This window comes from Cyprinodon tularosa, unplaced genomic scaffold, assembly GCF_016077235.1.
Source record: "Cyprinodon tularosa strain WSP-4 unplaced genomic scaffold, ASM1607723v1 ctg914, whole genome shotgun sequence".
In the NCBI taxonomy this organism is placed as follows: domain Eukaryota; kingdom Metazoa; phylum Chordata; class Actinopteri; order Cyprinodontiformes; family Cyprinodontidae; genus Cyprinodon; species Cyprinodon tularosa.
The window spans coordinates 65,353-137,441 of NW_024039690.1; the positions used below are offsets into that span (position 1 = coordinate 65,353).

Genomic DNA, 72,089 nt, shown 5'->3' on the forward strand with positions numbered 1-72,089 from the left:
AATTATGTAGGGAGTTTTACAGTTTATATAGACACTGCAATGTAAATAGTGCAGAAAAACAGAAGAAAAAGGAAAAGAGAAAAGATGAAATAATGAGGAGATAGAAAAGAGACAATGACAAAACATTTTCAGCCTGCTTCATCACCTGCAACGAGATGTGAAAAGAACAGCACAACCGAAAGACATGGTATGAGATATACAATACTACTGGACTGCTTTAATTTTAAACAACTTGTTGATGTCCCCACACACACTAGGGGGCATACACTGGACCTTGTCATTACAAACTCTGCCCCTCTCACCAACCTGCAAGTGCATGACCTAGGTTTGTCTGATCACAAAGCCATTTCCATGGAACTACCCTCCCCTTCCAGGTCTTCCAAGCCTAAGCGGAATATCTCCTTCAGAAACCTTAAAAACATAAACCAAGAACTCCTGGCAGCAGATTTTCAAGATCTTTCCACACATTTTTCATCAGCTGATGAAGCAGTGGATTACTACAACAGCCATCTGAGCAGCCTCCTGGATCTTCATGCCCCGGTTAAAACAAGAACAGTCACCTTCACCCGCTCAGCACCCTGGATCACAGATGGGCTTCGTAAGATGAAGGCAGCAGGGCGGGTCCTTGAACGCCGTTTCAGGGCCTCCGGCCTCCCTGTCCATAAAATTATTTACCGGGAGCACAAACTAAAACAGTTCCTCAAAGAGGCAAGGTCACAGTTTTACTCAAATGCCATCAGAAACAACCCAGGAAATTCCAAGCAGCTTTTTTCAACGATAAACCACCTTCTCAAACCACAATCCCCCCCACTTACTACAACCACAGAAGACCTGTGCAATAATTTCATGGATTTCTTCAAATCAAAAACTGCCCTTATTCGCTCTGCTCTCTCTGGTCCTCCCACCCACACTGTTCCCCCAACTCATAACGTCTCAAATCCCCTGAACTACTTTCCTGAGGTTTCATCAGAAGAGGTGAAGAACATCATCAGGAAGATGAAATCCTCCACCTGCCCCCTGGACCCTCTCCCAACTTCCCTGGTAAAATCCCATATTACTGTCCTAAGTCCCCTGATCACTGCAGTTATAAATAATTCCTTTAAATCTGGTCATGTTCCCCCTGTCTTAAAAAATGCCGTTATCACACCATTACTTAAAAAACCCACTCTTGATCCGGAAGTACTATCATATCAAAAGTACACGAGAAAGCAGTTGCCACTCACCTTCAGGAACACCTCAAACATAACAACCTCTTTGAAAAATTCCAGTCAGGTTTCCGCTTCACCCACAGCACAGAGACAGCCCTAGTCCGAGTCACAAACGGCCTCCTCATGTTATCCGATGCTGGCTCTTCATCCCTCCTCATCCTCCTCGACCTTTCTGCTGCATTTGATACCGTCGACCATGGCATTCTCCTAAACCGGCTCCACCTCACCGCTGGACTAAATGACACTGCTCTCAGTTGGTTCAGATCATATCTCAACAACTGGACAGAATCCATCTCGCTCCAAATCAAATCCTCACACAGTAACGTGTGGCGTCCCTCAGGGGTCAGTCCTCGGCCCCATCCTCTTCATCCTTTACCTTACCCCCCTTGGTCAAATCATCAGCCACCACAATATCTCATTCCACTGCTATGCTGATGACATACAGCTCTATGTAAATGTCACAGCTGACCCCCACCCTCACAGTCATTCCCAAAACTCACCACCTGTCTGGAGGAGATAAAGGTATGGATGGAGGAAAACTTCCTTCAACTTAATAGCTCCAAAACTGAAGCCATCCTGGTTGGACCTCCTCATCAAACTAATTCATTAACCATAACCAGCATCACTTTTTCTGGTACTGACATTCCGCTTTCATCAACCGTTAGTAATCTTGGTGCAAGAATGGACTTACAACTCACTTTTGAAGTCCACATAAATCAATTATGCAAGACTTCTTTCTACCACCTCCATAACATCTCCAAACTCCGTCCCATTCTCTCCCTCCCAGACGCCGAGAAGCTGGTCCATGCCTTTGTCTCCTCCAGACTGGACTATTGCAACGCACTCCTCATTGGGATCCCTAAAAAGAGTCTGCAGAGGCTTCAGTACATTCAAAACTCTGAAGCCAGGATCCTGATGAGAGTGCGGAAACATGAGCACATTACCCCCATTCTCCATTCACTACACTGGCTTCCCGTCCCCACCAAGATAGAATACAAGGTCTCCCTCCTCACAGATCAATGCATCCATGGACATGCCCCCCCCTACCCTTATCAAGCCACAGAACACGTCCCGCTCCCTTCGCTCTACTCACTCAAACCTGCTCCACATTCCCAGAACCAGACTCAGGACAATGGGAGATAGAGCATTTTGTGCTGCTGTCCCACGTCTGTGGAATTCCCTCCCCGACACCTTGAGGGCTCCTCAGTCCACTGAGTGTTTTAAAAAAGGCCTTAAAACATTTCTTTTTAGCAAACTTTTGGTCCCCCTTAGATGTTTCTTTTTTCTCTTTTAAAACAGCTTTTATTTTTTTATTTTTTTTATTTCTTTTATCTCTATGTATTTCTTTTTAAATGCTTTTTTAAATGCTTTTTTGTTGCACTTTGAGGCCTTTTTGGTGAAAAGTGCATTATAAATTAAATGAATTATTACTCTTCTTATTATTACAATAAATCAACACCTTGAAACTATTGCTGAAGTAGTATTATTAAGTCTGACATGTTCTCTAGTTTACCTGAAGATATGAATGTAGGCTTTCTGTATGGAAGTGAATCTCTGAGTACCTGAAGCCTAGCACCTGTAATTGTTTGTGAGTGTGCCCTTGTGCATGTAAAGTTTATCCATAGAGAAAATGCTCAATAGTCGTGGAGAGCTGAAGAGGCGCACCCCCAGAGCACTGAGTCCAGCGCTGGGAGACCCAAAGCCCCAGATGCCTAAAGGGACCCCAAGAGTGAAGACACCAAGGAGGGGCCAGCCCAAGAAATCAGACCCCCACCAAGGGAGGAGGAGAGACAGCCCCGAGGAAGCCCCACAGCCACCCCAATGCCGGGACCCCGGGGAGCCGCGGGGACAAGTCCGCAGGCTCCGCCGGCAGACGGCCACCCTGAAGTGAATCCGGTCCTGGACCGGATTCACTTCAGGCACGGGATCATTTTAAGAAATTCCCACCCTGCTGTCAGGGAAGAGCTGATGTTAATATTTTAAAAAAATGGGTGCTGTTTGATATTAGAGCTAATAAACGGCAAATCTGAAATTATGATATTACTGCATATTTCCTGTTCTGTGTCTATCCAGGGCTCACATAAGGGATTATGTTTTATCTATTTAGAGATGTATTGTAATCTATTTGCTAAGTAGTAGTTTTGGAAGTTAGGTATAGGGATAATAGGTAGGGATAATATTTTCTTGTCTACTGACAATACTAATATTTTTTTCACTCGAGGTCCTTTTTCATTATAAGTTTGTTTAATATATTTGAGATTAAGTATCACTTTGTCGGTGAGCTTCCAATTTCAACAGAGCTGTCTTTCCATATTGTTGTCTTAGGGTGAGAATCAAAATATAGTTTCAAATATACCCCAAAGTTATCTGACACATCCCTAGTACCAATACTACAATTTAGAACCCTGTATCTGTATGCTTTTAATAGGAAAAAAAAATCCATTCTTGAATAAACGCCATCAGGGTGGGAAAGAAAGGGGAACTCCTCACCCAATGGGTAACCCTCCAGACATCCAGTCTCCTCCACAAATGAAAACGCAAGATATGTCAGTCACTATAAGAACAAATATTTTCCTGGAGGTCTATTTGTGTTAAATAAAGTTGCTTCATTTGAGTCTAGAATTTGACTCAAAAAAAAAAAGTTTGGGTTTTTTTGTCTGTAATTTGTTTGGATACCTGGAAGTCCACAATTTTTGCAATTAATATTGCCACACCCCTAGTGTTTCCACTTTAGTAGGAGGAGTAAAAGTCTTTTTAAACCCCATTGTTTAAGTTTTTTATGATACTCTTTTGTTAAATGGTTCTCTAGCCATATGATAGTTGCTGTTCTCTCTTCATCTTAGCTATGAGCTTTCCTTTTAATTGGATTCTGTAACCCGTGAACATTAATTGCTTATATTGCTGTTGGAGCATACATTTTTAAGTAGATAAATCCCTCTAACTTTCACATCCAAGGTGACCTACACAATAAAACATTTGTAAAAATCAAGAACATGGAACCTGAAACTTAAAAAGCTAGTAGAGGAACGACTTCCAAAACGAAATAACTAATTGAAGAGTCCTGGGTGAAGATAAAGTCCCCATGAGACTGTTTCCATGGGGGGTCTCTCCAGTGCGAACTGACATAGCTCGGGTTGAGTTTAAGCTCAGTGCACAATCTGAGCCTTTAAACCTGCTCCCAAAACTACAGTGATGCGTTATTTATTTTCTTTTTTTTTTGTATTTTTTTCCCCTGTAACATATTTCTTGTTAAAGGAATAGTACACCCAAAACATGATTAGCCTTCATTTTCTACTCAACCCCATGCTGAACAACACTCTGGAGTACTTTTTTGATATCTCAAATGCATCTGGAGATCTGGGAGGCTTCTTGCTGTCTGCTGACATTCAAATAATGGAGGTCTATGGCGCCCGAGGCAGAAAGGTCCATAAAAGTCCACAAAAAACGTGTCAATTTTCCTCCATACTGCTTGTACCGGCGGACGAAGCGGCATGCGGCTCGGGTGGTTGCTGAGGCAAAAACTCAGGGTGTGGGAGGAATTTGGAGAGGCCATGGAGAAAGACTTCTGTACGGCTCCGAAGCGATTCTAGTCCACCATCCTGCATCTCAGGAGGGGGAAGCGGTGCTGCTGACCTCTACTTGGGACGTTGTGGGTCAGTGGGAGGAATACTTCGAAGACCTCCTCAATCCCACCAACATGCCTTCCACAGAGGAAGATGGGCCTGGGGACTCTGGACTGGATGTTGTAGGGTTGTGTTTGCTGGCGCGACTCTGCAACATAGCATGGACATCGGGGGCAGTTCCCCTGGATTGGCAGATTGGCCAATATGTCCCCCCTTCAAATTATCATCTGAAGGGGGGACACATTTAATTACAAAACCGAATTCATACAGCTGTTTTAAACACTTCATACATCCAGCAACGCATCGTCAAAATCCTGTTATCCCCCACCTTCAGTCCATTCTGGGCAGCATTTATAGTTTCCACATCGCACTGTGTGGATGCACGTGCACGACTGGATGCTTTTCTTGGAAATCTCTTAGCTTATGACCTGATTGCGTGCGAGTCAGGCAGTAAGAACCCTGTTTTTTCCAAGATTCGTACGTGACTCCTAGTATGTAGACTCTCTGTTTACATGCTGCATTCTCTGTGTTGTTAAGTGAGCATAAGGTCAGAAACAGGGCTACATAACGCAGTACAACTGCTTCCATATTTGGCAAGCCAGCCAGATATTTATATTCTACAATGGTCCATCGGATAGTTGAACCTCGGATTCAGGAAGAGCAGTGTGGTTTTCGTCCTGGTCGTGGACCAGCTCTACACCCTCAGCAGGGTCCTGGAGGGTGCATGGGAGTTCGCCCAACCAGTCTACATGTGCTTTGTGGACTTGGAGAAGGCATTCAACTGTGTCCCTCGGGGGGCCCTGTGTGGGGTTCTCCGGGAGTACGGGGTGCCGGGCCCTTTGATATGGGCTGTCAGGTCTGGTCCGCATTGCCGGCAGTAAATAGGGCTCGATAGGGCTGCCCCTTGTCACCGATTCTGTTCATTACCTTCATGGACAGATCTTCTAGGCGCAGCCAAGGTGTTGAGGGGATCCGTTTTGGTGGCCTCAGGATTGCATCTCTGCTTTTTACAGATGATGCGGTCCTATTGGCTTCATCAGGTCGTGATCTGCAGCTCTCGCTGGATCGGTTTGCAGCCGAGTGTGAAGCAGCTGGGATGGGGATCAGTGCCTCCAAATCCGAGGCCATGGTCTTGAGCCGTAAAAGGGTAGAGTGCCTTCTCCGGGTCAGGGGGGGTGTCCTGCCCCAAGTGGAGGAGTTTAAGTATCTCGGGATCTTGTTCGGGAATAAGGCAAGAAGGGAGCGAGAGATTGACAGGCGGATTGGTGCAGCGTCTGCCGTGAAGTGGGCGCTGAACCGGTCCGTCGTGGTGAAGAGAGAGCTGAGTCAAAAAGCGAAGCTCTCGATTCACCTGTCGATCTACGTTCCTACCCTCATCTATGGTCATGAACTCTGGGTCATCACCAAAAGAACGAGATTGCAGATACAAGTGGCCGAAAGGGGTTTTCTCCGTAGAGTGGCTGGGCTCTCCCTTAGAGACAGGATGAGAAGCTCGGTCATCTGGGAGAGACTCAGAGTAGAGTCGCTGTTCCTCCACATCGAGAGGAGGCAGTTGAGGTGTCTTGAGCATTTGGTTAGGATGCCTCCTGGACGCCTCCCTGGTGAGGTGTTCCAGGCACGTCCCACAGGGGAGAGGCCCCGGGGAAGACCCAGGACACACTGGAGAGACTATGTTTCTCGGCTGGCCTGGGAACGCCTTGGGGTTCCTCCTGAGGGGCTAGAAGAAGTGGCTGGGGAAAGGGAGGTCTGGGCCTCCCTTCTTAAGCTGCTGCCCCTGCGACCCGACCCAGGATAAGCAGAGGAAGCTAGATGGATGGACTTGTTAGTCCACCTGCTGGATGAGATCACTGTGATTGCTTATCTTACTGCATTATTTTTACCAAGCGGCGCTTAACTTGGAGAAGCGGCTGCGTCTCCCGCCTCATGGCGAAATCCACTGAGTTTTTTCTATGCTCTCTCTCCATGTGAATCGGAGCTGCGTCGTTTGGCCTCCACCATCACCCAGCACAGTTTCTCCAGTTTCTCCAATGGCTCTGTCGAGGGCGAACCATTGTTGCTGTGACAATCAGGAGCAAGACCCCTCTTCTGCAGGTCATGACATCATGGCATCCGTTGCGCTGCTATACGTGATTGGGCCACCGTCAAAAAACACACAGAGCTTTGTTGGCTGGGGGGTTTGGAAGTGGAGACCTTTTTCTTTCAGAAATTTTCTGATAGGGGTGTAAGCTTTCCTCATCTTTTGGGTCTCTGTTGGATAGCCTGGTGGAAATAAACCAGCTGCTGGATGAGGTGTATCTCTCTTTTCTTCCACGTGGCAAAAACACCAAATCTCTGGTTCTGAATGCCAGAAAGGAGATCACTACAGAGCCGGGGCTTGCTTTCTGCGGTGGTTTTGGACCCAGAGCCTGGTTGTGGCATTGTATAGCTAGATTGATATCCTGGAATGACAGCTCTGCCTTAATGAAACCATCCATAAACTTCAAAGAATTGTCTCCCTCTGTATCCCCCGGAATCCCGTACACACAGATGTTGTTTCTACATGAGCACGCTTCTAAATCAGTCAGTTTGGCTTGAATTTTATCCTGGTTGTTTATAGTTTGAAACAGCACCTCTTTCACCGCTGCGGTCCACTCCTCCATTACTGCCACATGTTTTAACGACTCCCCTGCTCTCTTTTGCTTCTCTTTTATGTCCGACACATTTTGTTTAGTCCTCCATTAATATTTTTTTTTAAAACGTCTTAAATCTCTCTTCATGTCGGCGGAGAAGTTGTCATGAAAGCAGCTCAGCCCTGCCTTCATGTCTGCCCAGATAGCCACGATCTCTTTGTGGATTGCTCCGAAGCTAACCTGAAGCCCTTCCCTAGCCATGTGCTGGTCATATTGGCCTTCGTCAAATAGTGTTGTAAAAGTTCTCTCATCTGGTTCTTGTGTTTGTTTTTTTTTACCTCTGTGAGGTGATCAGCGCTGATGCCAAACGACGCCGGGGAGAAGCTGTGTCCAGTAAGGGAGATCCAAGCCGAGGTCATAGCGGGTCCAAGTTTGTTAACCAGATGATCAGAGAGCCGATGAGATACCGATGAGGGAATCCAAGCCATGGTCAGGAAAACAGGTTCGGTAAGCCAGTTGCATCCAGTAAACAGTCCAGAACTGGTCAGACCAACAGAGCTGACAGGGGCAAAGCAAAACTCGGGATCCACAAGACAGAAACAGGTCACTAACAGAATAATAATAATGATTGTCTAATGCTGGAGTTACTCACACCAAACAGCTAGAATAATCTGGCACTGGTGGCTTGAAAACAAACAGCATATATAGGGGCTGAAACCAGGTGGAAAGGATAAACAATAATGAGAAAACATGCAGAGTAATATAGTGGCAGTTTTATTGTCTTATATCAGAAATCAGAATCAGAATGTATCCTACAACATGGCCCTATACTTACTTAGCAACAAAACAGTACATCTTGAAGTTCAAGTATGAGTCTTAGCAATAAATAAAGTCTCTAATGCTGTAGAATATAAATATCTGGCTGGCTTGCCAAACATGGAAGCAGTTGTACTGCTTTATGTAGTCCTGTTTCTGACCTTATGCCCACTTAGCAACACAGAGATTGCAACATGTAAACAGGGTTTTTACAGGCTGGAAGTCACGTACAAATCTTGCAAATAACAGGATGTTTACAAGCTGGAAGTCACAAGTCTTGGCAAAAATAGGGTCACAGGACAAGAACTTCCAGAAAGTTCTTCAGAGCGTCCAGTCGTGCGCGTGCATTCACACAGTGCAACGTGGAGCCTATAAAAGGCCGCCCACAATGGATTGAAGGGGGGGAATTACCCGAGACGAGACGATGCATTGCTGAATGTATGAAGTGTTTAAGACAGCTGTATGAATTTGGTTTTGTAAATAAATGTTCCCCCCTCCGGGTGATGACGGAATAATGTGAATCGTCGGCCTTCTTTCTGTCATAAGAGAATTCTACCAATGAGCTTCCACAGTAAATAGATGTACTTTATTTATCCCAAGCTGGGAAATTGCAGAACAGGTGGGTGGAATAAGCAATCAAGCGGGCCACCAGTGCCATGACCATGACAGAACCCCCCCTCAAGGGCGGATTCCAGTCGCCCCAACAGGTTGATCGGGGTGATTTCTGTGGAAATCCCTGATCAGCTCTTTGTCCAAGATGAAACGGGCCGGGACCCAAGACCGCTCCTCAGGCCCGTAACCCTCCCAATTAAACAGGTATTGGAGTACCCTGCCCCTCGGTCTGGACCTTAAGAGGCGGTTGACAGTGTAGGCTGGGCCCCCATCAATAAGACGGATGGGAGGGGGCAACCTAGAGGTGGGCACAAACCTGGATGTTACAAAAGGTTTAATTGGGGACACATGAAACGTGGGGTGTATACGTAATGAAAGAGGAAGGTGGAGGCGGACGGCTACCGGGTTCATCACCTTGGAGATTTTATCGGGAGAGAAAGGCCCGATAAAACGGGGAGCCAGCTTTTTACTGTCCACTTTCAATCGCAGGTCCTTTGAGGACAGCCAAACCCTTTGACCCACTAGGTAAGTGGCCGTGGGAACTCTCCAGCGGTTGGCAGCCCTGGCCTGGCTCACCAGGAATTTAGTGATGGCCCTTCTAGCCCTTCTCCAGACCCGCTGGCACCTGAGGGCCGAAAGACGGGCTGAGGGAACCTTAGATTCCTTTTCCTGAATGGTGAACACCAGTGGAAGGAAACCAAAAAAAACGAAAAAAGGAGACAACCCAGTGGTGCTGGAGGGAGTGGAGTTAATAGCATTTTCAACCCACGGGAGCTGGCTGGCCCACTTAGTGGGATCAGCCTCACAGAGGATGCAGATCTTTGTCTCTATCTCCTGGTTGACCCTCTCTGTCTGACCGTCAGTTTGGGGGTGAAAACCTGAAGACAGACTGACTGTGATCCCCAACAGTGAACAGAACTCTCTCCAAAAACAGGATACAAATTGGGAACCTCTGTCGGAAACTATATCCGTGGGGAGGCCATGTAGCCGATATACCTCACGGATAAGAACCTCCCCCATTTCCCTAGCTGAAGGAAGTTTAGGGAAAGGAACCGGATGAATCATTTTAGAAAACCTGTCAATGACAGTGAGGATGACAGTGTTACCTTCTGAGCATGGTAATCCCGTAATGAAATCCATAGATATGTGGGACCAAGGCCAGGACGGGATAGGCAGAGGCCGGAGGAAGCCAGAGGGAGGTCTCTTGGAAGACTTGGATTGCTTGCAAATGGGGCAGGCTGCCACAAATTCTCGAACATCTGCAGACAGAAAAGGCCACCAAAACTGAGACCGGACTACATTGATAGTTTTGGATATACCTGGATGACAGAACAGACGGGAAGCGTGGCAAAACTTTAACACCTTCTTCCTGAGGGCGTCTGGGACGAACAAATGGTCACTAGGACAGTCAGTGGGTGAAGGTTTGTTGAGAAGGGCCTGCCTGACCTCCTTCTCAGTGTCAACCATAGTAACAGAGAACCTTACTGTTTCAGGCAAGACATATTCGCCAACAGTGTAATTACATAAGCCATCATGGCTCGATCTGACGGAAACGCGGAGGGCTGCAGCTCGAAGTGAATTTCCCACTGTGTTAAAAAGGCTCTGCACTGCTCCGGATCACCCCTGTACAGCTCTGGAGCAGACAGACGAGGTTCATGGAAGGCTGAGAAAGTGGGCGGGGCCGTGGACACGGGTGCGGCTGTATGGGAGGGATCAGATGCGAGAATCTCAGTCACCCCGGATTCAAGCTGAGAAATCTTTTGATCGACGCCCTTGCGCCAAGATCTGTCTGTCGATGGATCCATAGTGGCCAGATTATTCTGTCAGGGACCAGAAACCAAGGGCCCAATATTCAACAGACAGATCTGGATGATTGCCAGAAGACTTTATTAAAAAAACGGCGTGCATCAGCGCATCAGCTGGAGCGGATAAGCCGGATACTCTGGTTCACAGTTCAGTCCAATCCCTAAAGGATGAGAGGAATCCGCAAAGGTGATTGTCATCCGCTTGCGGCGGGCGCGGCCCCCGGAGAACCGTGAGGTGAGCAGCCCTGATGCCAAGCGACGCCGGGGAGAAGCTGTGTCCAGTAAGGGAGATCCAAGCCGAGGTCGTAGCGGGTCTAAGTTCGTTAACCAGATGATCAGAGAGCCGATGAGATACCGATGAGGGAATCCAAGCCATGGTCAGGAAATAAGTCCAGGTTCGGTAAGCCAGTTGCATCCAATAAACAGTCCAGAACTGGTCAGACCAACAGAGCTGACAGGGGCAAAGCAAAACTCAGGATCCACAAGACAGAAACAGGTCACTAACAGAATAATAATAATAATTGTCTAACGCTGGAGTTACTCACACCAAACAGCTAGAATAATCTGGCACTGGTGGCTTGAAAACAAACAGTACATATTGGGGCTGAAACCAGGTGGAAAGGATAAACAATAATGATAAAACAGGCAGAGTAAAACAGGTGGGTGGAATAAGCAATCAGGCCAGCCACTAGTGCCAGGACAATGACATGATCTGCAGAATCAAGAAGAAACCCTGGAGAACCCAGCTAACAAGATGAAATAGGATAAAAGATCTCCAACAGAAATACATCAGACTTGGATCTGAAGAAGTTCAGGATCAGGTGAGAACCAAAGTCACTCCCCTCTATCTGTCTAGAAATGATTAAGCTGAACGGAAGTTGAACGGAACTGCAAACAACATATTTGTTGGTTTTTTAACATCCACTTATTTTCCTGTTTAACTCTGATGACGAAGGTTTTATTTGATCAACTAGAAAACATCAAATTACCCTGGAATCTGTAGATGCTGAAAAGAGTCTTGGGTGTTGGTAGAATCAGAGACCTGAGAATGAAGATCTTTCTTTGAATGTCCAATTGACAGCAGGAAGCTGCAGGTTAATCATTGAAAATGTTTAGGTCATAAAGTTATATCAGCTGATCTTTGATCTGTAAGCTGAACATTAAGTTTGCTTTCAGAGTAAAGACAGCTTTTATACTCAGAGGACCGACAGCAGAGAAGTCAAGGAGTTTGTCTTCTTTTTCAAAGACAAGGCAACAGAGAGCTGTAAAGGGAAAGAGTTTGTGGTAAGACACTGAGTTGCTCTTTGTTTCTTGATATTTTCAAGCTGACTTTTATTCTAATGTGAAGATACAAGTCTGTTCCTAAAATACTATAGAGGATCAAGCTGTTAGTGAGTGTTGAGGAATTGTAGTTTGTTTCAAACATAAACTAAATTCCACTCAACACTCCCCCTTTGAGTTTAGGAAAACTTTTAAGTTATCTGTTTCACAAAGAGAGGTCACTCAACTGCTGTCCCTGTTACTGTAGAAATATTCTCCCTAAATGTAACCCAGTGAGGATCAGGTTTTTTTTCAATAAACTGTCTTCTTTTCCACCCTTCTTAAAGCAAATCAGGTCATTTCATTTCCTGATTAAGTCAGGAACGTCCTGTCAGTTCTGTGCACACTATAAGAAAATTATTTACTTGGGCTGACACAGAATCAATGAAGCAGAATTGAAGCAGTAAACCATTTCCCCCCAGTAATGTCATCTTGGTTGCAATGTGGTTACAACAGAATATGGCAGGCTGCTTTGATTTTTTGGCTAATAATGAAAATTTTGGAAATTCAAAATAACATTCTTCATATCTAAAATAAACATTCTGATGTCTAAAAAATACATTTCCTGTTGTTGCTTGTCTATGCTTTTTATCATTTTGACAAGGAAGAAATGTATTTCAGATATCAGAAATACATATTCAGTCAAGCTGATAAATGTGTAAAGTTTTGTAGGCATCTGAAACCTAATTCTTGGCAAAAAAGTTAGTTTTTTTTACATTCTGAAATTAATTTTCTGCTGGCAAAAATGTTATATAGGGAACCAATCACTACAGTTCAGATTAGAAATGTGACTTTGCCCAGGAAGAATCTTAACAAAGTGATATACCAATGGAAAGTACTTTTTTGTGTGCGGTTCTGTCATTAGCACATCTGTCCCAGAGCTAGCTGATCGCCCAACAGAAAAAGATAGAGGGGATAAGACCTAAGGGGAGAGAGAGAGAGAAATAGAGACAGGAAACAGTGCACGAACAGAGAGAAAAAAAAAAGCAAAAACAGACCATGCATGAGGTTACATAGCAACTCCTGAAAGTCTGCATCCACACCTGTACGAGATGAAAGGAACACAAGACAGAGAGCATAACAGCAAAAAGAAGACAGCAAACAACAAAAGTAAACATTAAAAAAGGCTTCAAAAGCAGAAGGTATATTATAGATATCCACATGTGTTGAAGTCAACTCCTATGGTAATTACACGTTATTATTCAGGGTGGTATATATCTGTAACTGCAGCTTAGTATTTTCCATTAGTGTGTGTCCGTGAACACCTGCAACCGAACTCCCATGGTATTAATGCAGAGGGCATGCTCGTGTATAAAGCATTTACAAAGCTTCTTCAGAATGAAAGTGTGCATAATAGCAGATGTGAGCTCCAGATATCTAGAGGCACCCCAGATTACTGGGAGAAGGAGAAAAGACATAGGGATAACCGCACCAACAAGAGAAGGGTAGATGAGAGCACCTAGAGCCTGCCGAGGAGCTAAACCCAAAAGGTCCCCAACTCGACCATGAACTATGGTGCTGGTGTCCTACGGGGCTGCGACAGCATACCCATAGGCTCCCCCGGTGGCCGGTCACCCCAAGGTGGATTCAAATGAGAGCGCCGAGGTTCGAGGTATGGGGCGCACCACCCCCCAGTGGGGACCCACAGGGCCAGGAGGTCCAGCGCCCACTGAAATACCCATCAGTAGAGAACCGTCAGTGCGCCAGCAGACAGAGACACTTCTCACTGGCGGGGAGCGTAGAAAGAGGAGGGCTTTTAATAAATGTCACAAGGACTTGCCACTACAGAATTCATATAAACTTAGGCTTTACCTCAGGCAGCAATCTTTTCCTATGTCATCTCCTAGTCGTTTGCAGCTGTGACACTGTTGCTCTTTCTTTTTAAAACAAGTTATTCTTGTGTAAAATAGGTATATTTCCTCTTGCCTTTTGTCATGGTAACTCTCAGAATTAGGGCTGCACTGCTTTTCAAATTAACTAGCTCAAATCAGTCATTTTGAAACCAAAAACTCAAGATTTTCCAACATCAGGTTCTAGCTATACACTATCAAGGTCCTGGTGCTGGACTCTCATATCGGACACCAGCTGGTCCTTAACTGGTTTTATGGTAGATCAGAGTTAATGGCACTATTTACGCTACCCTCTGAAAACCGATCTGTGCCGAACTTGGATAAGTTAACTATGCCAAGGTTGGTTCCTGGACCATTTGCATACCACGCTAGCACGGTTCCTTGCCTGCTAGTAGTGATCTATGGTATTAATGCTCTCTAGAGGGAAACAAGCAAACCAACATGGTGGCGCCTGTAACATTCAGGAAGTTTGTGGAGAGTCAGGCGAAAGAGGAGGCATTTGGTCAATTTACTTCACAGGGTCAGATTTTGGGAAGTGGATACAACAAACAATAGTCCAATCAGGGCTTCCATAGCGACGGCAGGAAATAGCGATGGACCTTGAGGGTGATCACACTGCTAAGCAGTGGAAATCGTATGGCACGGTAGGGAAGCTTGTACTTTTATGAATGTCATGATTATAGAGGCTGAAAAGAGATGACGCGGTCTGCTCATGTGCTCTTTGTTATCAGAGAACCGAGCCAGAACTGAACTGTGTCCTACTGATCTGAACTAGTATAGTACCATGTTTGTGCGGTTCAGTTTTATCTGTCACAGTCCGGTTCGGTTGTGCTCACCATTTACACTCAACAGTTATCTCGGTTACCATGCTCAGATCGATCTCAGCACTGTTTTAAAACGGCCTGTTGGTAAAAGTGGAATTATGCTGACTTACCAGTCACATACTGCAGAAGAATTTGCATGAAGAAAATTTAACAGAGAGCAGTGAGCTGATTTTTGTTACAATTCTTGACCAGAGTAACAGTGATAAGTGTTTCCTCTTCAGATGAAGGTAGAAGGTGTGTGGGCTGATGTGAAGTGAGCAGCATGGATCAGTGTGAGGACAGAGAGGACAGAGTCCCTCCCTCTAAAACCACTCTGTGTGGAGAACATGAGGACCAGAGCAAAGCTCAGAGGTCAGATCACCATCTCTAACCGTCCAGGACTCTTCTCCATGTCAGAGCTCAGCATCAACATCAACAAACCATCTTTATTCACAGGAAACCAGCACAACCACAACCTGGACCAGAACCTGGACCAGAACCAGAACCTGGACCAGAACCCAGCTGTGTGTCATTAAAGGGAAACAAATCAAAGGATGACTTTACTGATTTTAAATCACATCAACCTCTAGCAGCAACCTGGTGAGCTGTTTCTAAATGTTCCACTAATCAGTTTAACTTCATTCCAACATATTAATGTGAACACAACTCTTTCTCACATGTCTGTGTTCACATGTGAAGCAGTGAGTGATGGAGGCTAAATAATGGAAATAATCAAAGGATTGTTTTATTGTGATGATATGAAATGATCTTGTTAGATGATATTGGAGCTAAAATCAGTTGTTCTTCATCCAGTTGAATCTTTCTGGATCACCTTGTGTCACATTAGTGAACCAGAGTTGGTGCTTCTGCAGAGCTTAAGGTGATGCACATGTAGGCAAGTCATGATGCTGATTCAACTATTAGATAGAAAAAAAAATCATCCAAATGCTGGTGAAGATTCTCAGTCATATAGGTCATAATCATTTCAAAAAATGTGAAAAAACAACCCACTGGATTTTGACTCCACGTTAGAAGACATATCGCTTCCAATCCAGGAAGCTTTATTAATTCAAATTGTCAGGAATAGCGTTGCGTTTGAGGTTTTATACACTAGCCCAACAAAGCCTTGTTTTTTTTTAAACATGCTAAATGAAATGGACCAACGGGTCCACTTTTTTGTAAGGGGGGGGTCGTTTAGCTTCTTTAGCCTGCAATGTGCCATACCCATCTAAGTGTCTAAAAGGGTGGTCATTAAGGGGAAGTGTTAGCCTGGCTGAATAGACGAGTTCTTCTGTTCTCCTGTAAAGGGGTTTGGGGCTGCGATCATAGCGGGAAGGAATCCACTCAATTGCTGCATTGTAGGTTATTGAAAGATGAGATCTGAGTCCACCCCCTCTGTTTAAGAAAATTTATCTTTCTCAACATATATAGTTTCCTTCACGCTTCTGTCAATTCACCTATTTTCTTTTTCCAAAATGTGAACATTCTGGTCCTTAAACGAATGTCCTTTGTCCAAAATGTAGATGCACAGCAGTCTTGTCCAGAGGAGGTCACTTTTCTGTGCTTGCCATGTGTCTGTGGAGAGGTTGTTTGGTTTGTGCAATATAAAGATCAGAGCATTCCTCACTGCACAGAACTGCAGACACCACTCCGCTCATATTTGGTCTGAAGGTTTTGTCCTTAGGATATACTAGTCTTTCTTTAAGGGTCTTGTTAGGTTTGAAATGTACTGGGATTTTGTGTGTTTGGAGACAAACTCATGAATTTTTCAGAGACTCCAGCAGCATATGGGATGGCAATGTTTTTGTGCTTAATCTTCTCACCGTTATGTTCTGCTGCATGTCTTTTGGATTTCCTTGCAGATTTGAAAAATGCCCAGTTTGGGTAGCAACAGGTTTGAAGAGAACCTTTGATGTGTTTCTGTTCTTTGTGCTTCCCTTCTGTTTTAGTAGGGACATTCTCAACCCGGTGTTGTAATTTATAAGATAAAAATATTTAGAAAACCATCTTAATAAAAATGAACTGGTGCTTTTTTAAATTTCTCCCCTTTGCTGCTCCTCCTGTCTCTGCATCGCTTTCTTCTTCGTGAGGTTTTTTTCATTGGTTGGAAAACAACTAATGGTGAATTACTGACAATAAGTTAGAACTAAATGATTGGATTATATGCATTTTATTTATTTGCTTCTTTCTAAAAAAGATAATACTCTTAAAATTCGCACGTTTTCCCTTCCAGCTATCTCTCTGCACTGCTCTGACAGAAAAACAAAAAGCAATCGCAGGGATTCTGAATCTCCTACAGCTGGATGATATGATTTACAAATTGGGTTATGTCATCTAGTCCCTTATAGCACCTTTTTGGATAGCAAACAGCAGCCTTTCTTGCTGGGGAGTTAGCAACACTTACGAAGAAAAGAGAGGCGCAGAGAGGAGAATCTATATTGAAGAAAAATTCTAAAACTTGTAATTAAATGAAATGGTTTGCAAGTTGCAGGATTTACCCTTTGTTTCAGTTGTTCATGAGACAAGAGATTTATTCTTATTTCTCAAGAGTGCTTAGTTCAGAAATGCTTTGATGGTCCCTAAAAGAACCATCGCCGGTAAGAAGAGGGCGTTACAGAGAACGGCTGGCCGAAGTCTGAGCTCCCTAATCGGATCGATAAGGCAAAAGATGGCACTAGCTTGGTAGAGCTCAAATATCAAGCTCTAATTAACTTCCCTGCAGCAATTAATGACAGATTTCTGAAGCAGTCTTAGAGTTCACAAAGTTCTTCTTCTCCGCACATCACATACTGCCGAGTTCTTTCTATATTGTGGCATTTTGAAACAACTTTGTCAAGAAGAGCCAGCACCATTTTAGCCTCGCAAAATTATGCCAGCAACTGTTAGGGCACCTCAGTGACACACTAGGGGGATATTTCATAATTTTTATATAAAAAAATATAGTTTTGACTTGTCCAAATAAACTGAAATATGATTATAATTCCGGATATGTGACACATCAGATCAGACGTAATTTGAGATATCTCAAAAGGCATTTTGATCCTCCAAAATGTGATTAAAGATATCTTGAACTGTTAGTTTCCCTAGACATAATATCATTTAGGAAATCTTAAAAACATTAGGGGTAGTCAAAATTTAATAATTAATCTTTTTTCATTCTATAAAGATTTCTGTATCACTATAATGGGTCTTTTGATTGTCTTCTCAATTCAGAGGGCCACATGCCTGTCTTTAGCTAGAACCCCAATTTTCCTAAATCCAGCCTTGGTTTACAGTGAAACCAGAAATATTTGGATCCATCCCGTGGGACACTTTAGAATTCTGTGCTTCACTGTTTAACTTTAAATACATTGGACTAAGACTGAATTCAGGATTTATCCTCTAGGATCCAACAGAACCTCAAAGGAGAACCAGAACCCAGTTGTGTTTCCTTAAAGAGCAACAGGTCGAAGGATTTTGGTATTGAGTTTAATAAAGGCAAACCTTCAGCTGCAATGAGGTGAGCTCTGTCTAAATATTTTAATTGTATGTACCTGAATGGACTTTGAAATGTTCCGATTACACATTTGTGTTCATAATAGTGAAACTGTTTGCTTTGCTAGATATTTTTCAACTAATTCAGTCTCCTGTGACTTCAGGGTAAACGTTGTTGGAGGTGTTTCTAAGTATCTGTAGTTCACTTTTTGGCCCAGCAGGGATCAGTCTGATTTCAGATGAATCCATAATTCAGGTGTGTTGGGATCTGGAGGTCTGTCCACCTTTCTCCAGCAGAGGGGGTTCTAGGTCTCCTGGGGCTGAAGCTGACCCCCACACCTGCGGCTCATGAGCTCATCAGAGAGACAAGCATTTAAGGAGGGGCAGAGCTACAATCCGAGGCCAGAGTGTTTGCCAGTTATCGTTAGCGAACCTGAGCCAACCTGCCTGTCTGAATCTCCGACTCCCCTGAAGCCTGAACCTAATCTGCTTTTTGTCCTCTCTGCTTCTCAGGAAGAACCTGCCTGGAAACCTGAAGATCTGGAAGGGTTTCTCAAGCGTGAAACCAAGCTGTCTGTTCTCAGAAGAACCCTGGAAATTCAACTCAGTCTGAAACCTGCCTGCCCGCTCTCAGCAAGAGCTGAGAGAGAAGCTCTGAACCTGCTCAGTAAGATTATCTGCTCTGCCCTGCCTCTGCCTGCCTTCAGCCTCTGGACCCTCCTGGTTCCCCCCTTCTACCGCTCTGCTCATCTCTGATCAGGTATAGACCTGCTAGTTCACTGAAAGCCTGCTAACCAATCTGTCCCTCTCTGCAGTAAAAACCAGTCGTGACCAGACCCGGACCCAGTTATGCCAGAAATCATTGTTCATTATTGTGATTCACATTCAATAAACTTTGTGAACTTTTTCCCAGCCTCTGAGTGTTCTGCATGTGGGTTAGATCCCTGAAAGCCAACATAACAGAACACTCTGGCCAACAAGCTAACCCAGCAGACACACTCCGGAGGGTTTTGGACCAGCAAGGAGCACTCATCCAAGGCCATGACACCGCTCTCCGTGAGTTTAATGTCCGACTTGATCAAACCAACCAAACTTTGCAGGAGTTTGCCGGCTATCTCCGTGAAGCTACTCCCAGAGCGGAGCCAGCTCAACTTCAGGTTCCGGAGGCTAATTCCGCCCCTCACTTCCAGGAGAAATTCTCTGGCTTACCAAGTAAGTGCAAAGGATTTCTTTTTCAATGTAAGCTGATTCTTGAACACTCTCCTGCCAGTTTTCCCAACGACAAGAGAAAAATAGCCTTTATCATATCTCAGTTATCTGGAAGAGCCCTTGATTGGGCAGAGGGTCGATTTCTGTCAGAATCCAGTTTTTCCTGCACATTTGAGGAATTCTTAAAGGAATTCTCGCTAGTTTTTAACCATGACTCGGACCAATGTACTGAATCACGTGGTTTATTAGACCTCAAACAAGGAAATAGGTCTGTAGCCGATTTTTCGATTGACTTCTGGGTCAGGGCTGCTGCTTCCGGATGGAATGAACCCACGCTTAAAAGCGCTTATTTCAAGGCTCTAGATGAAACGATAAAGGATGAACTGGCTACTATAGACGAACCAGTGACCTTGGAGGATCTAATAAGATTATCTATTCTTCTGGATAATAGGCTGCGAGCCAGACAAAGATCTAAAGTAAGAACTCACGTTTGTTCTGCATCTGTCCCCGCAAAAACCTTTAATACTACGTCTGTTTGTTCCTTGTCCTCTGAACCTGACTCCAGATCTAGGAGCCGAAATCAGCCTGCTTCTGCTTTTCCTTGTAAAACTCATCATGTCTCTCCACCCACAGAGGTTTCTGAAGTCGAGCCCATGCAAATCAGTCACACCAGACTCTCGACAGAAGAGAGACAAAGGAGAGTTAAGGGGAACCTGTGCATGTACTGTGGAGAACCCAGCCACTTCGTTTCAACCTGCCCAGCTAAGGTAAAAGCCGGGGTCCGCCAGAGGATATTAGGAGTCTAGCGGACCATCTGCAGTCTGAAAAATCTCCTCATCTGCTGTTACCTGCTACTCTTTTTACCTCGGATCAATCTCTCACTTTATCCGCCTTCATTGACTGTGGTTGTGAGAGAAACTTAATTGACTCTAACCTGGTTCAACAACTTAACATCAAGATCACTCAGTTGAAGAGTCCTCTCAGAGTTTCAGCCCTTGATGGGAAGAGATTACCTCAAGTAACTCATCAGACTCAGCCACTTGAACTGCTGATCTCATGTAACCACAGAGAGACAGTTTCCTTTTTTTTTTCCATCTGCCTGTCCTCCTCTAGTTCTAGGGTATGAGTGGCTGGAGCGTCACAACCCACACATCAATTGGGCTAAGAAACACATTGAGTCCTGGTCTGCCTCCTGCCATGTCTCATGTCTCCGCTCTGCAGCTCCTTCTATTCACTCCCCAGCCAGTCATCAGGAAGCTGATCCACCTGATTTATCCAATGTACCTCCTGACTACCATGATCTAGCGCCCGTCTTCAGTAAGGTCAGTGCTTTGTCACTTCCTCCTCACAGACCATACGATTGTGCCATTGACCTTTTACCTGGGGCTCCACTTCCCAGTAGTCGACTCTTTAATATCTCCAAGCCTGAAAGAGAAACCATGGAGAAGTATATTAATGAGTCTTTAGCCGCCGGTATTATTCAGCCCTCCTCATCTCCTCTCGGTGCCGGTTTTTTATTCGTAGGCAAGAAGGATGGATCTCTCTAGCCCTGTATTGATTATAGAGGACTCAACCAAATAACCATTAAGAATAAATACCCCCTGCCTCTGCTCGCATCCGCCTTTGAACCTGTTCAAGGGGCCACTGTTTTCACAAAATTTAATCTAAGAAATGCCTACCATCTCCTCAGAATCAGAGAGGGAGATGAGTGGAAGACGGCTTTTAAATCTCCTCTAGGCCAGTTCGTGTACCTGGTTATGCCCTTTGGTCTGACTAACGCTCCTACCTGTTTTCAAGCCCTGGTTAACGATGTTTTGAGAGATTTCCCCAACATTTTTGTCTTCGTCTACATTGACGATATCCTGATTTACTCCAAGAATCTGTCTGATCATAAGAAACATGTTTGTTTGGTTCTCCAAAGGCTTCTGGAAAATAAGCTCTTTGTCAAGGCTGAAAAATGTGAGTTTCACCAACCCTCTGTTACCTTCCTAGGATTCGTGCTTGAGGGCGGGCAGGTGAAGCCATCCGAAAACAAGATTAAGGTGGTTTTGGACTGGCCTACCCCCGAGAACCGCAAGCGGCTACAGAGGTTTTTGGGCTTTGCTAATTTTTACAGACGTTTCATCAGGAATCACAGCCAGACAGCTCAGCCTCTCACTGCCCTGACATCCGTCAAGAGAACGTTTCACTGGTCTGAAGAGGCTGACACCGCATTTAAAAAGCTAAAGGCTTTTTTTTCCAGCGCACCCATTCTCATCCAATCTGATCCCTCCAAACAATTTATCCTGGAGGTGGATGCATCTGATTCTGGAGTGGGAGCAGTTTTATCACAACTATCGGACTCTGATCATAAAACTAACCCATGCACCTTTTTCTCCGGCAGACTCTCTCCAGCTGAACAAAATTATGATGTCGGTGACAGGGAACTTCTGGCAATCAAACTCGCACTGGAAGAGTGGCGGCATTGGCTAGAGGGCGCAGAACATCCTGTATTGGTATGGACCGACCACAAGAATCTGTCATACATACAATCAGCTAAAAGATCAAATCCCTGTCAGTCCCGTTGGTCTCTGTTCTTCTCCCGCTTCAATCTGAATTCCTGAGAATCTGATCTGGTTCAAAGAATGTCAAACCTGATTCTCTCTCTCGCCTGTACTCATCTGACAAGCCCGAAACTCCTGAATCCGTCCTACCTGCCAGCTGTACGGTGGCAGCCGTTTCCTGGGAGATCACCGACCTGATTAAAGAAGGCCAAGCTTCAGAACTTGACCCTGGAAATGGACCGCCCAATCGGACGTATGTACCTACCTCCATCAGATCTCGTCTGATTCACTGGATGCATTCTGCCAAGTTTTCTGCCCATCCTGGTGTGAGCAGAACTATTGCCCTAATTACTCGTCATTTCTGGTGGCCGTCCCATCATAGAGACGTAAAGGAATACGTTCTAGCATGTCCAGTTTGTGCTAGAAACAAACCTTCTCATCAGCCTCTATCAGGTCTTCTGCATCCGTTGCCTGTTCCTTCTCGTTCCTGGTCCCACCTTGCTTTGGATTTTGTTACCGGCCTGCCAATCTCAAAGGGTATGACAACTATCCTCACCATTATAGATCGCTTCTCTAAAACATGCCATCTTGTCCCTCTCAGGAAGCTCCCGACAGCCTTCCAAACGGCTCAACTGTTGGTCAAACATGTTTTCAGACTCCATGGCATCCCCCAGGAAATCCTTTCTGATAGAGGTCCTCAGTTCACCTCTCAGGTATGGAAACACTTCTGCTAAACTCTGAACACCAAAGTGTCGTTGTCTTCAGGTTATCATCCTCAGTCCAATGGGCAGACTGAACGTATGAACCAGGAAATGGAATCCACCCTTCGCTGTCTGACGACCACCAATCCTACCGACTGGAGTCAGTTCCTCCCCTGGGTTGAGTACGCTCACGACACTCAAATTTCATCCGCTACTGGTCTGTCTCCGTTTCAAGTCTCCCTAGGCTATCAACCACCCCTGTTTCCTGAAGATGAATGAGAAATCTCCGTACCCTCCATTCACCATCACATTTGCCGCTGCCAGAGGCTCTGGAAAGAGACCATTTCAGCACTAAACCGAACATCGGCTCAGAATAGGAAATACTCCGATCGCATGCGATGTCCAGCTCCCATCTATTCACCCGGTCAACAGGTCTGGTTATCAACTCGTGACATTCCACTCAGATCCATGTCCCGTAAACTCTCCCCTAGGTTCATCAATCCCTACAAGATTGCATCCATCATCAACCCATCTGCCGTCCGCCTGCATCTGCCACCCTCACTCCGTATCCACCCGACCTTCCATGTATCCCATGTCAAGCCCGTTCTCACCAGTCCTTTCTCACCCATATAGACCTGCTAACACCCAACCTGCTAGTTCACTGAAAGCCTGCTAACCAATCTGTCCCTCTCTGCAGTGAAAACCAGTCGTGACCAGACCCAGACCCAGTTATCCCAGAAATTGTTGTTAATTATAGTGATTCACATTCAATAAACTTTGTGAACTTTTTCCCTGCCTCTGAGTATTCTGCATGTGGGTTAGATCCCGGAAAGCCAACATGACAAGGTGAACTGTTTTACAGAAATAATCAATCAGAGAATAAGTTGTTCATAGTTCAGACTCTGGTGGATTGTTTTGTTGCTGACCTTTTACTTCCATTGTATTTTTGCCTCTGTTTTAATTCCATATGTTGAGCTAGATTAACTTGAAATAGTGAGTGCAAATAATCAAGGGCAAATGACAAACCAAACAACCAAGTCTTTTATATGGTGATATTTCACTTGTAAGTTTCAATGTAATACAATAACAAAATAGAGATGCAAAGGTTTCAGGAGACAATTTACTGGAGGTGAAGATAAGGAGTGAAACTGCAGTATTTCAGCTGTGGAAATATCTAAACTTTACTTTCTGACATCCATTTGCAGTTTTATTCTTTTGTTTGACTACGTTTATCATGAAGCAGACAGATTAATCTCAGGAAGTCTACCTCACACTTACCTTTAGACTTTGCTTTGTCTGAATAACTTATCTTTATTGTTCTCACACAGGCTGTTGCTCTGGAAGGTTTTATAAAGTAATCAGTTATTGTCTTGAAAACTGTGAGCTGTACAGCTTCCTGTCAGTTATTCAAAAAGAGCCACTGTCGCGTTTGATCATAGACTTGGATGAAATTGATTGATCCTTTCCTAGGGTTTAGGCTTTCTTGAAAATAAAAGCTAATAATACCAAGATACTTATCTGTATAGATGGACTAGAAGGGCTGTTATCGGCGTTAATGTGTTGCGTTTATGCCGGACCCTTATAAGGCGATTAAAATATATTTTGACGTTAATCTATTCTCACAGTTGGGTTGGAAGCTGGCTATACAGTAATGATGACTTTCACCTTAATATTTTAGCATGGAACTATATCTGAGGATGAGAACAAATCAGTCTTCCAACCTGTGTAGGCATACTATTATTATTACCACATTGTACATGACATGCTGACATGGATGCAGCTTTAAGCACAGCTCTATCAGCCAAGCGGACCAATCTACTCGCTCAGAGTATAGCTACAAGCTGCCAGCTGGCTACTCAAGGAAGCCACAGGTGAACTATCTTACAAAGTACCTGCAAGGTGAACCATCATGAGGAAAATACATTATGTTATGTATGTGATAAAATAATAGATTATTGAATGGTACTATTTTGTGTTCTATGTGGAAGAACACTGAATATGATATCAGCGCATTGATCTCACTGTGTTCTGGAAAAATATGTTGAATAAAAACTAAGTCACGTTCCACTGGGGTTCTGCTTATTCTATATAGTTAAGTTATGGAAAGAAACATAACAAACTGGCGACGAGGTTTAAACTGATCCCCGATGTGCATGTAACGACAGAGAGGGGGAAAGCCTTGGAAGCAACAGAAAGATAAGAAAAGAAGAAAAAAAAATCCTCCGTCTGGACATTAACGTGGCTCGCTAACTAACGATCTACAGAAAGAAAGTGAGTAACGAGCACCACACCAAAAATGTTGGGAGGCGTAGGACAAATGAACATTTTTGAAAACGGCACAGAGGACTGGACAACATAAATGGAGCGAGTTGAACAGTACTGTCTGGCTAACAAAGTAGAGGATGAGAGGAAAGTCGCCGTGTTACTGAGCGTAATGGGGGCGAAAACGTATAACTTGCTGCGTAGCCTCATTACACCGGACAAACCGGCAAGCAAAAGTTTTAAGGAGATCACAGAGGTTCTCCAAAAACATTTCCAACCAAAGCCCCTTGTCATCGCCGAACGATTCAGATTTCATAAACGGAATCAGTTAAAAACAGAGTCCACTTCGGAGTACATCGCGGAGCTTCGGCGGCTGTCGGAGCATTGTCAGTTCGGGGAGGGGCTGTCACATTCCCTGAGAGACCGTTTCGTCTGCGGGCTGCACAATTAAAGCACACAGAAACGACTCCTCACAGAGGATAATCTGACATTGCAACGTGCATTAGAAATTGCTATATCCATGGAAACTGCAGCAAAAGATGCAGGAGAGCTTCAAGAAAAATTCACGGAGCCATGTTCTGTCAATAAAATGCGTGCGCAGCCTAATGATAAATTAGAGACCTGTTACAGATGCGGCAAAAAGTCACATAATGCCGCTAATTGCTGGTTTAAGGATAAATAATGTCTCCAGTGCAACAAAAAGGGACATATACAGAAAATGTGCAGATCAAAACAATTTAAGAAAAACAAAACGTGGAACAAAGACAGGAAACTGCATGAATTAAATGAGACAGACTCAGCTTCTTCTCAGGAGCATTTGGCATGCCTGGAGCTGCATACAATGCAAGACAAGAAGAAATATAAAGATGCTATATGGCTCACTCCTAAAGTACAAGGGGTTATATTACAGATGGAACTGGATACTGGGTCAGCCCTTTCACTGATCTCATATGATGATTACAGAGAGAAGTTCCCAAATCTGAAATTAAAGCACACCTCAGTGAAACTAAAAACATACACAGGTGAAAGAATAAGTCCCTTGGGAAAAATAAAAGTGAAAGTGGAATATGAGAAAAACAAATGCAACCTTGAACTTTATGTTCTGAAAAATGGAGGTGTCCCATTATTTGGACGTGACTGGTTGAAACACTTCCAACTCAACTGGAAAGAAATAAAATCCATGAGACTGGCACCTGACCTGAGTGCAAGTTCTGTGGAGGAAAGACTGAAACAAATAATTGAGGAGCATGCTCCTGTGTTCAAAGAAGGAATTGGCACTCTGAAAAATATTAAAGCACAGATCATACTGGCTGATGATGCAAAACCCAGATTTCACAAGGCTCGTCCTGTACCATATGCTATACGACCCAAAGTCGAAGCAGAGCTGCAACGCTTGGAAGAGCAAGGAATACTCACCAAGGTGGAATGGTCAGACTGGGCTACACCAATAGTGTCAGTGAGCAAGAAAACAGGCGACAGCGTGAGAATCTGTGGTGATTTTAAGGTTTCAGTGAACCCAGTACTCCGCGTAGATCAGTACCCACTTCCGCGGATAGAAGACATATTCACTGCAGTGGCTGGTGGCAAACACTTTTCAAAAATTGACCTCGCCCAAGCTTACCTACAGATGGAAGTGGAAGAGGCAGCCAAGAAATATCTAGTGATAAATACTCACAAAGGCCTATTCCAATACAACCGACTGGTATTTGGTATCGCCAGTGCTCCTGCAGTGTGGCAACGGGCTATGGATCAGGTTCTACAGGGCATTCCAGGAACACAATGTTTTCTGGATGACATTATTGTCACAGGTGTTGATGAAGAAACACATTTAGCTAACCTAGCAGCTGTCCTGGCAAGGTTAGAAAAATATGGACTGAGAGCGAACAGGAAAAAGTGTGAGTTCTTTAAAGATGCCATTGAGTATTGTGGACATCGCATTGACAAGTATGGACTCCACAAAACCAAAGACAAAGTTGAAGCAGTCTTGAAGGCACCTGAGCCTAAAACTGTCAGCGAATTACGCTCATTTTTAGGCTTAAATTATTATCACAAGTTTCTGCCGAACCTGTCTACATGTCCTGCACCCGCTACACACACTGTTGCAACAAAATGTCAAGTGGAACTGGAAAAAAGACTGTGAAAAAGCATTTAATAGTGCTAAGCAGCTCATTACATCAGAGGAAGTGCTAACACACTTTGACCCAAATCTTCCTCTTCGCCTTGCATGTGATGCCTCTCCATATGGCATCGGTGCTGTTCCTATCTCATAGAATGCCTGATGGAGTGGAACGACCAATCGCTTTTGCCTCAAGGTCCCTGAATGCAGCAGAGCGTAATTATGCGCAAATAGACAGAGAAGCACTAAGTCTAGTGTGGGGAGTGAAGAAGTTCAATCAATATTTATACGGAAGACACTTCACTCTGGTCACAGACCACCGACCACTGGTTTCCATCTTTAACCCTCAGAAAGGTGTGCCAACCATGGCTGCAGCAAGGTTCCAGCGATGGGCTTTGTTCCTTGGCTCACACACCTACAGCATTGAATTTAAAGGGACAAAACTGCATGGAAACGCAGATGGACTTTCATGCCTTCCACAAACTCAAACCACTAAAGAAACTACTGATCCAGAAACTGTGTTTCACATTTCACAAATGGAACCTCTGCCTGTGACAAGTGCTCAGGTAAAAAGAGAAACAAGTCGGGACACAATCTTGTCCAAAGTATATGATTTTACTGTGAATGGCTGGCCATATTCTATTGACACTCAGTTCTCTGCATACTTCAGCCGCAAAGACCAGCTATCGGTTTCCCAAGGATGTGTAATGTGGGGAACCTGTGTCATAATACCGCCCCTACTACGTAAAAGGGTGCTGAATTCACTTCATGATGGACATTTGGGGGTGGTTAAGATGAAAGGTCTTGCTAGGAGCTATGTTTGGTGGCCAGGCATAGACTGTGAAATAGAGGACATGGCTAAGTCCTGCATTGGTTGCCAGCAGACACTGCGCCAGCCCCAGCCAGCACCAGTGCACAGGTGGGAGTGGCCATCCACCCCTTGGCAACGCATCCACATAGACTATGCTGGACCATTTATGGACCAAATGTTCTTGATTGTGGTGGATGCTCACTCAAAGTGGCCAGAAATTTTTCCTGTAAAGCAGGCAACAACAAGCAGCACAATCAATGCCCTGAGGTCACTTTTTGCCCGCCAGGCCTGCCTCATCAGCTTGTAAGTGACAATGGTCGACAGTTCACTGCAGAAGAGTTCCAGTGTTTTCTTAAGAACAATGGTGTACGACATATCACTTCAGCCCCGTATCACCCTGCAACGAATGGGCAAGCTGAACGGTTCATTCAGTCATTCAAGAGGTCCATGAAAGCCAGCCGGACAGAGGGGAGACCTCTGCAATTGAAAATCGACAACTTTTTATTGGCTTACAGAAACACCGTTCATGCAACAACTGGACAAACGCCTGCAATGCTTTTCATGGGAAGAAATCTGAGATCCCGTTTGGATCTGTTGAAACCAGACATTCGGAAGAATGTTGAGGACCAACAGCCTTTTCCGGTGGAAACAAGAGGGAACAAAACCAGATCTTTTGAGATCGGACAAAAAGTTCTCACCAGAGACTATAGATGCCCAAGTCAGAAATGGCAGCCTGGCACAATTCTGTCACAGACAGGACCTCTGACATACAACATAAATATTGGAGATAACTCAGTCTGGCGTAGACATGTTGATCAGATCCTAGATGTGGAGACCCACAAAAATCTAGAGCAACCTGAGGACACATCTACATCTCGAGATTCAGAAGAGTTTACTTTTGCCACATCTTCTGGGGTTCAGGGTTCGTGTGAATCCACCAGTTTGACAACAGCGGAATCTTCCACACAGAGCACCATAGACTCTGGTCAAACAAGTAGACGTTATCCTGAGAGAAATCGCAGAGCACCTCAGAGACTGAATTTGTAGATCATCTGTTTCTTTATAACAGAAGCAGTTTAAATGTTAAGAGTAGATAACCGTTTTGTGTTGCAAATATCTAAAGAGGTGTTATGTTTCTGTTTGAGCCAGTTTATTGGATTACAACATTTTGCTAAGTATATTTTTGGTTCGTCAAACCTGGATGGGAGGAACTGTTATGTATGTGATAAAATAATAGATTATTGAATGGCACTATTTTGTGTTCTATGTGGAAGAACACCGAATATGATAGCGCATAGATCTCACTGTGTTCTGGGAAAATATGTTGAATAAAAACTAAGTCACGTTCCACTGGGGTTCTGCTTATTCTGTATAGTTAAGTTATGGAAAGAAACATAACACATTACTAGAACGCTGCGGAGAAATCTGCAAAAGATGAGAAGTTGATTAAGGCGTGTTTGTGACAGCCTGGTTATTTCACAGAGATGGCTGTACGGTTATTTCTAAACCCTCCTATTTCTTCACAGCTCAAGGCACACCTTGATTATGCACATTTAACACATGCACTTACCCGATTGTTCCACTGTTCAATCTGGCTCATAACTCCAGTTTTAAAAATGTCAGTTTTCCATCAGACAGCATCACAGAAACAACCACTGCTACTACTGCTGCGTATTCTATACAGTAATCTAGAAACAAAATCCATCCAAGGCTGTTTAATCCCATGTGCTGTCAGTCTTTTGCCTCTGTTCTGCTGCATTTATGTTACTCTTACCAATCAAGAGAAAACCCCAAAAAACAAACAAACTTCATTCTGTGCTCCTGCCATGCCGTCGTGTCACCACGGATATCCCGGAAGCTGGTGAGGTCACAGATCAAACATTCTCTGTAAGTTCTACACTTACTGAAAATATAAGATTAAGTAAAATAAATCACTTTGCCCCTTTAAAAAAAATATAATAAATTTAAATATATTGATGTAGTGAAACCAACAAAAGAAACTCCTGTTTCTACTCCTGCCTCTGTGCAACATTTTCATCATCTGACCCATCTTGCTGTGGGGCAATTTACAATGCCCTCCGCAATTATTGGCACCCTTGTTTAACATGTGGTCGAGGACTCTCCTTTTCTTTTAAACAACAAAGAACCCGGATGCAAAAAAAAGAGATAAATCCAACCATTTATTTACGTACATTACTTTGGTAGTAAAAATAAAATCACACATTTAGAAAATAAAAAAAAAACATGAAATCATGTGTCCCACAATTAATGGCACCCCTAAAAATTCTGCTAAAAAATTTAATTGATTTCCTTTACATGTATTTTTCTGTAGTTGCTGAAATTTTTAGGCTATCTAGGAACTTTTAACTAGTAATTCACAACTTTCTGTTTTCCTGGGGTATAAATATGACGTGAAGCAGAGCAGTGTTGGGAAAGTTCTCTTTCAACGTGAACTAGTTCAAAGTTCAGTTCACACATTTTAAAATGAACTAGTTCAGTTCATAGTTCATAATTCAAAATTTTGAACTAAGTTCACAGTTCCAAAAAATGAACTAGTTCATAGTTCTTTTTTTTTCATATATTGCTCAATTACACCATAGCCTACTGTAGAACCACAGACAGCAATTATTTTATCAGTTGTAACTCTGAAACTGTGCGTCAGATTTCATCTTCATATCCAGTTTTGAATCCTTATCCAACCAGGGTTTACATTAGCATTGAGGGGACAGCATTTCCCCATTGTTGCTTTAATGCTTTGTTGCTGTCCATTCACTTCACACTAGTAGCAGCTGCAGCTTTCACCCCTACAGTATATTCTCAGAAACATCAGGAAAATGTGCTGCTTGAATGGTCTTTTTTATGAGTAATTATTAAAAGAAAAATAGGAAAGTAGTCTTTAAGGTGCAAATGTTTTTTTTATTTTAATATTTTTTTCCATTTGAAATTCCATTTCAATACATACTAAAAAGGAATACTGGAATCCTGGAAAATTATACCAGGCAGGTTTAACAAACAAGTTACATGGATAGTAAAACCCTCAAGAACAGGGGTCTTCTTTTCCAGACCAAGGACCCCCAAACTGATGGCGAGATGGAGCGAGACCCCCTATTTATATATATTGTATGAAATTGTGTCCTATAGTCACTCTATTACAGATGGAGTAATGTAAAGAAATTAATTTCTCCCTGGGATTATTAAAGTTTTTCTGATTCTGATTCCTGGTTGTTGTGAAGGAAACGGTGTCCAGCTTGAAAGAGCTCCTGTGTGTCTCTGAATGTGAGCATTGATGACTGAAAGACATCCTTTGTCTCCATTTATCTGTTTACTACAGTCTGTTGATTTCATGTTAATGAGTATTTAAAGACATTTCAATTAGTGGGGGAAAAAAATGCAGGGGGGGAATATAAAAATATCAACTAACCATGCAGATCCACATGCAGTACCTCCGTAGACCCCCTAGGGGTCGCGGATCCCCTGTTGAAGACCTCCGCTCAAGAAGATTGTACTAACACAAACTGAGGGACCAGGCTGAGGTAGGAATTTAAGGTTACTGAAGTGCGGATTTTTTTACTGAAAGCCGGCGGGCAAAGGTTGCAGAGAAATGTAAGATTGTTGGCATCATCCTCACCGACCACCTGGTCATAAACCTGTTTTAAGTGATCATACTGCTGCTTTGTCGCCTCCACGGTCGCCTCCATGCTGCTGTGGCTTCCACGCTGCATTTTGTTTTGATGACGCACGCGGCTGTAGGCTACGACGCTGGTAGCTGGTGTTGCCAGATTGGGTGTTTTTCCCGCTACATATTAAGGCCTGTTTACGGTGTGATTTAGCCGGGGTTTCGCCTGGAGGACTCTATAGAAATCTGGCAACCTATTGAACGGAGTTGAACTGAGAGAGCGTGCCGTTCACAGACACCAGAATGAACGAGTTCACAATAACGTTCACCAGGCAGTAATACAGTATGTTCAGTTCACGTTCGCCCAAAATATCGACGAGTTCATGAACGTTCATTCAATGAACGCGTTCAGGCACAACACTGAAGCAGAGGCCTAATTCTCTTACTAGTTAGTCAGTATGGCAAAGACAAGAGAACACACAATTCAAGTAAGGCAGATGTGACCTTCATAAGTCAAGCAATGGTTACAAATAGCCACTCGCCTTAACTTGCCTGTATCTACAGTCAGAGGAATCATTAAGATGTTTAAAACAACTTGAACAGTGAAAAACATGGCTGGAAGACGTCCCAAGTTTATCTTGCCACAATGTACAGTGAGGAGGATGGTACGAGAAGTAAAAAAAAAGTTCTATGCTTGCTGTCACAGAATTGCAACAAAGAGTGGAATCTTGGGGTCACTAAGTCTCCAAAGCAAACATCAGAAGCTCTCTGCATACCAACAAGCTGTTTGGAAGGCATGCAAGGAAAAAGCCCTTTCTCACCAACACTCAGACATAAATGTCTGGAATTTGCTAAGTGGCACTGGGACTTCAACTGGGATCGTATGCTTTGGTCAGATGAGACTAAGATTGAGCTTTTTGGAAACAAATGCTCTAAGTGGGTCTGGCGTAAAACGAAAGATGAGTATGCCAAAAAGCACCACATGCCCACGGTGAAGTATGGTGGAGGATCTGTGATGCTGTGGCCCTGTTTCTCTTCTAAAGGCCCTGGGAACCTTGTTAGGGTTCATGGCATCATGAATGCTTTGAAGTAACAGGATATTTTAAAATGAAAACCTGATGGCCTCTGCCAAAAAGCTGAAGATGGGTCGTCATTGGGTCTTTCAGCAGAATAATGATCCGAAACATGTGGCAAAATCTACACAAAAATGGTTCAGCAGTCACAAAATCAAGGTCCTCCAATGGTCATCTCAGTCCCAAGACCTCAAGCCAATCTAAAACCTGTGGGGCGATTTAAAGAGGAGAGTGCACACAAGAGGACCCAGGACACTGGATGATCTAGAAAGATTGTGCAAAGAAGAATGGTCAAAGATCCCTCTCTCTGTGTTCTTCAATCTAGTGACATGTTATAGGAGGAGATTAAGTGCTGTCTTGCTGGCATAAGGGGGCTGTACAAAGTATTAACATCAGGGGTGCCGATAATTGTGGGACACATTAATTCATGTTTTTTATTCTCTAAATGTGTGATTTTATTTTTACCACGGTGTTGGGATCTGGAGCTGTACCACCTTCCTCCAGCAGAGTGCGCCGTGGTTCCTCCTGAGCTGAGCCTCCCAACACACCTGTGGCGCATCTCATCATCAGAGGACCTGCACTATATAACCTGCTTTCAGACCTTGCTTCAACGCCGCAGTGTTGATCTAGTTTGGTTAACACCTGAGCCTAGTAACCTGAGAATCTTTGCTATCTCTTGATGAGATAAGATTCTAACTCATCCTTGTTTTTGCCTCACAGGAATCCTGTCTCTCCTTGAAGCTCTGGATGAGCTTAACCTGCCGAGCCTGCCCTCTGAGCCAAACCTGAAGACTCTTCTCTGGATTCCCCTGCAGCTCTTGGCTAAGAGCTGGAAACTCAGATCAAGGTCTGCCTTTAAAGTCAGAAGTAAGACGCTGAAGCGATTATTGAACTCTGCTGAACAAACAGTCTCTGGACCCAACAGTTTCCTCTCTCAAAGAGAAACCCGGACTCCTTCAAGGTATTCCTCAGAAATATCTAAAGACTCATAACTCATCAGTCCATTGCTAACTGAACTGTCATCCCTGCAGACTCCAGTGAACCAGCCACCTGACCAGTTCCAGTACCAGTGCAATATTCATGTGCTTGTGTTTCAATAAACCTTCTTAAACTTTTCATCAGCCTCCGTGTGTGTTCTGCATATTAGGTTTACTCAGAAACCAATCATGACACACGGAACTAAAATAAAAGGTTGGTTTAAAACAAAAGGATATTTTTTTAAGTCCTCTACCACATCTTAAACAGGGGTACCAATATTTTTTTGTGGGGAAGGGTTTTGTGTTTATTTTTTGATGGCCATGTTTTTTTCTGAAATACAATAACTGTGAGGCCTAAGTTTTTATTGTTGGTCTATTAATGAAAACATTTGTCATTCATTATTTTGAAGGGTCTTCAAACAGAAGTGTATGGTCATTGTGTGACTGGTTTAAAAAAAAAAATATATATATATATATATTTATCATATATGTCCGGAGGAATACCTCACTGGTACTCTTAAAATAGTTAATACCCACAAAAAAACAAACTAAAATAATTAGTCTTGTGAAACCGTCACAACGTGTCTGTCAGATTTTTGGAGACACTATATTTTTAAAATAGAACACTTATAATTGGAAATTGGATACTAAATTTTTGCAGTAAAAAATGAGCAGGAAAAATATTTATAACTTTGCCAAAATCTTAAGAAGGTGAAATAATGTGTGATTTTGCAAACAAAATAAAATGAACATTTTCTTTTAAATTCTGGAGGTAGAACACACATGTCATGAATAACTTTGGAAGAATTTAAATGAGTGATTTTATTCTAGATTGATTTCAAGATTACAGTGACATTAATCTAGATTTAAAAAAAAAATCTATGCCCACCACCAATGGAAATAATAAAACAATTAAATTTTCATAAAAGTTTTGGTAAAGAACTTTAATATTCTAACACAAACAACAACTGTCCAAAGTATTTTACTACCATGCCTATAAAATATATTTATTTTTAGATAAAATTCAAATATCCATAGCTGAAGCTCCTTTGAACAATCTTCTTAATGTTCATCTGGATATTTGTGAAAATATGAAACAACCTAACCTATGGAGCTTAGAGAAATTACGTATGTTTTAATCATTAACCATTTTCCTGGTTCCTTCACAGAGTGGACTCAGAGGTTCCCAGTGCTCCATCTGCCCAGCAGCATCAAACCCAGCTGGACTCCATATTTATGGTCTGTACATGTAATACAACATTACTCCATGGGTTCTGTTAACAGTCATCTCCATGTAAGGGGAGTGGTAGCGTAGGGGTTAGAGCATTGTGCTTGGGTCCCGGAGGTTCTGAGTTCAAGTTCCACTCATTCCTACAGACTGCAATTCTGGCTTCCTGAGCAAGATCCTTAAACCCAGATTGCTTCATGGGTGCCAACATTGGCAGCCCACTGCTCCCCAAGGGGATGGGTTAAATGTAGCAAGTGACTTTCCCTGTTGTGGGACAATAAAGGGCTTTACATGCTGAACTTTGTAGACCAGAGGACTATCAGTCTGTCCAAAATGGATCTAAGGTGTCCTTCATTTTTTGTTCTGTTCAGCTGCTGGAGGAGAGTATTTTTCGCTTTGTAAAGAATGAGCTGAAGAAAATCCAGAAGGTTCTGAGTCCAGATGACACAAAAGGCTCAGAGAGTCAGTGGGACGATGAGGAGGGGTTGGAAGGTGAGGATGAAGAGCAGAGGAGGAGCAGACAGGCTTTGGTGAAGATCATCCTGACCTTCCTAAGGAGGATGAAGCAGGAGGAGCTGGCTGAATGTTTGCAGAGCAGTAAGATCATTTTGATATGAGGATTTAATTGACAGTATGATTAAACATATCCAGACAGAGGAGCAGGGAAAACAGAAAATCTCTTGATATAAGTTGTTTTGGTGCTAATAATATTATTTCATCCTTTAGAGCTTTTTGCCTCAGTTTGTCAACATAACCTTAAATCCAGTCTGAAGAAGAGGTTCCAGTCTGTGTTTGAGGGGATCGCTAAAGCAGGAAGTCCAACCCTTCTGAACCAGATCTACACAGAGCTCTACATCACAGAGGGAGGGACTGGGGGGGTCAATGATGAACATGAGGTCAGACAGATTGAAACAGCATCCAGGAAACCAACCAGACCAGAAACAACAATCAGACAAGAAGACATCTTTAAAGTCCCACCTGGAAGAGATCAGCCAATCAGAACAGTGATGACTAAGGGAGTGGCTGGCATTGGGAAAACAGTCTTAACACAGAAGTTCACTCTGGACTGGGCTGAAGGCAAAGCCCACCAGAACATCCAGTTCATATTTCCATTCACCTTCAGAGAGCTGAATGTGCTGAAAGAGAAAAAGTTCAGCTTGGTGGAACTGATTCATCACTTTTTCACTGAAACCAAAGGAATCTGCAGTTTTGATCACTTCCAGGTTCTGTTCATCTTAGATGGTCTGGATGAGAGTCGACTTCCTCTGGACTTCCAGAACAAGGAGATCCTGACTGATGTTACAGAGTCCACCTCAGTGGATGTTCTGCTGACAAACCTCATCAGGGGGAAACTGCTTCCAAAGGCTCTCCTCTGGATAACCACACGCCCTGCAGCAGCCAATCAGATCCCTGCTCAGTGTGTTGGCATGGTGACAGAGGTCAGAGGGTTCAATGACCAACAGAAGGAGGAGTACTTCAGGAAGAGATTCAGAGATGAGGAGCAGGCCAGCAGGATCATCTCCCACATCAATAGATCTAGAAGCATCCAGATAATGTGCCACGTTCCAGTCTTCTGCTGGATCACTGCTACGGTTCTGGAGGATGTGTTGGAGACCAGAGAGGAAGGAGAGCTGCCTAGCACCCTGACTGAGATGTACATCCACTTCCTGGTGGTTCAGACCAAAGTGAAGAAGGTCAAGTATGATGGAGGAGCTGAGACAGATCCTCACTGGAGTCCAGAGAGCAGGAAGATGATTGAGTCTCTGGGAAAACTGGCTTTTGATCAGCTGCAGAAAGGAAACCTGATCTTCTATGAATCAGACCTGACAGAGTGTGGCATCGATATCAGAGCAGCCTCAGTTTACTCAGGAGTGTTCACACAGATCTTTAAAGAGGAGAGAGGGCTGTACCAGAACCAGGACAAGGTGTTCTGCTTTGTCCATCTGAGTGTTCAGGAGTTTCTGGCTGCTCTTCATGTCCATCTGACATTCATGAACGATGGAGTCAATCTGATGGAAGAACAAAAAAACATTTCTGCTTGGTCTAAATTATATAAGACAGTGAAACCAAAAAGTCTCCATCAGAGCGCTGTGGACAAGGCCTTACAGAGTCCAAATGGACACCTGGACTTGTTCCTCCGCTTCCTCCTGGGTCTTTCACTGCGGACGAATCAGACTCTCCTACAAGGTCTGCTGAGAAATACAGGCAGTAGCTCACTGATCAATCAGGGAATAGTTCAGTACATCAAGAAGAAGATCAGTAAGAATCTGTCTGCAGAGAAAAGCATCAACCTGTTCCACTGCCTGAATGAACTGAAAGATCACTCTCTGGTCCAGGAGATCCAACAGTCTCTGAGATCAGGAAGTCTCTCCACAGATAAACTGTCTCCTTCTCAGTGTTCAGCCCTGGCATTCATCTTACTGACATCAGGAGAAGATCTGGATGTGTTTGACCTGAAGAAATACTCTGCTTCAGAGGAGGCTCTTCTCAGGCTGCTGCCAGTGGTCAAAGCTTCAAACAAAGTTCTGTGAGTACTGACAGAATTTTACACCAGCAAATAAAACCAAAAACAGAGGTACTTTAATCTTCAAAAATCCAAGCAACAACTAAGAGGATATCAGAACTTCAGAATAGATTTTTTTTTGGAATATCAATTTTATTTCAGACAATTTCAGACGGACAACCTGACAAACAACAATAAATCAATCAACCAAATACACAGAAAAAAAACACTAGTTAACATCATCCAACAAAACACCAGTTTCAACTAACTAAATTCACCTGAGCATAAATAGAAACAAACCCCCCCACCAAATAAACATGTCTTAAAGGAATAGTACACCCAAAACATGATTAGCCTTCATTTTCTACTCACCCCCATGCTGAACAAAACTCTGGAGTACTTTTTTGATATCTCAAATGCATCTGGAGATCTGGGAGGCTTCTTGCTGTCTGCTGACATTCAAATAATGGAGGTCTATGGCGCCCGAGACAGAAAGGTCCACAAAAGTCCACAAAAACTTGTCAATATTCCTCCATACTGCTCGTCCAATGTAATCCAAGTGTCCTGAGTGGGTAGCATCCAGAATTTACTCGAAACGAAGTCATTTAGAATGTTTTTAGATCATAAACAGTAGTGTATAGGATTTCCTAATAGCGCCCCCATGCGCGCTCACGATTCTACGGAAGCCGGCAGACCAAACCAGCGCATTCAGCTCGGCAAAGAACTCATGCTCTTCCTCAACACTGAAGTCCTCAGACATTTTTCTTTCGTTGTTTCTTTCTTTGCACAGGTAAACAGCACATTTCTTCTTCTACGCTTGCATTATCGGCAGACCAGACGCTGAATGCGCACTTTCATCTGGTTTGGTCTGCCGGCTTCCGTAGCGTCGTGAGCGCGCATGGGGGCGCTATTAGGAAATCCTATACACTACTGTTTATGCTCTAAAAACATTCTAAATGACTTCGTTTCGAGTAAATTCTGGATGCTACCCACTCAGGACACTTGGATTACATTGGACGAGCAGTATGGAGGAATATTGACACGTTTTTGTGGACTTTTATGGACCTTTCTGTCTCGGGCGCCATGGACCTCCATTATTTGAATGTCAGCAGACAGCAAGAAGCCTCCCAGATCTCCAGATGCATTTGAGATATCAAAAAAGTACTCCAGAGTGTTGTTCAGCATGGAGGTGAGTAGAAAATGAAGGCTAATCATGTTTTGGGTGTACTATTCCTTTAATATACAGCCAGATAAGTGACATTGATTCATGTAACTTGTCTGAAAAGTGGTATGAAGAAGTAAAACTTATTATTTACCCCTCTCCCTCTTACTACACTTAAACTAACTTAAATAATCTAAAAACTTAAAGTAGAGTAACCTACAGTTAAAATTTCCCCCTGCTACATTCCACGAACACAAAAAATATATATATACACACATATACACACACACACACCCACACAAGCACAAACACACACACACACACACACACACACACACACACACAAGGATCGATGTGGTCTTTGCTTTTCCTAGAACTGCACTTTTCTGAACTGAGATGTCTGATGTATTTCCAGGGATCTGCTGTAACCGCTCTTCAAGTTAGAGGGTTACTGCCCCAGGTGCCCCAAGTACCCGGGGCAGTGTACTTCCACTTCAGTTATGTTTCACTGGTACATTCTGTGTAGGGGCTTATCCTCCCATGACAGAGTCTAGGGCACCTCATCCTTTGTTCCCCATTGTCTGAGACGTTCACTGAGGATGCCACCTGTTGGAGCCTTGTTCTTATGTATCTTGGATGTTTCTTCCTGAATAGTGGCTCTTACACTCAATAGTTTTGGCCTCCTTCCTTACAGCTGGCATACAGTCTCATGGTGCTGGATTTGGTACCCTCCGTGTATGTTTAGGAGCTTTCATGTCTTAATCTCCTCCTTTGGCCAGCTTATTATTCCTGCATGGTATCTAATTACTGGCAGAGCAAAGCTATTTATTGCCCGAGACTTAATCTTAATCTTGCCATTCAGCTGGCTCCTTAGAATCCCTACTCGTTACTCGTTGGAGGTATTTGGCCGTAGCTGCTTTCCTTATCACTTCTTCAAGGTTGCCATTTGCTTGTGGGTTTCTAAGGTACTTGTAGCTTTCCTCAAAGTCTGCTATTGTTCCTTCTGGGAGTGAGACCACCTTTCTGTGGACTACCTTCCCTCTCTTACCTACCATCTGACCACACCTCTCTAGTCCGAATGACATCCTACTGTTTGTGCTAAAGATCTGGTTGGTATGGATCCGTGAGTCAATGTCTCGCTCATTCTTAGTGTACAGCTTGATGTAATCCATGGTGGTTCATTAGTGCTGCCAAGCATTCGTGGAAAGCCATGAGTTTCTCAAGCCAGTAGGCGTGTATTATGTTGGGTCCTAGTGCAGTACAATTTTTCATGCCTGAGAGTCTTTCTTGGATGCCTCTCTGTTGTGTGCTTCCTCCTCTCCCATATGCCTTTCCAATATTGTTCAATTTCCAGCCTTGGTGGGGTTGTTCTACTATTGTTCCCCTGCCACTGAGCATACATTTTCACTGGTTGAGTTGCGAACAGCCGGTTTACCCGTTGGCAATGGCTTGGAGCCCTTGTCGGGCACTTTCCAGTACTTCAGGTGTGGGTATCTGGCTATACCTCTTGGGTAATTGCTTTTTCATTGCACTTCTTAGAGCCTTGGTCAATTGACTCACTTCTTTCCTTGTTGCCTTGATATTATTCTCCAGCCTTCTTTCTTTTGGTTGGCATTTCATCATATGGTTGTTCTTACAGCCAAGAATCTCTAGGATCACTACTGCTGTGCAGTATATCAGTTCATTACATGTCAGTGATGGTTGATGTAGGAATTGCTTGCAGAGCTGCATTCACGTTTGCTAGTAGTCTTTCTGATGGTACCTCAGTCTCTTTAACTGGCTTTGGGGTTGTCTGGTGGAAATCTTTGCCATGATCTTATTTTTCAGGTCAGTTGGTGCCTCCTCCAGTGTGGGTGTGCTTTTTAGAGTGTACACAATCTCTGGTTGAGGCAGTGCTGGTAAAAGCACACACATTTGTTACTTAAGTAGAAGTATGGATACTGCAGTTTAAAAACACTGGTAAAAGTAGAAGTATCAACTTGACCTCTTTACTCAAGTAAAAGTGAAAAAGTATGTGCTCCAAAAACTACTTAAAGTATGAAAGTATTAAGTAACCTTTAAAAAAAAAACAGCCAGATGCCACTGTATGAATTGAAAGCTCAATTTTTTTGACTATTTCTAAAAATTCTTTGAGAGTCTCTTATTGGTCTCCATCTCCAGATACACTTTTACCTGTGTCCGACCTTTCATACATTTTATCATCTTTTTCTGAATTCAACGTTGCAACTTGGCATAGACAGTTTTGCAGTTTGAAGAACACCTGCTTGCTTCTGAGGATTTCCTTTGGCGTCAACACAAATTTGACGAATAGCTAACCATTGAGTTTTTGCATTGGATGGTGCACATGACCTGAAATAAATATTTATAAACATTAAACAGAAGCCAAGAGTAACGAGTTATGTTTGTTAAGGAATTTAAGGAGTAGAAAGTACAGATACTTGTGTAAAAATGTAACGAGTTTAAGTCAGAACTAGGAAGATAAATAAGCAACAGAGTAAAGTATAGACACCTAAAAAGTGCACTTAAGTACAGTAAAGTATTTGTACTTTGTTACTTGACACATGGTGGGGGGCTGGTGTTAACTCCCCTCTGACCTGGGGTTCTAGTTGTTCATTGCTAGAACAGTGGTTTTGTACCTCATCAATTTCAAGTTGTGAAAGCAGTTGTCGTTTAGGGATGTTAGAACATTGAGTTACTAGTTGTTTAGCTGTCATTGTAGACTGTGGGTATCAAAGTCTCCATTTCTCCCACATTCTTTGCATATAGCCTCTCTGGTAAGGGTTACTTTGGTAGTAACATTGTAATAGAGCCCTGTCCTCACATCAGGTTCTTTTTCCATTGTGTTGTCCCAGTCGCCCATTTGACATCAAGGTGCTCTGGTTCCCTGACACAGACCTTGTTTGGCCAAGTGACATCTGAGCCAGCATGCCATTCATTATATTGTCTCTCATCATTGTATGAGGTAGGCATTAGCATGAATAGTCTTGCCTAAGGACCCACATGGAGATTTCTCCTTGAACCCAGGCTCCATCTGTCTGCAGACGAGAGGTGGGGTACACCCTCGACAGGTCGCCAGTCCATCGCAGGGCAAAACAGAGACAAACAACCATTCACACACACACACACACACAAGATGGCGCCAGTGTATTCGGCATGCCGTCAAACTCGCTCTCTGTTATTGTTACTCTATTTATTTGTACATCTATGCTGTTACGGCTCGAATGCTTTAATTGTATACGATCATCGAGCACTTCTGGACATTAAAATTTCGGTATACCTGCAACTTCGATATGGAAACCATGGCTTCCAGTTCCTCAATGACATCCCTAATGAGCTGCTGAGTTTTCCACATCTGATTCCGGAAAGGTGCTTTCGTCGAAGACGTGGTAAACGTGGAGGACAGGCGGTGAGGATCAAAGCTTATTTAGCATTTCTTTGCCGTGGAGGCGGCTCTCCTCGACATGGATGGTGTCCTCGTTTCCTGAATGTGGGACGCCGCTGGATTCACCCCGTTGTTCCGCGGATCTCCAATTCACGGATGGACGCGGTGGAGTTTTACTATCTTCGACGGTTTCGGGATCGAAAGAGGTATGTGGAACATGGAAACTCAAGCGCTTGAACTACGTTTCGTCTTCAACCTGTGCTGCTGCACCATCAACTATCTGTTTGGCTTTGCTTAATGCTAGATCTTTAACTAACAAGACCTTCATGCTACACAATCTGTTCACTTCTTGGGATCTGGATTTTTTATTTATCACAGAAACTTGGCTACAAGAGGGTCAGTTGTTCCCGTTTTCTGAACTTCTACCTCAGAATTGTGCTTTTAGAAATTCTCCCCGGTTGACTGGCAAAGGTGGCGGTCTGGTTACAATTTTTAAATCCAGTTTCCACTGTCAACAAGTATCTACAAATTAATTTTCCAGTTTTGAGATCCAAGTTTTTGAAGTGAAATTAACTGAACCGATCCTGTGTGTGGTTGTCTACCGTCCGCCAAGGTTCAACAAGGATTTTATTAATGAATTCTCTGAACTTATGGCATGGATTTTTTTAGAGTATGATCATATTTTAATTGCAGGTGATTTTAATATCCACATATGTTGTCCAGATAAACCAATGGTGAAGGACTTTTTGGACTTGATTGACTCTTTCCATTTAACACAATCTGTGGTTGGGCCAACACACTTAAAGGGACATACTCTGGACTTGGTGTTATCACATAGACTTTGTTTGGATACCATTGGAATCCTTCAGACATGTATTTCTGATCTTTTGCCTGTTTTATTTTCTATTAATATTTTATCTTCTGTGGATACAAACAATACTAAACCCCTACTTTCTCGTACTATAAACTCTGACACTGCTCTTCAACTAAATACAGTCCTTGCTAATACTACATTCCCTACTGATAGCAATCTTGATATTGAAACTCTTATTTTGCATTTTAATAATACTTGTTCAAATGCTCTAAACACGGTAGCTCCCTTGAAAATGAGAAAAGCTAAAAAAAGAAACTTTTAGAGCCGTGGCTTAATGAAACCACTCGTGCACTCAGACGGGAATGCAGGCGTGCTGAGACGAGGTGGAAAAAAGATAAATTGCAGGTTTCGTTTGAAATTTTAAAAGACAGTTTATTTAATCATCAGAACAATGTCAAATTAGAAAAATGTTTCATTAATCTTGTAGCTTCCAATAAGCATAGGCCTCAAGTCCTTTTTAGTGTTCTGGATAAGATTGTAAATCCCTTGATTACATCTGGCCCTGTAGCCTCTGTTGAACTTTGTGAGGCTTTCTCTGAGTTTTTTACAGAAAAAAATGTAGCTCTTAGAGGGTTGAATACTTTGGTAGATTTAGATTCCCTAGAAATGCCACAATGCACAGCTGTTCTGGACATTTTCAGCCAGTTTCTTTAGATGAAATGACCTCAGTTATTAAACATCTGCAGTCGTCAAATTATTCTTTGGATTGTCTTCCTTCTCGTCTGATAAAAGACATTTTTCTCACTTCCAGCCTTTTTATCTTAATGGTGATAAATGCCTAATTGCAGTCTGGCTGTGTCCCATCAATACTTAAACATGCTGTGATCAAACCCCTTCTTAATAAATCCAATCTAGACTCAAGTGTACTTGCAAATTTTAGGCCCATTTCTAAACTTCCTTTTTTATCCAAGGTTCTTGAAAAATTAGGTTTTAATCAGCTTGAAATGTTTTTAAAAGATAACAATATAACTGAGAAATTTCAGTCTGGGTTTAAAGCTGCTCACAGTACTGAAACAGCTTTGCTTCGAGTGTACAATGATCTTCTTTTAACAGTTGATTCAGGCAATGTTGCAGTTTTATTACTTTTAGATTTGAGTGCTGCGTTCGACACTGTAGATCATCAGATTCTCTTACACAGATTAAAACATTGTGTTGGCCTAAGAGGCACAGTATTTGAGTGGTTTAAATCTTACTTAGAAAACAGAACTTTTTCGGTTAATCTTGACCACTGCTGTTCTGGGACCAAACCTTTGAGGTACGGTGTCCCCCAAGGCTCAATTTTAGGTCCCATTTTGTTTATTTTTTATTTATTGCCTCTTGGTCAGATCTTCCATAAGTTTAGTGTTTCTTTACATTGTTTTGCAGATGATGTCCAGATTTATATGCCCTTAAACTACAGAATGGTAAAACTGAATCTCTTTAGCTATTGATGGATTGTTTAGCTGAAGTCAAATCTTGGATGGAACAAAATTTTCTTCACCTCAATCACAGTAAAACCCTAGTTTTATTATTTGGTCAAAGTCCTCAGACTACAAATTCACATCTGATTATTGGTTCTTTAGCTCAGTTTTGTCAGACCTCTGCTAAGAATCTTGGTTTCACTTTTGATAGCTGTTTAAAGCTAGATAAACCAGTTAGCTCTGTTGTTAGATCAAGTTTTTATCACCTGTGGTTTTTAGCAAAAATTAAATCTTATTTTTGCTTTAAGGACTTTGAAGGACGTATCCGTGCTTTCATCACATCTCGGTTGGATTATTGCAATTCATTATATAGAGGCATGGATAAATCACAGATGCAGCGACTTCAAATGATCCAGAACGGAGCGGCACAGCTTCTTACAGGAACCAGGAAGCGTGACCATATAAGGCCCATACTGGCCTCTTTACATTGGCTGCCCGTCTTTTATCGAATAGATTTTAAGATTCTCTTATTAACTTATAAGGTTTTAAATGGATTAGCTCCTCCCTATCTTCGGGACCTTTTAAAATTTTACTCTGTATCCAGAAGCTTACGATCAAATAATCAGCTATTACTGACAGTCCCTCGGACCCGACCTAAGAGGAAAGGAGATCGGGCTTTTTCTGTTGTTGCTCCAATTCTATGGAACAATTTACCTTTTCAAATTAAATCTGCCGACAGCCTGGATCATTTTAAATCACTTCTTAAAACACATTTTTATTCTTTGGCATTTACTTGAAGTGTTTTGATAATCTGTTTTTATTAATTAGTACTATTGTTTGTCCTGTACAGCACTTTGGTGCAGTTTTATACCTGTTTTTAAAGTGCTATATAAATAAATTTGACATTGACATTGACACACACACACACACACACACACACACAAACACACACAAGGAGAATTTAGACAAGTCAATTAACCTAACAGTCATGTTTTTGGACCATGGGAGGAAGCTGGAGTACCTGGAGAGAATCCATGCATGCTCAGGGAGAACATGCAAACTCCATGCAGAAAGATCCCGGGCCGGGAATCGAACCCAGAACCTTCTTGCTGAGCAGCCTAATGATAAAGAAACACCAAAATTCCATTATCTTAATTCAAGAGTATAGAAAACTTTAAAGTGATATCCAAGGAGCACTATTTAATTTATCAAAAAGGATGAATGTAATATCTTCTTCGGGAAAAAGTTAATAAATATTCTATAGCCTAATCAAGTCACAAGATCTGAATTGCTTTAATTTTCTATTCCACCTTAAGAGAACCACTTTAAAACACTAAATTACATATTTGATGCAGATTCAAATATAATTCATGTAGACTGATGTTATTTGTAGACAGTTATCCGTGTGAGCAGGAAGAAGAATCATCTGGGTATTTTTTTCTCCCCGTGATATTCTTAGCATTTTTCAATTTTTATATATATATAAATTTTGTGTTATCTAATGTTACATAAAAATAAATATTTAATCAAGGCCAGACAACTTTGCAACTTTCTCTCTCAGTGTAGTTCGTAACAACCCCTTGCAATATATTTTGTGCACCTGTAAATATTCAGCTTTGAAAGTTCATTTATTCTCTCTCTGTTTCCTGGTTCCCTGAGCTTTTCTATGAATATCCTAACCCTTAATGCAGATATACACTCTACTTTCAAAGGTATTAGCAGACCTATCTAAATTATTGGAGTCAGATGTTCAAAACACTCCCTTGGCCACAGGTGTATAAAATGAATCACCAAAGGTCACAGGCTGTTGTAACAAACATTTTTTAAAGAATGGGTCAGTATGTCAAAGGAGGAAGTTTAGTGTGGATGTTTTTCATTATTTGTGCCTGCCTTAGCAATGCAAGGAGCATGTGAAGCAATGGTATTCAATGAGACACCTATTTTTATTGTTGCCCAAAAACGGACTCTTCACATATTCTCACACTGGAATTAATGCGACCCGTACAGGAGGATGCACCCCAACAATATAGATATAAAATGACAAGCTCGGGTGTCCGAGGGGTGCTTTTGCTTTCATAAGCGTTAGGGGTTACAATGGCGACGTGATTCACAAAACACGCCTCAAAAATCCCACAGGACTAAATGGTCAGAAGGAGAAAGAAGACATAAAAATCCCCCAGTTTTTAGACTTCGTTGTGTTGGTCATACATTCATACACCTACAAACACAGTTTAAAGGGCTGTTTGTAGATAAACCTTTAATTTTTCAGAAACTGAAGACGGTAATGTTGATCACTGCTATGGTTTTTCAAAAATCAGCCATCAAGCACCATAAAGTTTGAGGGAAAACTAGACGGAGTGTATGACAGCACACAAGGCTCATACCTTTTAAATCGCCACTCCACTCTTGATAAGTTTGCAGCTGATTTAACACAGACTTTGAAGCTGCAGCAAGTAGAAAAGTGCCTCTGGCAAGGTATTTTTACATTGTCACAATTCATTTTCTGAATTACATACATACAGAATCTAGGAGACGGCAGGGCTGTCACTCATGGTGAAACAATTTTTCTCAATAACATTAAATGTTTTTGTAGGGCACTAAATAGTTTGAAAGGGTTTTTGAGCACTTGACTGATCCTTTTTAACCTGGATCCAAATAAACCCAGACAGTTTAGTGACGTTTTGATTGATTTATTGAAAAGGTTAATCTGATACCGGGGCTGAATCTGTGTGGGCAAACAGGCTGCAGGTAGACAGGCGGGCAGATTGAGGGAGGTTTACCAGTTAGATCCAGGACAGAGAGGCAGGCAATTTAGCTGAGCTTTTCAGAGTCAGAGACCCAGAGAGAGGGGAGCAGGCTGGCAGAATCAAACAGGGGTCAGGCAGGCTCGGAGTAAGGAGGCAGATCGGGTCAGAAACAGATAGGTGGTCAGGTACTCTTTAGATGCTGGAATATTCGTAGCGGTTTGGCTCGAGATAATCTGGCACAGAGGATTGATCTGATGACCTTTTTAAAGTGCTGGATACCGGTGACTCCAGTCAGAGCTGATTGCAGATGAGTGGAGCAGAGCAGGTGTGTGGACTGAGTGATCAGGCCAGAATCAGTGCAGAAACCATTACAACAAAGGGTTTTAAATTCTGCCTGAAATTACATATATCTTTAAATCAAGTGTAGCTCCAAAGTTATAAATTGGACATTTAAAAAAATGCATTTTTATGGCACATGGTCATTTAAAAATATTTCCAAAGTGAACAACCTTTGTAAATGTTTTTCTTTTTCTTTTCTTGTAATCATTCAAATGTAAAAAAAATCCAGCCGATTTTATTTTTGGAGTACTTAATTTAATTTCATTCTGGGAAGAGCAACAACAAACAAAAAAGCTTAAATCACAAAGCTAAATAAAAATGAACTTGGTTTTGTTTTAAAATAGAAAAAAAAAACGTAACCATGTCTAAATGACATTTCTGACTAAAAATTGATTGATCTAAGGAGAATTGCAGAAGTTTGAAAGTTAAATTTTAAAAAAACGTCCACACTGCTCCTTTAAGCAGTGTCCTCTGTCTTGTTTTATGCTTTGATGATTTGATTTAGTTTTAATACATCAGAATCCTTGTTTTCATTTTCTATCTTTTCCTCTGCAGACTGAATGACTGTAACCTGTCAGTGAGAAGCTGTGAAGTTCTGGCCTCAGTTCTCAGCTCCCAGTCCTCTAATCTGATAGAGATTGACCTGAATAACAACAACCTCCAGGATTCCGGAGTAGAGCTGCTGTCTGCTGGACTAAAAAGTCCAAACTGTGAACTTGAAAGGATCAGGTCGGAATAGGTTTATTCTATTTTCTAATCAATACCTTAAATTGTTAACTTTGATATCAAGGCATGTTCATATTACTTTAACATGAAGGCATGTTTAACTAAAACCTTCAAAGTTAACTAATCAGAAGCCATACATCTTTGACATCATCATCATATATATTTTTTTCTAATCTGTTTCCAGTCATAATAATCTGAGCTCTTAACTTTTTAGAAAGTAGTAAACATTTCTTATGGGGTTTTTACCCGGCTCAAGGTCCACCACTAAAAGGGAGACCCACCACTAAGGTAAGAATCAGGTTCTGTTGGAATGTGCGGCACAATAATCTACAAAGTTAAAAACTAAGGGCCTTACCAGGTTCTCAGGGATCCTATATCAGTAATCGGTGCTGTATATGAAAGGTAAATGCCCAACCCAACCAAAGGTTCCTGGATGGTTCAGGCAGTGGAACATAAATACCGACCAAATATAATTTAAAAATGAATTTTTATCAAAGCAAGCTTTGATCATCCCGATTGTTCATGGATTGAGACAACATTTTTCTGTCCAAATAAATCTGTTTGTTCTTCTTTGACTTGTTTGTCTCTCAGACTTAGATCCTGTAACCTCTCAGGGAGAACTTGTGAAGTTCTGTCAACAGTTCTGGGGTCCAACTCATGCCGTCTGAGAGAGGTTGACCTGCAGAACAACAAACTCCAAGATTCAGGGGAGAAGTTTTTGTTTGGTTTGGACTGGACTCCGGAAATATTCAGGTGAGGCTTCATCAGACATTTTATTTTGGATTCTAATGAGGAAAAGTGTTTTTTTTTTTTTTTCCACAGATCCAAGTGGTTTAAATGCTATGTGGAGGATGTTCTGATTTATCCTTCAAAGTAGTTAGTGTCTCAGGTGGAACAGACGGCAGATAGTTCCTCATCTGTTTCATTGTCTGATTTAGAATCATGGTGTCTGTTAGGTTCAAAAATGTAGGTTCGTAAAAGAGGAACTGAGTCCACACAGGAAAGAGATTCAAACAGCTCCTGCAGGAGTGGAAAGAGCCCAACCCAACTTTCAACTCTTTCTCCCGACCCCCCTCCTGCAGTCGTCTTTTATTAGCAGATCATAACACATGGGGTGGGTTACAAAACAGACTGTTCTTCTGACAAAGGCAATAGATCAGGTCATAGGACAGAATGCTCCTCTGATTGAATCACAGAACAGAGTGGTCTTCTGATAACTGTGATTAGCCCTGTAAAAACATCAGTAATTTTCCACCACCGTTGCATGACAGTTTGCAGTAAACAGAGTGAAGCATCTCATTTCTCCAATGTTTCAGAAGTACACACACTAACTTTATAATCATCATTGAATAAACCTAACAGTGTCCAAGATCAAACGCTGTTGTTTTCATACATTTCTCTCACCTTTTCTCATACCATAGAATCCAATGTGTGCATCACAACACATTCAATATTGTTAACTTTAGTGTGTATGTGTAAATGAGCAAACATAATGTAAATGTATTATGTGTTCATGTAAATGTTTTAATTGGCGAGATCAAAAACTTGTTTAATTAACACCACAAATGATTCTGTATAAGTATACCACGGCCATCGCCTCTCAGCTAGGGTTCATTCATAAAACTGACATTAAAGACAGAGAAGAGAAATTCTGCTGACTGAGAGGTTGGCAGGAGAATTAACGTACCAGTAAAACCCATGCATTGGGGAATAAATCTCAAGACCTGGGTTCAATCAACATTTGATCACCCGGTCTCAATCAGAGAAGGTATGTTTGTCAAAGAATGTACACAAAGAATTAAACATGTTTAAGCATTAACAGAATCTATTCCAGTCATGGTTAAAAAAAATATTGATATGAGCACAATTTGCAGAGAAGGATCTAACCTTCAATCTCAGGCATTTTTACATCTTGACCACTCAGCTGGAGAATCAGCTAAATAGCAGAGATTCTCTGCATAGTTTCCAATTTTATCCTAAGGTCAGCCATGAGGTGTGTCTCCGCATGTGCCAGTCAGCATTCAGCCTTTCTCACACAGCCTACTGCATTACTTTATAAGTTGATGCTAGACTCTCTGGTCATCATATGTCAACATAGGAATGTCCATTTGGGTGACTTACAGGAAGTGAACAGTTATAGAAATTAACAGGTCTAACAGTTATTTTAAACAGATAATGAAATAAAAATAAATTAATCTTCAACCATTTTCCCCCTTTCAGATAGTTGAGCACTAGAAAGCCCAGTGATGCGAGAATTTATGTCGAACTTGAGTCAGCCTAACAGTACTTCAAAAAAGGATGTTAGTTATGTTCTTACACAAAACCTTGTGAGTTTGGCAAAAAAAAAAAAAAAAAAAAATCACATATATAATCTGTACAAAAACATATAGCATTTTTAACACTACATGCCCCAACACCCCCCACCCCTTGAAGTTTCACTCTACCTTGGTAACTGTCCTTGATGTAATGCAAATGTCCTGTGACCAGCCCTTCTACATGAGACTGGATAAAGGCTGAAACAAACTGGCATCAGAACCAGAGCATGCTCCAAACACTTTTCATTACCTCCCCCTGCAACATCAGACCTTTTTGCAGGAATATCTTGATAAGTCATATCTAAATCTTTTATTAAGGCAAACCTATTGAACAACCAGATATCATACGGGTCCTAGTTCCTGAGCTGAGAACAGGTCATAACCATGCTTTTCCAACAAGGCAAGGCAGAGCCTATTTATATTATCCATTCACCAACAGACTCATTTATATTGCAAAGCTCACTATGTGAAAGAAACATAGAGAATAATTGGATTTTTTCTGTTCTCACCTTTTCATGTCATTCAACATTTCAGCTTAGAGAATGATAAACAGTCTGATTTCAGTATAGCAGTAACATTTATTTCACCCAAGGAAAAGCGCTACATATGAAGCTACAATTGTCCCATTTAGCAGTTTTTACAAACCCAAGGTGAGTCCTTCCTGCATGTGTGACAGGTATACTGTGTGAAGTGCACACAACGCTCAGTAATGTGGTTTCTGTTGCAGAGATTGCACACCTGGCCTGCTTAGAATAACAATGAAAAAATCTAAAAATAGAGTTTAGCACATTTTACCAAAGTGAGAGTTGTAGTCTGAACTAGATGAGTTTATTTATGTGTGCAGGTTACAGAGTCCAAATAACCCAGATCCAGTTTTTCCAGCCGCATGTCGGAGAGGAATCTGATCTGATGTATTACAATGTCCATGTTTTCCTGCTGAAAGAAACTGATGGACTGATCCCCCTCCTCTTTTCAGGGAGCCTGATGGAGTCAGATGGTTGAAACTTGGTCTGAGAAAGTGTAAGTGTGTTTTTCATTGGATTCATGACAACAAAGCAGCTCACATTCACCCATCTTCTATCTGTCCATCACTTATTCAAAGGTCATCATCAAAGTATAAATAAATTATCAGTAACTGCAGCTGGATTGTGTTTGTTCTCCCCTTCAGATTCCTATCAGCTCACAATCAAGACAAACACAGTGAACAGAAACCTGAAACTGTCTGAAGACAAGAGGAAGGTGACATGGGTGGAAGAACCTCAGTCATATCCTGATCATCCAGAGAGATTTGATGTCTGGCCTCAGCTGCTTTGTACTGATGGTCTGACTGGTCACTGTTACTGGGAGGTCGAGTGGAGAGGAGATGTTGATATATCAGTAAGTTACAAAAGAATCAGTAGGAAAGGAGACAGTTATGAATGTTGGTTTGGATGGAATGATCATTCCTGGAGTCTGAGATGCTCTAATGGTGGTTACTATGTAAGGCACAACAGTACAAGGACAGACATATCCTCCTCCTCCTCCTCAGTCTCTAACAGAGTAGCAGTGTATGTGGACTGTCCTGCTGGCATTCTTACCTTCTACAGAGTCTCCTCTAACTCACTGATCCACCTCTTCACCTTTAACACCACATTCACTGAACCTCTTTATCCTGGATTCTTCATATCTCCTGGTTCATCAGTGTTTCTGTGTTGAGTCTAAAGAGTCAGCCAGTTGAACAGATAGTTCAGTCCTACATCTCTCTTTCCTTCACTTAGAAAGGTTTTCACATTCAGTCGGTTTCTTTCTTAAATTCCTGGAAAAGATTCCTTGTTGTCTTAATCCTGTTCCAGTCCTTTAAATGCATCTTATCATGCAAAATTCACATTAAAAACATATCCGACATGTGTACAGAAATATGGAGGACCTGGAGGGTCGCTGAAAAGAAACCAGCCATTTCATATTTAACATTCAAATCATGCAATATGAAAATCCTATTTAAAAAGCATTCACATAAAATTTTTAAACAGGAATTATAAATTGTGTTTATTAACCCATTATTAAATACTAGAATTCTAGCCTGACGTAGTCCGACTCAATTCTAGTCAGAATGAGTCTGATGCTGCTCCATAGAGCTGTGATTATGGGGCGTGTTTTGAACGAACCAGGAAAAAAAATGCCTCTGCACTCAATTGGATAGACCTACAACCAATAAGAGCAACGGAGTGCGTGACGTATGTTAAGCGACGCATAGTTGTTGTCAACAAAAATCAAAGCGTGAAGTTGCACGCCTAGAATAAGAAGATGAGCCTTGATCGCGTTTCTCTGTTCCTCTTTTAAAATTAATTTGCTGTCGATATCTTCTAGAACAGACCTAATAGCAATTCAATTCAATTCAATTCAATTCAGTTTATTTATATAGCGCCAAATTCACAACACATGTCATCTCAAGGCACTTTACAGTTCAACCAGATCATACAGTCAAATTGATACAAAGTTTTCTATCTAAGGAAAACCAGTTGATTGCATTGACTCATTGACTCTTCAGCAATCCCCCACACTAAGCATGCTTGTAGCGACAGTGGAGAGGAAAAACTCCCTTTTAACAGGAAGAAACCTCCAGCAGAACCAGGCTCAGTGTGAGCGGCCATCTGCTGAGGCCGACTGGGGTTCAAGGAGACAGAAGCAGAGATACAAAAAGCAGCTGTAAAAGGCGGCCCCGTCCAGGAAACACACAGCCAGGCTGACGAGCTCCGAGCCAGCTCCCATGCCAGAGGACGAAGAGAGCACATCCACTCAGTCACGGTCAGAGAAACAGGACCACACTGGAAAACAGGCCGATCTCCAACATCTATAAACAAGGGTGTTGATAGAAGCAGCACAGCTGATGTTTCTTTCCAGGATGACGTCACAGCCAAACAGGAACAGACGAGGCAAAGCTACTCTGAGGAAAAGCAGAGAGAGCAGAAGGTTAGAGATTGAACTAACAGATTCTGCAGAATAGGAGACCAGAGAGAATGAAGCAGAATGATGAAAAGGGGGTCCCTATGTCCTCCAAAAGTCTAAGCCTATAGCAGCATAACTATAGAGATAGCTCAGGATAACCTGAGCCACTCTAACTATAAGCTTTATCAAAAAGGAAAGTTTTAAGCCTAGCCTTAAAAGTAGACAGGGTGTCTGCCTCACGGACTAAAACTGGTAGTTGGTTCCACAGGAGAGGAGCCTGATAACTAAAGGATCTGCCTCCCATTCTACTTTTAGAAATTCTAGGAACCACTAGTAAACCTGCAGATTGAGAGCGAAGTGCTCTGTTAGGAACATAAGGAACAATCAGATCTCTGATATCAGATGGAGCTTGGCCATTTAAGGCTTTATATGTGAGAAGGAGGATTTTAAATTCTATTCTTGATTTAACAGGAAGCCAATGAAGAGAAGCCAGGATAGGAGAGATATGATCTCTCTTTTTCATTTTCATTAGAACTCTGGCTGCAGCATTTTGGATCAGCTGAAGGCTTTTAACTACAGTTTGTGGACTTCCTGATAGTAAAGAATTACAATAGTCCAGCCTTGAAGTAACAAATGCATGGACTAGTTTCTCAGCATCACCCCTGGACAGGATATTTCTAATTTTTGCAATGTTCCTCAGATGAAAGAAGGAAATTCTAGAAACCTCTTTGATATGGGATTTAAATGACAGATCCTGATCAAAAATAACACCAAGATTTTTTACTTTATTATCTGAAATCAGTTTAATCCCATCCAAATGAAGTGACTGGCTAATCAGCTTCTTTTTCAGAGACTCTGGTCCAAAGACTATAACTTCTGTTTTGTCTGCATTCAGAAGCAGAAAGTTAAGAGTCATCCAGGTTTTTATGTCTTCAAGACATGCCTGTAATCTATGTAATGGGTTAGCTTCATCTGGATTTATAGACAGATATAGCTGGGTATCATCAGCATAACAGTGGAAATTAATCCCATGCTGTCTAATAATTCTACCAATTGGGAGCATGTATAAAGTAAAGAGAATTGGTCCTAGCACTGATCCCTGTGGTACTCCACAGGTAACCTTTGAGCGTGTTGAAGATCTATCATTAACGTGAACAAACTGAATTCGATCAGATAGATAAGATTTAAACCAGTCTAGTGCTGTTCCTTTAATTCCAACAAAATATTCAAGTCTTTCTAAAAGAATATTATGGTCAACTGTATCAAATGCAGCACTAAGATCCAACAGGACGAGCACAGATACAAGTCCATTATCTGAGGCCATGAGAATATCATTAGTGACTTTCACCAGAGCTGTTTCAGTGCTATGATGAGCTCTAAAGCCAGACTGAAACTCTTCAAAAAGTTCATTATGGTGGAAGTGATCACAAACTTGTTTGGCAACTACTTTCTCAAGAATTTTGGATAAGAAAGGAAGATTGGATATAGGTCTATAATTGACCAAGTCATCTGGGTCAAGAGACGGTTTCTTAAGCAGAGGTTTAATTACAGCAACCTTAAAAGCTTTAGGTACATATCCCTGTAACAGAGATAGATTAATCACATCTAAAATGGAGGAGGAGATCAAAGGGAATACCTCCTTAAATAACCTGGTTGGAACTGGATCTAACATACAAGTTGAAGGCTTAGATGAAGACAATAATTTTGCTAATTCAGAGAGTTCAACTGGATCAAAGTAGTCTAAACCCGGTTCAGATTCCATGACTACCTCAGGTACAATCGCGGATAGAGGAGTGCTTATGATCTTATTTTTAATAAGATCAATCTTATTTATAAAGAATCCCATAAAATCATTGCTGCTAAGAGCAGGTGGAATGGACGGTTCAACAGAGCTATGGCTCTGGGTGAGTTTGGCAACTGTATTAAAAAGAAATCTTGGATTATTCTTATTCTCCTCTATTAATGAGGAGAAGTATGCTGCTCTTGCTTTACAAAGGGTCCTCTTATACAGCAGTAAACCATTTTTCCAGACTAGGAAGGACTCTCGCAGGCCTGTGGAGCGATATTTTCTCTCCAGTTTCCTAGCATTTTGCTTCAAAGTACGCAGCTCTGCATTAAACCAAGGAGCCAGCTTTCTATTTTTAACGGTTTTCATTTTCAAAGGAGCTGCGTTGTCTAAGGCAATACGCAGAGAACTAGCAACCCCATCAACAAAATCATCAACCTGTGAAGAGGAATAAGCTAAGCTTTTGCACTCTGCAGCACTGCTCAGTGACATAGAGGAGAGAGAAAGTGAAGCAGATTCTTTAAAATGTATAACTGCACTATCTGATAAAGATCTACTAAAATTGAACCTTCTTTTGGGGGAGGAGAACTCTGTTAAAGTAATCCTGAAGGTTATTAGAAAGTGGTCAGAGAGGACAGGGTTGTGAGGAAATACTGTTATTTCTTCACATTCTATGCCGTATGTCAGCACAAGATCCAAAGTATGAAGATGAGAATGTGTGGGACTATTCACATTTTGAACAAAGCCAATAGTGTCTAAGATAGCATTAAAGGCTGCTCTTAAGCTATCGCCTTCAATGTCAGCATGGATGTTAAAATCTCCCACTATGATGACCCTGTCAGTATTTAATACCAAATTAGAAAGGAACTGTGAAAACTCATCTAAAAATTCAGAGTAAGGACCTGGTGGACGATACAAAGTTACAAGAAGAAGAGGTTTTCTTGCCTTGAAATTTGGATCAGGGAAATTAAGGGTTAAATGTTCAAAAGAGTTGTAGGTATTAATTGTTTTGGGAGTAATCAGTAAGTCAGACTGGAAGATTGTTGCTACTCCTCCTCCTCGCCCAGAACTTCTGGGGATGTGAAAATTTAAATAGCTTGAAGGAGTTGCCTCATTTATGCTCACATAATCCTCTTGCTGCAGCCAGGTTTCTGTAAGGCAAAACAAGTCAATGTGATTATCACAAATCAAGTCATTAACTAGCAGACTTTTAGAGGAAAGCGATCTTATGTTAAACAGACCGCATTTAATTGTTTTAACTTTTTCCCCAATTGGAGTTATTTTGATTTTAATTAGATTATCATGATTTACTCCTTTGGGAATCTTTGCTAATTTATTAGATTTTGGTCGTGGGCAAGACACTGTCTGGATGGAGTAAAGAGTGGGTAACAGTAGAGAAGCTGCAGAGATGTGTGTTAAACTACAACTCTGCTTCCTGGTCTGCACCCTGGGTGGTCAGGGTTTTGGAGGACTAGCAGAATCTACTCACCTCAACTCTCCAGCGGCAGCCATTGTTGTTGTCACCCAAGCGCACTTTGGTCACGTGGTTGATTACGTTACTGTTGATCATCTGTCCATCATCGTATAAAGCCCGCCCTGACAATTTGATTGGATCGCCAGAGGGTGGGCGATCATACTCGCGCTACTATGAATTCGTATGAATTCGATTATAGCACCATCTAGATTATAGTACTTTCTTTTTCAAGTTGCATTTTGAACCCTACTTGATATTGCATTTTCCTTTTCCTTTTCCCTCTCCATTTCCATTTTCCATTACTCTTTTGGTCCAGGGGAAAACGGAAAGCAGTTCAACTCTCATTAGTTAGACTGCCGCACTTGGTTAGTAAAAGGTACCGATGAGGGAAATGGTTACATCTGAACAGCAACTGTGATTAGTTTTTTAATGTGCTTTGAACAAATTTATCTCCAATCTTTTTTGTCTTGTTTCTTGTTTGTGTCTCTCATACAGTTTTTCTTCCTCTGATCTGAACAGTTTTGTTCATTACTCCCAGATAAACAGCCTGCCTCCTCAGGATCTGTGGGCTTTGAAGTTCAGGGTTTCTGGAACTGATCACTGATGAAAAATTATGATGTGAGTGGAGCTGCTGTTTGAACTTCCAAGCTGGTTGTTCAGTTCCTCACCGTTAGTACTGTCAGACTCAGCATTCAGAGTGTTGGGCTGGAACCCTGACCAGTGGTTCTGTGTGCTTCTTCCTGTCTATTAGGTTCTGAGGTGTTTGATAAACTCAGTGTAAATCTGTTCAGGTTGTTCTGTTGTTGGCTCTGCAGCGGTTCTACAGCAACTTTAAACGTTGTCGCTATTGCAGCTCTTTGGATCATGTGACATTTGTTTGGGTCGGTGCAGCTTTCTGAATAGAACCTGTTGGTTCTGGTTCGTCTTCATGTGTATTTATGCTGCTGATAAATATATATCCCTCTGATATTTTTGGAAACCAAAAATAAAACTCTAATAAAATCATGCATGGAGTCATGAATATTTTTCCTGAATTTAGGAATGCTATTTTTGGTGCAAATGAAACAAAATATATGAATCTAATTAGGATGCTTTCTGTATTTTATTAGTATTTTAACCGTTTTTTTTTAAGTCTTTTAGAAACTGAAACCTAAATATTATAATTTACTTTAAATGTTTTATTTCCTTTTTAATGCAAAATTGTTTTTTTGTTGTTTTCCCACTGGGTGAAGATAAATATATTAATAGATGATAAATACATCTATTTGGGGATATTTAAGTGTATTTCATGACTTTACCCATACAATCCAAGTACATCAGAACCCCAGCTTCTGACAGTGTTGGACCTTTCTAGGCTGAGACCAGAGCCTCCTACTTCTGCATTCAAACTCTATATATCTATAAACTCTATATTGGATCCAAACTAGATACTTTTGTTCTTTTTAGTGACTGTTTGTTAAAAATAGAATTTCTGATGTTTAAATTTGGATAGTTTTTAACATCTGAGTCCAAAGATGTAGAGCTGAACTAAGGAAAAAGTTGTGGTTCTGAAGCAGAATCTGTGTAGAATTAGTTCTTTCTGGTTCTGAAGGTGAACATGTCCTGGTCTGACAATCTGCTGGTGGAATGAAGAGCTCTGATTGGACCTCTGGGCCCTGAAGTGGGATGGTTTGGACGTTTTCACTCGAGATGAGAAACATTCAGTCGTCACATCATCAGAGTCTCATATTTCTCAAAATGTAGAACAAGAAAAATATTTTTAAAAAGTAGAAGAGTGAGTGAGTAGATGAGTGAGTAGCTCAGCCACTAAGAAGGATGGCTGGTTATCTGAAGGTTGTTGGTTTGAATCCACAATGATGCTCTCCATCCACCTGCTCAGGTTCTGTTGGAGGTCCATGAAGAAAGTGTCATCATCCAGCTGCTCCACTTGCTGCAGATACAGTCCAGCATCTGGTACTGGATCCACCGTGCCATCTGCTGGTGACAAAGAGCAGCTGCAACCTTATAGAACATAGAAAACGATTGCCTAGAATCAATATTTATTAGAATATTTGACAGTAAAAGGAGTTTAGATTCAAACTAGAACTAATAGTTTGTATAAAGAATGTCTAATAAGAGATGGAGATATAAGCTTTAACCACTAACTTCTGAAAAAATAGCACGGTGGATGAAGAGAAAATTCAGAAGTTCCAGTTTATCAAATGTTCAAGTTGAACCGAGGAATATGTCCTGAATATTTCCTGTAGAGCTCTCTGCAGAACGAAGGAATGTGATTGGTCTAATCAAAGGCTCAGCAAGTAGTTATTCCTAATAAGGAGAGAGAGAACACAGATTGGAGCTAACGTTCAATAAGTTCACGAGTTAAACAATGAAAACTGTAAATATTCATCCTCTGACATTTATTGAATGAGGTTTTAGTGGAATCTGTTGTTTGATTTAAAGGAATATTTCGATGGTGGACATGTTTTTGTTGGGAAGATGGTAATGAATTTCCCCCTAGTGGTTTAAAGGTGAACTGCATGATTTCAGTTTCTGAGCTTAGGTGAAAGGTCTCATCATCAGGAGGTGATGAAGATATTCTGAGACGAGGAAACATCTAGGACAGAGAGAAAGATGAGAAGCTGCTTCAGCAAGAGGTGGAGGCCATGAATCACTCTGCTGAGTAAACAGTGGAGGACAGTGAGAAGATCTTCACTGAGCTGATCAGCCTCATCCAGAAAAGAAGCTCTGATGTGAAGCAGCAGATCAGATCCGAGCAGAAAGCTGAAGTTAGTCAAGTCAAAGAGCTTCAGGAGAAGCTGGAGCAGGAGATCAGTGAGCTGAAGAGGAAAGACGCTGAGTTTGAGCAGCTCTCAGACACAGAGGATCACAACCAGTTTCTCCACAGCTACCCCTCACTGTCAGACCTCAGAGACGCTGGGAGGATGTGACAGCAGCTGTGTCAGAGCTTAGAGACAAACTACAGGATGTACAAGAGGAAGGAATGAAAGTTTATTTGGATATAATGACAAATCTTGGGCATTAAGGTCTTTCAAAGGGGGTTATCAATTTGGTCACAACAGCATCTGGACCTCCATCTCAGGTCCTGGTTCCTCCAGAGTAGGAGTGGACCTGGATCACAGAGCAGGTGTTCTGTCCTTCTACAGCGTCTCTGAAACCAGAACTCTCCTTCACAGAGTCCAGACCACATTCACTCAGCCGCTACATGCTGGAGTTAATGTTTGGAGGTTCTGCAGGATTCTGTAAAGCTGAATAGATCCAGTGTGTTGGTTCTGATTATCGATCAGGGTTCCTGGTTCTAGAGTCTCTGCTCTGCTGCTCTCTTCTTTTTCTTTTTAAATGTAGTTCTCTTGGTCTGTGTTCCAGGAGTCATGAAGGATTTCACTGCTGATGATTTCTTTCATTCTTCTGACTCAGAAATATTTCTGCAGATGAAAATGTAAACTACTCTGGGCTCTGATTGTGATCTGTAATATCTGTATGAATGGATCTGGATGTTCTGGTTTCTCGCCCTCTGTTCTGCAGGACTAATGTTGTTCTAGTTGAAATCAGTTGAGGTTGAAGTGAACTGAACTCGCTTCTGTTTTCTGGGTTTGAATCCAGAGATGAAAACTGAAACTAACATCAACCTAGAACTGATGCTGTTTTCTTCTAGATCCCTTAGGTCTAGATCAGAAAAATCTGTGTCTTCTGTTCTGTCTCTTTGGTTTCTTCAATAAAACAACTTGATTCCAGAGAAATGTAGAAACGTTTTGTTCTCATTCTTCCAATAAATAGTGAGTTTTGTGTCTAAAGGTCAGAAAGGTTTCCTTCAGAGCGTCTCATGATGCTGGAGAAGATCAGATGTTTGCTTTCACTTTCATTCATCCAGAACTTTCTACTTCCAGCTCTGTTTCAGAGAGACGACAGAAAGAAAGCATTTATTACACACTGCATGAAAAGTGAGATTTTCGTCCCCGTAAACTCCCGCAGATCTCCCTGATTTTCGTCAGTTTCCGACAATTTGCAACCCGCGCTTGTCGCCATTTGTCAGTGCCACAAATTGTCGGAGACTCTGACGTATGTGGAGAGCGATCAGCTGTACTAATGGCCCTAATTAGCATATGAATGGCCAGGTCTGGCTTGAATAACCTTCTCAGTATTGGCTGAAACCACTATTCTCAAACAAGTAAAATCGCTCGTGATTGGCAGCAAAACCACACGTGGCCACGCCAGGCTTTAATTTTCTTACTGAGTATTGGACGGAACCACTTCTTTTTAAACAAGTAAAGTCGCTCGTGATTGGTTGGCATATATATATATTTACATATAAATTTACATAAATATATATGTAAATATATATACATATGGGGTCGCTGAAAACAACAGACTGAACAAACTGATCAAGAGGGCCGGTGATGTTGTGGGGGAGCAGCTGGACACTCTGACCACCGTGGCAGAGAGGAGGATGCTGTCCAGGTTTAAGTCCATCTTAGACAATGACTCACATCCTCTCCACGACACACTGGTCCAGCAGACCAGCTCCTTCAGCAGAAGACTCCTCCTACCCAGATGCACCACAGAGCGCCACAGGAAATCATTCCTACCTGTGGTCATCAACCTATATAACGCCTCCCTCAAGTGATTCAGCCCCCCCCCCACCCCCACCCCCGTCCGTCCGTAATTGACATTTATGCACTATTTTTGCACGCCACGTATCACTTTACTTGGATTTATTCACTTTAATTGGACTTTTCACTTTATTTGGATTTAGTTTTTACATATACATAGATATACATACAGATATATGTACAGAAGAGCTATATGTGTATATATATTTTATCTCTTTTTATTCTTATTTTTTATCTTATTATATTGTATAGTTGGATTTGTGTATATATCATGTAAAACTGTAACTAGAGCGTGTAACAAAAGTAATTTCCCTCTGGGATTATTAAAGTATTTCTGATTCTGATATATATAAATATATATTTATTTATTTATTCATATATTTATTTATTCATATGCTGTGTAGTTATGTTATCCTACACTACTACACAATTATTAGGCTACCATCAAGGACATGAATGAATTTATACAGGAAATGAACATTTGCCAGGAAGCTGTTTATGCAAAGAAAGAGCTTTATTAAAACACACACAACTATATAAAATGCGAGGATCTGCCCACACATGCGTATCCAAAAATTACAACTCTGTGAACTGTCTGTTTGCTTCCTCGGGGTTGGAGGTAACTGGCAGCATTTCCTCCGAGGCAGGTCCGATGTGCAGACGCCTACTGTGCGTGGCCCTGTACTAAGGCATCGCTTCTAACCGGGACCGCAGCTTAACACAGAGTTCAGAGAGATCCGGCCTAAGAAATGGCGGTGGCCATTCCAAAGTTCCACTTCCTCATCAGCTAGCACTGTGCCTCGATTCCAGCAGCTGTAAAAAAAACAAAAAACAATGAATCAGCACTATGCGATGGGATGCACTGTGTATGGACACAACACATCTATCAATGCACCAGAAAAATAGTCACCAAAGAAAGTTACTTACTCTCTTTCTTTTCTGAATGCTTGGCATATTCCACGCGCAACGTGTTCGCTGGCTGCGTATATCTGAAGCTCCTGCGTACCGTCTCGTAATACGTCTTACAGGCAGCTGGAAAACAATTAAATGAGAGTGGTGTGAATAATAGGAGGTCACCGCCTCATTATGAGGCGAGATTAGTCTGTGAAAACAAAATGTACAGTTATGATCGGTATCCATCCGTATCCATTTCCTTTTACTGCAGAATGAAAGCATATTCTTTAACTCTTATCCTTGCTCCGGTTCATAGCGCCTGCAATTTGTCTCTGAGTTGTGAAGACGGCGTACTGCTTCCTGTGAATCACAAAAAACACACTTTAATAAAGCTTGTTCTTGCAAGGCTACTATTAGCCGTAGCTTTAGCTTTTAGCTTAGCTAGCAGTAATCGAACATAAATTTACCGCTAGCTTCTCTTCTTTGAGTTCGCCTCTCCCGCACAGTTGTTCGACTGCAGAGTCGCCATCGCGTCCAAGAGGAGTTGAAGGTGAGTTGAATGCTAGACGTCATCCAGCCATTGATCACGTACCAGCAAAATCCAAACAAAGGAACTGGAGATAAAGTTCTTCTGAGTATAGCTCCTCCAATCACATACAAGGTCATTGTTATACGGAAGGACTCGCAAGAACAGCTGCGTCATCATGTTTTTGGTTTTTTTTGCTTTATTGGCAATTCCCTGTAACAATACAGAGTAATTCAAACATCAAACAAAGATACACAGCAGTTGGGGTCATTATAACTTTAAAAAAAATTAGACATAGAATGTATAAAATAAAAAAATAAAACAAGGGAAACAAACATAAATAAATAAACAAATAAATAAAATAAACATAAAATAATAATAGCTAGGGGTTTACATTGAGTTTATGGTAACTTTTTGTAGCTTCCTGTCCTAAACAGTCTTTAAGGAAACATATTAGAAGATGCAATATTGTATATGTGAGAGAGGAGTTGCTGTAAAACAATGGTTTACCACAGATTTAAAACTAGTAATAGCATAAAGAAATATGAAAACTCTAAAACAGTCTTTAGACTTTTTATCAGCAATTACTGTGGGTAGCACAACTTGTGTTACAGAAAATAGCAGGCTTTGGAGATATGTTCTGGAGAATCTTGATTTATACCATACTACAGAACATTTCAAAAGGCTGCTGACTTTTTCTATGTTTATAGGTGAAAATAATAAAAACTACAAAAGAGCAACTTTGCTGTTCTCCATAAATGTTGGGAAAATTGTTTAAAAGTTTGTTGCATAAGGGCGTGCTTTGGTTGCCCAGTGTTTAGCGCACAAAACCCATGTACAGAAAGATGACTTAGTCCTCGACATGGATGACCCGGGTTCGAATCCTTTGGCCGCATGTCTCTCCCTCTCTCATACCCCCTTTCCTGCCAGCCTACTGCCAAAAAAAACGAGACACTAGTGCCGTAAAAACTCCAAAATGTGCTGTAAAAACTCCCAAAAAAAAGGCTCTTGCATAAAAGCTTCTACAACACAATGCTGGTGATGGTAGATTGTTTTGAAGGGTCAGACAGGAAAGCTTGGTAAACAAATCTAACATATCTGAGATGCTGATACCATTTACTGTGAAAGAAAGGACAACGGAGAGAAAATGTAGAGAATAATGTAGGAGTGCTGCTAGAATTCCAGTTCCCAGATCTGTGTTTTCTATTACTTCTACAACCATTAAAACTTATGTTATAAATGTACGTTATTGGCAAGTGAAACCCTGTCAGAGCTCTCCTTAGATATCAGCCCAGTTACAGTTTGCCCTGCAAAAATAATCTGCTCTCTTGAAAATCTCAAACTCTTGCCACATTTCAAGCATCGAACATAAACATTTTTTTGTGAAGAATCAACAACTAGTTTTACCCAATCATGAAGTGTAATTAAATATATTGGATATTTTTAACTTTTTTAACAAATAAAAAACTGAAGAGTGGGGTGTGCAAAATGAATCGGCCCCTTTTACTTTCAGTGCAGCAAACTCTCCCCAGAAGTTCAGTGAGGATCTCTGAATGATCCAATGTCCACCTAAATGATACTAAATAGAATCCTCCTGTGTGTAATCAAGTCTCCCGATAAATGCACCTGCTCTGTGATCGCCTCAGAGGTCTGTTTAAAGTGCAGAGAGCATCATGAAGAACAAGGAACTATGAAGGAATCATATGATATTAAGGCAAATGAAAAGGGCTGGATGGATGAGGAGATGATGAAAGCATGGCTGAGGCAGCTGTAGGTAAGTAGACCAGGTGGTTTTTCCACTCATCACCATCACTGTTAATCTGAGACTCCATGCGTGCCCATCTCACAGCCGATGTGAAAAACATGGTGAATCAAATGAACGCTGTGCTCGCCGTTATCCCGGGGGTCTGACAAAGGAACTTGAACCGCTCAACATCGGTGTTAACCGGCCGTTCAAAGTAAGGCTGCGAGCGGCGTGGGAGCGATGGATGACAGACGGAGACCACAGTTTCAGGATAAGTGGAAGGCAGCGCCGGGCAAGTTACGCCACCGTTTGCGGATGGATTGTAGATGCTTGGACTAACGTGTCTGCTGGCTCTGTTCTTCAAGCTTTCGCAAAAGCCGGCATCATTTCTGAGGAGCCGCGCTGCACGGAAAGTGACTCTGACAGCGAAGAAGGGGAAATTGGCATGTCTGATTTAGTGCAGCTGTTTAATTCAGAAACAGAGGATGATGACTTTGATGGGTTTGATTAATACTTTGTAATAAATACATGAATAAAGCACAATCATACTCAGTTTTGCTCCCGCTCTATTTTTAAATACGCAGTAGAGGTATTTAAAGGTAGTAGAGGACATGTACCTGTATATAAAACCCGCGCCCTATAGTCCGGTGCGCCTTATGTGTGTGTTAAATACAGAAATGGGACACATAACTGAGACTGCGCCTTTTAGTACGGTGCGTCTTATGGTCGGGAAAATATGGTATTTAAAGTACATATACAGACTAGGTCATATCAAGATCCATTTAGCTTTGATTAAGTGCTTCTATGCATTATGAACCAATAATATGTTTTCCATTGAATTACAAAACTATTTTTCGACAACATAATAACTTTTGATGGAACTGATAACAGTAAACATGTAAAGTTCATAAATGAAATTGAGGAAAGATTACTAAACAGTTATCTAATTTTAATAGATTGTAATGGTCATCTTTTTTTTTTCTTCTCTTAGGCGATATCTGGCGAATCCTTTGAGCCCGAATTCATAAGGATGAAAGTACCAAGCTCATCGACTTTTTTTTTTGGCAAGCAAAAATGAATGGAACAAACTACAGAAGAAAAGAAAAAGACAAACATTCAAAGGATTGAACTGGACTTACGTAATTAGCAGAGGAATTAGGTCCATATGTCCCTACTGCTCTTTTGCATTTAAAAGGCATCGACTTAAGGTGTTGGGCTCTACAAAACCTGGTCCACATTTCCGTTGTACAGGTTACTGTAGATTTGATGACTGCCCTGTCAAAGTGAATGTCGAAATTGGTAATAAGGACTTGAAGGCAACTGTGTACTTTGAAGGGGACCACAGCGTGCACCGCGCCACACAGATTGTCCGGAGACCAGTACGTGGTGATTGTAGAGGAGACATGGCCCAAAAACTTGAAAATACACTTCCAAAAACAATGCATCTGAACCTGCTGAACAAAATTGATAACAAAATAATGATTATGGGCTCTAGAGATGAGGCTCCGACTAAAGATGTCTTAAAAAATATTTCTTCTGAGGAAAGAAAGAAAAGTAGACTTCACAAGAATGAAATGATCAGTATTCAGAAAATGGTGAAGCAGAAAACAGGATCCAATGACAACATCCTCCAGAAAATAGTGATGCACCCCAAAGGGGTTATGTTGTGGTCAAAAAGGAGCATAAACATTTTCCAGGAGCGCAGCTGTGAGGACATAATATATCTATCTATACAGGCAGCATTATAAAAAAGCAAAAAGGTTCTCCACCATATTACATTTATGAATTAGTTGTACGTAACCCAAGCAAGAATGCTTCCCCTCTACCTGTAGCTAACTATGTAACATGCGACCACACCACAGCATCAGTGACATATTTCTTGGAAGCGTTCCGGACTGACATTTACCGGCACTGTGGTAGCAAAGGTTTACGGCCACCTGTGATGTTTATATGTGATGGTTCTATAGTTTTGATGCAGGCTATATGTCTTACATTTGCAAGGAAAAACTTGCACAACACCATAAATCACTACTTTAGCATTGCTGCAGGAAAAGCAACAACAGAGGATTTCAAAGTGCCACTGCTGCATCGTTGCCTGAGCCATGTGATGAAAAATGCCAAGGAAATGTGCCGAAAATAGTAAGATCTTTGACTTATTGTTGGGAGCTGGAGAAGTTCCACCTTTCTCCAGCAGAGTCCGCCGTGGATCCTCCTGTGTGAGCCTTCTGCACAGCTGCAGCCCATCAGATCATCAGAGGATCCACTACATAAGCTGTCTTCAGACCTTGCCTCAACGCCGCAGTGTTGATCCAGTTGGTCAGCGCCTAAGCCTAGACTCTCAGTGAATCTTTGTGACTTTTGAATCCAGCCTGGATTCTAACCGTTGTCTCTGTCTTCCAGGAAACCAGTTTCTCCTCTGTGGAGATCAGGAAGAGCTAATCTGCCGAGCCGACCCTCAGAGCCAAACCTGAAGAACCTCAGTGAACTTCCATGCAGCTCTGGACCAAGAGCTGGAAAACCCAAAGCCAAGGTCTGCTCAAAACTAGAAGTGAGACGCTGAAGCAGCTTGCGGACTCTGCTGATCAACTCCTCTCCAGATCCAACAGTGACCCTCTCAAAGCTATGTACAAGAACCCTCAAGGTACAATCAGTAACAATCAAGAAAGCAAACTCCAAAGTACAACGCTAACTGAACTGTCTCTCACGCAGACTCCGGTGAACCAGTTTCCAGGCCCGAACCAGAACCAGTCATATCAGTGTGCTTGTGACAAAATAAACTTGTTAAACTTTTACTCCTGTGTCCGTCTAGTGGTGTTCTGCATATTTGGGTCACTCTCCGTGCACCCATCATGACACTTATCAGAAAATACAGAGATGTAATTATATGCATTACTTAGCAAAAGGACATATGGCATTAATAATAAAACCTTCAAATAAGTAATGCAAGTTTAGTGTATATATAGCCGACAATTTTTTCTGATTTGGCAATAGTCACATAATTTTTGCTTAATAGGTATAAAAATGTAATAGCCATGAAAAGGCTCTCAGCTGAAGGACTGATTTATGATAAATAAAAAAATGATAGACCTGTCCATGAAGAAGGAAAATTTAAAATGTAAATAAAAGCTGATACATTTCATTTTTTCTGTATATAAATTCAATTAATACTGTCTTTGAAATCTCTCATCCTGCAATGCGAGTCAACATTACCATCTGGCAATGCACAGTTTTGGTCTATTCACAACAGCTCAGTCCCTGAATGAGCTTGATGACATGGTTCAGAGTGCTGCAGTGTTGTTTTCCAGTCCATCAAGTGGGGAAAATGTTCATAGACATTTTCAGAACCTGCAGTCAAAGTTGTTGACAATTGGACAACTCCCAGATGAGACAAACAAGAAAACAATTGAAGCAGAGGACATGAAGGTATCTGTTTTTTAAAGTACAAAGTTGAATAAATAAATACAAGCAATGTTGGATGATTTTATCTTTTTTTTAAAAGATGCAGGTTGAGCAACATTAGAAGTCATCACAAGAAATTATGATAATGAATATGTAACAAGTTGCATCCTTAAATATACTGCTAAAGGATGTTAAATATAAAAAATCTCCTCCTTCACGAAGACGTCATTGCACAAATTTACTTTGTTTGATATTTCACATTATAGCACATGTGCTTCTGCAATTTCATTAGGAAATCAAGGGAATAAATGACTTTGCAAAGCATTACCATGACGTGGTTGACAGAGCTCCCCTGGACAAAGAGGGTGAACCAAATGTCTATTTCTGTGAAGGCTTGATGAAACATCTCACAAAACTCCTACTGCCATATGCTGGACTCTGGACAGGGATAATGCTTGGTTTGTAATTCAAAACAATTTAAAAAATTTAAAGCTTAAAACTGTTGCCACAACTTCTGCTTAATATTCCTTACACACTGCTTCAATTAAGGTGACCTTGGGCGTCATGGAAATGGTCAGCCATATGAGGAGTACTCAAAGAAATACAGTGTTCTTAAAAGCCTTAAGAGACAGGTATTACAATATTTAAAATTATGACTAAATTTAGCACTGTTTCATGTTTGAAGTTTTACTAATATTAACTTGTTTATTGAAATTTACTTTCAGAACATCACGATGGACAACCGAACACAGGGCATTATGGAGAAAAGCCAATGGCACCTTAAACATATCGGTTTCACTTCCGGAAGGATGAACAGATTGGATGACTTTGTTGTTCACTATCAGCACACACACACAGCACTTTTGAAAGAGTATGAGGACTCAAAAAAAGAACTACAAGAGAAGGTAATGTATTTAAATATGGAGTTTTTTGGCAATGCACAATCAGCATTCATAAAACATCTATGATGAATACTGTTACATTTAATTGAAGTGTATAATATGTCTTAACCCCTCCCCAGCCTAATTCTACTGTTATGAGGGGTGAAACTTCAGTGTACAATTGTATGTGAATTGGCAATAGTCAATAAATTTTTGCTTCCTAGGAAGAAACCATTGAGTGCTGAAATACATAATTTCTCAACAGCTAACATGTCATACTTCAAACATTTAGTTGTTTACATGTTATAAATGAAATGGGGTTTTAGTGTATAAATATACCTGAAAAGCATCTGCGTAGTCAGATCACAGAAATAAAATTAGATTTTATTTGTAATAATGCAAATAAAAACATAAGTGTTGTTAATTTTATTGTGAAATATTCTCAATTTTAATTATAACAAATGTTGTGATAACATTTAAAGGGACACTATGCAACATTTTTCAGTTAATTAATGTGTTCCATAACGTTATGGATGATTAAATGAGTCATTTCAGGTTGAACAAAGCTATTCTCGGCCGCCCTGGTGGTCTGTGGGGGAAATACTGCACTTGCAACTGCAGGAGCACCGACCCGCACCCACAGGCTCAGAAGTCTCACGAGAGTCAGTCTTGCTTTACGGCGAGAACTGCTACACCCCCCAGTTAAAAGCATTCTCGTTGCTAGCACAGTGGCAATCTTTGTGCAGTTATGCTACGTTCACGCAGCAAAAGCAGCAAAATCGTGTCTGCTGCTTCATTTTTGCTGCTTGTACCAGTTAGTTCTGACCCGTGGCTGAAGCAGCTTTGCTTGTGCGGTGCAAAAGTGTGTCTGAGGCGCGTTGGGCGGAGCTTCACTATCCTTTCTCTGCCTTGCAGCTATATTTGCTGTGATCAGTGGGAATAAAGTAGTTTTAATATGTGTTAAGTGAGAAAATACACCTGAAAACTTAATCAGTGCAGTCAGTTCATTCAGATTATTATCCTGCCTTCAATATTTTTTCTGTCTGAGCCGCTCAGACCCCCACATACCAGCGGTGCGCCGACAGTATGAATCCCTTCATCAGCAGCGGTTCACCGCGGCAGCTGGTAGGTGTTTTTCATCTAAATAATCCAAACTGCATATTCTGCCGGCAGATTTCTGCATTTTAAGTTAATTTAGGCGTCAATAAACTGTTTAAAAGGAGTGATCATCAGCGCTGTGTCTCTCTCCCCGACGCGCTGCTTCAGCTGCTCAGACGTGCTGCGCCTGCTGCACGTCTGAGCAGCTGGCGCAGCACCGCACCGCGGGACCTTTTGCTGCGCCTTGACGCGCGTCAACCATTGACTTTGCATGTAAACTCGCTGCTTCTGTCGCGCCAGCTACGTCCAGTGTGAACGCAGCGTTAGTCATTCGCTGCTAAGCTCAAAACAACCGCGCCTGGCTTGACGGAGAAACCAGGAGAACAGCTGAGCATATTTACGACAGTGCACTTTTACTTTCGCCCTCTGGGGGGAGCCTCGCTGGAAAATCAACACCGGTTGCATAGTGTACCTTTAATGAAAATGACAGTATTGACCATAAGCGTCGTTAGACCTATTTAAGGGTGGCTTCAGTCATCCTTTCTTTGGCATTAGCCACCCTATAATTATTTTGCGATTTTAAAAAATATATATTTTTTTTCTGTATTTATTTTTTCCTCATATTTTCCCAAAACAAATGCAGTAAAGCACCGAATAAAAGCCATAAAGAAGACAAGTTAATCTGAACAGTCATAGGCGTAACTTCCTTAAGGACTGGTGTGGACATGTCCCCACCAATCTTGACCGGTAGGAGGACAGTCCCCACCAATATTTTGTACACGTATTCTGCTTTCGGTGCTGTGTATATCTGATTAAAACCCCATTCATGCCGCTCCTCAGAAAGAAAATAAAAAGAGTTCTCCCCGCTGCTCACCGTCCACAAACCCCGACAAAAAAACTCAGAAAAAAGAATCTGTTGCCTCTCGCTTTCTCCCCATCACCCCCCTCCAACCTCTCCCCATAACATTTGAATTGAAGATATCCGCGGGTGACGGGTCGGGTTCGGTAGTCATCCTAACGGGTTCGGGCGGGTGCGGGTTGGTAAAACTCGACCCATGCAGGTCTCTAAGCTACACTACATTCAGTATCGTTGCCATAGAAACAGACAACAGCGCCAATATATCAGAATTATACTAAAACAACGCAAATAATTTCCCACATAAAAAAACAGGACTTTCAGTCCATTACAGTTTTCCGTTTTTAGAGGGTTGTTTATTTTGCGTTTATTAAGTGATGGCTGTGGTATATTAGCTTTCACTGCTATAAGCTTTCGCAGCAGTGATTGATTAATTTAAACACCTGCTCTACTGATGGTCTATCGGAGTTGGTGTTTAGGTTAAACATAAAGAACACCTTTTATTTGAAGCTTCTTGTAGCTACTGTTTTAATCCCGGCTTCACTTAAAACTTTTTCCTGACTTTGATAGTGTTGCCATTCAGTAGCAAGCACTGCGCCCCTTTTTCTTTTATATGTACACGTACATTTAAGATTTAGCGTGTTATGTTGACAACTCATGAGCAAGCTGCTTTTTGCAATCTAGCAGGAAGGTAAGGATAGGATCTTGCAGGTGTGACGTCACTCTGCAGGGGGTCCAAAGATAAAAGATTTAAACAATTTTGGCATTGGAATTTCAGATTTAAGGGAGTTATAAAGTTCACTTAGTAAAAGTGCAAATAATAAATCTGATTACCGATTACTTTTAAGCTGGTTGAACATACTGCGACAGACTGGTGACCTGTCCAGGGTGATCCCACCTCTCTCTCACCCAGAACGTGGCTAGAGATATGCACCAGCACCTCCTGATCCCACTGAGGGATAAGGTTAAAGAAAATGGATGGTTGAACATAGTCCGCTCTCCCAGATTCTATCATCAGTATTGATACCCTCAGGGGCGGATTTAGGAAATTTGGGGCCCTAGGCAAAGACAGGCAGGGGGCCCCCTGAGAAGAAAACCCATAAAACAGACCCATTCTACAGATAGAGAAATGTTAATAGAATAGACATCCATTATCTGTTCTAGGTTTTGTCCCTCTCTTCTTGTCCCTTTTCCTCTCTATTTATCAGTGTTCTGATGGCATTTTAGCCAAATGATTTTTTATCAAAAACATAATTAATGAGCACAAATAAGGATTAGTTGTATTAACCATACATGGAAACAGAGTTTTATGGGGCCCCCAGAACTTGGGGCCCTGGGCAACTGCCTAGTATTGCCTAATGGTAAATCCCCCCTGGATACCCTGCTAGTGGATGTTCTTGACAGAAAGACGGAGTTGCTTAATCATATTCTGCTTAAGGCCCCATAAGATCTTGTCCGAGTCCTGGTTTAAAAGTAAATTAATTTTAAAAAGTGACCCAAAATTGACTGTCAATAAATGTTCTACAAAATTGATATATTTATTTGATTTCTTTGATTTGTACTGTCTGTTTAGATTTATGTGATATTTTTTGCACAAAATATATAAGTCAATATTGTAACAGTTATGTTTTCAACTGTAAGCATTAAATTGATAAATGTTATTCACATTTTTTTGGCTTTATCCTTTCCAACAAAACAAAAAAGGCGTCGCGCAGGTAGCTCCCTTTCCTTATGAGCCGTCCCCACCAACTTTCAACACAAAGTTACACCCTTGTCTAAGACAACGCCTTAG

The 72,089-nt window shown here is 41.8% G+C and overlaps 1 protein-coding gene across 2 annotated transcripts; it reads left to right on the top strand.

The window, feature by feature from the left end:
* Positions 1-14,888: 14,888 nt before the first annotated feature.
* Positions 14,889-51,814, top strand: LOC119776152 (NACHT, LRR and PYD domains-containing protein 3-like). 2 transcript variants are annotated; one of them, XM_038274427.1, is made up of 11 exons: positions 14,889-15,018; positions 15,103-15,246; positions 18,032-18,145; positions 34,598-34,667; positions 35,028-35,253; positions 35,383-37,183; positions 47,619-47,792; positions 48,381-48,542; positions 51,081-51,124; positions 51,273-51,481; positions 51,643-51,717. In XM_038274427.1, exons 1-11 carry the CDS (start codon positions 14,930-14,932, stop codon positions 51,700-51,702), a joined length of 3,093 nt encoding a protein of 1,030 aa, XP_038130355.1. In that variant the 5' UTR covers positions 14,889-14,929; the 3' UTR covers positions 51,703-51,717. The 2 variants fall into 2 exon arrangements, with proteins under 2 accessions (XP_038130355.1, XP_038130354.1); XM_038274426.1 differs by having other exon boundaries at positions 51,273-51,814.
* Positions 51,815-72,089: the final 20,275 nt, after the last annotated feature.

Excerpts from the sequence above, each read along its gene's own strand:
- LOC119776152 (XM_038274426.1), top strand. The coding sequence starts at position 14,930 with ATGGATCAGTGTGAGGACAGAGAGGACAGAGTCCCTCCCTCTAAAACC. Across the intron at positions 34,668-35,027 it reads AGCTGGACTCCATATTTATG|CTGCTGGAGGAGAGTATTTT; the intron begins GTCTGTACATGT and ends TGTTCTGTTCAG. Across the intron at positions 51,125-51,272 it reads GAAACTTGGTCTGAGAAAGT|ATTCCTATCAGCTCACAATC; the intron begins GTAAGTGTGTTT and ends TCTCCCCTTCAG.